Raw genomic sequence first — 72089 nt, forward strand, 5'->3', positions numbered from 1 at the left:
ACAACATTAAAGATCCAGTGGTATATTAAATTGTACACATGGGGTACTTTTTATCCTTGTGTGCACCAAACCCATCTAGCGTGTTTGCTGCCAAAAAGCTCTTTTTTTTGTTTCATCTGACCACAGAACCCTGTGTTGTTTGAAGGTCCAGTCATGTCTGACAATTAAATATGCTGGATTTTGTTCTTGGATGAGCGAGGAGCATTTTTCTTGAAACCCTCCCAAACAACATGTGGGGATGTAGGGGTTGTTTGATTTTTTTTTTTTTTTTTTTTGGCTTTCTGACCCCAAGACTCAACTAATCTCTGCAATTCTCCATCTTTGATCCCTGAAGAGTCTTTGGCCACTCAAACCATCCTCCTCACCAAGATAATATAGACACACGTCCTCTTTCTGGCAGATTTGAAACATTTTTACTTGATTATAACTTCTTAATTATTGCCCTGATGGTCAAAATGGGTCTTTTCAATTATTTAGCTATTTTCTTACAGCCACTTTCTATTTTGTGACGCTCAACAATCTTTTGCTGCAAATCAGAACTGTATTATTTGGTTTTACACATTGTGATGGATGATTAAGGGAATTTGGCCTTTGTGTTTCCTCATATTTAAAATCCTGTGAAACAAGAAGTCATGGCTGGACAATTTCATGTCCCTAGTCCCCCTGGTGTGCTAAAAAAAGGTAAATATTAATGGGAATATACTTCAGAGATACTTTATTCATCAAACATTCTAGGGGTATGAATAATTGTGGCCAACGTGTTTTGGAGAAAAACATTTATTTCATAATGTGATTTCCCCCCCAATTTGAATTCTTTTACTTCAATGAAAGGTTAGATTTTTGCCAATTTTTTGAATGAAAGATCAAATTTTTTGAATGAAAGATTTATTTTTTACAGCCATTTTTTATCATATTTACCGGGGGTATGAATACTTTCCGTAGACACTGTATACTTATTGTTTACTGTTTATATTCTTTTTGCACTTCAAGTAACCTACTACTATGTTCCTATTTAGGTATTGACTTTTTTTATACTTGAAATATACTTTTAACTCATTCAATTTTAAAAACATTTTATCCTAGCTTCATGCATCCTTTTTTTTTTATCAACACTTGAATGTGAGTACGTTTCATTAAACAAAGCAACATTTTAAACAAAAAGCTGCGAAAATCGCATCTGGATCATCAGAATGATGATCAAAACACAGATGGAGTAGATCGAGTCCATCAACAGCCAGAAAGCTTCACAGTCGTTTCCTCTTCATGGGTTCGACATTTCATTCGGTAAAATTAGGCAGTTTTGATTTATATACTGTTTAATATTTGACGATTGTGTTGTTTTACATTTGCGTAAGCAATCTTCTATCGCTTGTTTCTGCTTCTTCTTCACCTGTTCTTTGATCTGGAGATTTTATACTAGAAGAAGCGTTATAGCGCCCCCTAGCATATAACAGTGAAAACACGGATAACCGGAAATTTCCATCAAATGCGGGGAAAGAGTAAAGTAGATTTGAAGTAAATTCCTATGTACTCTACCAGTGAACTAGCCTACACAAAAATTCAGATTAGACAGATCTTTATAAGATAGTATCTAAAACTATGTGGAAAAATAGGCTACTCAATCAAAAGAGTAAACGCAACTAAGCCAAGTATACTTAGAATACTTAATTATACTTCAGTATATCTCGATTAAAAGATTGAGTACAAGTATAGGGCAAATATACTTAGACCTTTCTGTCAGTATAAGTCAAGTATAGCTACTTAAGTGCAATTTTAAGTACATTTCTGAGAAGTACATGAAGTAGCTACATAAAAAGTAGACTGAAAGTATACTTTCTTATTTTTAGTTTAAAATAATTATACTAATAGAACACTTGAATAAACTTCTTTCCATAAGGGATACGCAAATAATTAACCCCAGCAAGTATGCAGCAACAAAAACATAACACACTTGTGTCTCTCTAAACAAAAAACTTGTTTATTGGCATAATAATTACAAAGGTGAAGGGTCTCTCTCTCGTGGTCTTGCTCCCAAATTATTGTCCTTGTTACCCCCCCTCCCCCCCCCTTCCTCTCTCTCTCTCTCTCTCTCTCTCTCTCTCGCTCTCTCTCTCTCTCCCTCTCTCACCCTCTGGGAGGTTTAAATTGTTTGTCCTTGCTCTCTTTCTCTCTTGCTCTCTCTCAGTCATTGGCCTGGCTGTGTTTCTGTATCCTAATGAGACAGTCCTGTCCTAACCTGACACAGCAACTTACATCTGGCTAACCACTAATGAGCAATATGAGGTGCTCCACTCGTTTATTTACACCATCGTTCTCTCTCTCAGTCTCTCTCACCCTTTCGCTCTCTCTCCTGCATCACAGACCCTGCAGAGGTTTTGGTGTGAGGTCAGAGGGACGGGAAATAAACGGAGGCTGAATAAATGACAGGGGAAGTGGAAGTACCCCAGCAGTCATTACCCATGAGCCTTCACTGATTCAGTCATCTCTGATTGGCCTACAGAGATCTCACTCACAAAATGGCTTCTAGCGTGTTGTGTTGTTTTTTGTTTGGCAAGCACGAGGCAATAACTCATGCGTTTGCTTTGGCTTAGGGCAGAACTTCATATGACATGTGGGAACATTAATTTACTTAAAAAATCGACCTCAGGCTACAGTAAACGCACAAAGAGGGCTGTGTTTTGTTGATTGGTGTAGTCTAAATGATATTTTCATTATAAGATTGACTTGAAAGCATTCATCTGTAAATGTGTGTTAGTGCTAGCTTTCTGAAAACAATGCATGCAATAATAGACACTTGTCTTGATTCATTCAGTCTGAATTACTCACTCTGTGATAAGTCAATAGAACTCGAATCGGTCTGTCTGTTACAGCAGCAGCTTTTGTTCTCTTTGAATGTGTGTGTATTAAATCTGGGTGAAAATACAGTAAATGGCCAAAAGGATGTGGATGCCCTCTTCTAATTAATGGGATTAGCTATTCCAGTCATTTCAGTGGGGTCAAATGTTAGCTTACTACTTAGCTGCAACAGGTCATTTTCTGCTCCAAAATGCTAATAAGTTGTGCATTTAAAAAAAAAAAATTAAATCTTGATTTCTCACAACTTGTGTGCTTTTTTTCTGGGCGAGACTGGGTAACCTTCAGCATTGAGTCTCAATAATGCGCATTTCGTCCAGCCGTGCAGAGAAGACCAACGGCCAAATTCAAGAATTTCGTTAGATAATACATTACATTTTGTTTTGTTTTTTACTAAACCCTATCGTATACACCCAGAATATGTGTAATATACGGCACATGTCACATGGGATCATTCTGTGATAATTTTGCATCTTTTTAAAAAGCTTGATGCTGGTCGCTATTCACTGCCATTAAATGGACTTTTTTTTTTTATTCTCCTTTTGTGTTCCATAAAATAAAGAAAGGCATACTGCATTACAACAACACCAGGGTGAGTAAATTGTGACTAATATAGGGTTAATATAGTGTATATAGTTCATATATTTAACTATATACAGGTATGTTCAAAACAAGGCTGCATTCGATTAAAAGCAGTAAAACTGTAATTTTGTGAAATATTATTATAATTTTAAATAACTGTTTTCTATTTTAATATATATTTAAAATGTAATTTATTCCTGTGATGGCAAAGCTGAATTTTCCGCATCATTACTCTTCAGTGTCACATGATCCCTCAGAAATCATTCTAATATGCTGATTTGCTGCTCAAGAATCATTTATTTATTATTATTATTATTATTATTAATGTGGAAGACAGTGGTGCTGCTTAATATTTCTATTGAAACCGTGATGCATTTTTTGCAGGATTCTTTGAACAGCATTTATTTGAAAAGTAAATATTTTATAACATCATAAAAATCTTTATTTATTTATTTCCAAAATAATGATTAAATGAATTAAAATATATATATATATTATATAACAAAAATATTAACGATACATTACAGCATTATTTTATAAAATGTACTGAATGTTATCCTTCCGCTAGAAGCAAATTCTTGTAAACACTACCAGTGTTAGTGAATATTGTGCAGTTGAGCATGACTGTATATGACCAATTAGCATCCAGGACCAGAACTACCCATTGTGTAATGTAATGTGTTTTGAACTGATTCTCTGAAATGAACATTTTGAAGAACTTAAGAGTGCATGAACCACAGGACAAGGAAGGAGGATTTTCTTTCTTTTAATTTTTTTTAAAGTTTTTTCCTAATTTAAAGTGAATTTACGTCATTTAGGCTACATTAACAACAACGTTTGTATGAATAGTAAAAATAGTGAGCATGATGCTGACAACACCAAGGTCATGGGTTCCATTCCCATGGAACACACACACACACACACCCACACAATATATATTTTTTTTTTTGTAAATCACATTGGATAAAGTGTCTGCTAAATGCATAATTATAAATGCTCCTTTAACACAACTGGTGCTATTGATGCCAAAGCCACGGGTTTAATTCCCAGGAAACACATCGTGATCAAATGTACTGTGAAGACACTGTAAGTTGCTTTGGATGAAAGCATCTGGTAAGTGTAAATGTACTAAATGTTATTGTAATGAATGTGTGTTTATGAGTTAGCATTTATCTCCTGCCCTACATCTTGTCTCTGTGTGTGTGTGTGTGTGTGTGTGTGTGTGTGTGTGTGTGTGTGTGTGTGTGTGTGTGTGTGTGTGTGTGTGTGTGTGTGTGTGTGTGTGTGTGTGTGTGTGTGTGTGTGTGTGTGTGTGTGTGTGTGTGTGTGTGTGTGTGTGTGTGTGTGTGTGTGTGTGTGTGTGTGTGTGTGTGTGTGTGTGTGTGTTGTGTGTGTGTGTGTGTTTTGTGACTGTATCACAGTGCATTCTCTTTCCTATGTAAATGTAGTATATGAACAGATTGAACATATTGAGAGACAGTACAGCAGCGCAGCGGTTGCTCTACTCTTCTGCATCTCTCACAGAACTGCTGTTCTCCACAATCTCCGCTTTGGTCAGGCTAACAGTCGGAGGCAGGCTTTCATATATCGCATCTTTCCGTGTGTGTGAAAGTAGTGCATGAGTGGATTAGGTTTAAATAGAGAGACAAGTCTTGTATCTTTTTTGTTTGTTGTGTAATCGTTGTGGAAAGCTGTCGGAGGTGGTTGGAGTTTTAGCTCTTTCATAAGGAGGCAAGACTCCCAGTTTTTATTCTCTCACATTCTTTTTCCTCTATTCCCCTGTTGTTTCTTGTTTATTCTCCCTTTGTGTGTGTATGTATGTGTGAAGATGTAGTTCCTGTTGATGTCACACTTGTGGGAACATTTTTTTTACTCAAGTATGGATGTGGAACGGAAGCCATTATAAAAATAGCATGTGTGTGTAATATGTTTGTACTGTATATTTCTATGCATTTAAATCATGTGTCATGGTTTTGTGGGTTTGAACACACAATGGCTGTGAAGGATGTTTCTGGATCAACAAAGCTGCCATTTTTTCTTTGTGGGCACTCAGTTCCTCAGTCAGTGTCGTTAAAAAAAAGTTTAGAATCTAAGTTCGAGATTTTTTGTGTTGTGTAAATACTTTACTGTCGTTGTTGTTGTTTTTTATTATATTTTTGTTAAAGTCACCATGAAATCAAAATCGACAATTCCTATTTTTATGGAGTAGCGCAGTATTTATTATGAATAATTTATGCATATCATCATTTTTTTTTAAATAATGATATTTAATCAAAAGTTGATTTTTATTTCAGATTATGAAAATGTTGTTTTTGTTTTAATTTGTTAACAACACTGATTTTTAAACTAGATGCTAGTTTTTAACATTGTGACAAGCCATGCACAAACACATTCAGTTCATATATTATATATAGTTGCTTAGTTTTTAGCTTCATTGCTGCTTCAGCATTCCATGCTGCATTTAAAAAAAAGTTAATTATTACAACATTATTTTTATTTTTATTTTTGCAGTGTACATTTTGAATCAACTTGAGATTGAAAAAAATGTGGCTATAGGATCTTTGTGACCCTAAAGAAGACAATCAGTTGGGATGGAAGGATGGATAATGAACATTGATCATTTTAGTTTCAGTTATCCATAACACTACTTTTTAGAAATTGATGGACGTTTTAAATGCTGTGACATGCAGACCAAAAACACATTCAGGTCAATCATTCTGACTGAAACCAGAAAATGTAAGCAGTTTATAGTTACATTTCTGAGGTTTGTTTGGGTTCCTTTGCGTGTCTTGGCTAAATCACAGTTAATGTGAGTGGAATGCTTGAGTGTTTGTACAATGGATTTATTTGTGCATATGTTGTTCACCCATCTCTGTCCCTCTGCTGTAGTGTGTGTGTGTGTGTGTGTGTGTGTGTGTGTGTGTGTGTGTGTGTGTGCGTGTGTGTGTGTCTGTGTGTGTGTGTGTGTGTGTGTGTGTGTGTGTGTGTGTGTGTGTGTGTGTGTGTGTGTGTGTGTGTGTGTGTGTGTGTGTGTGTGTGTGTGTGTGTGTGTGTGTGTGTGTGTGTGTGTGTGATATGACCAGTAATTGTTTCCTGAGAGAAACACAGGACAGGTATGAACCAAAGCCGTCAGACACACTCATAACACATTAACTCACATAAACAAGCCTTCTGCTCATTAGAGCATGTTGTGGATCTTACTGCACACACTGATCATTTACAGATGTACCTCTGTGTGTCTGTGTCATAGAAATAATATATTCTTGTTCATGAGTGCCTCATACTTTTCTTTCAGGTAATGTTTAGGTGTTTTTCCGTGTGTGTGTGTGTGTGTGTTATCTGTCTTTCGACTATAATAAAAGGAGAAGGGAAGATAATCCAAAAATATTGTTGTGAACGCTCATATTACTATTAAGGTGAAAGTTTTTGTTTTCAAAATGATTGCAACACAATGTTTGTACTATAAAGCATAAAGCAATATTTTTATATTAACCAAGTTTATAAGTTTTATGTTGTTTTGATATAATATCATTATATGTATATTTCATACAATTACAGTATGTGTGTACTTACTGTTACAGAACAAACATCAGTACAAGTACAGCCAGAGTCTCTCAGCATCCGCTGCAGATGTCAGACGCGTTTATCACACTGACTCCAACAACACACTCTAGCTGTTTTTGTTTGTTTGTTTATTTGTTTGGTTCATGCATCAAGCAAAATATATAAAACTAATAAAAATGGTCTATGTTCTTTGCATCAAGCACACTTGAAATTATCCAGCACCTATTATAATATATACCACTCATTAATATTATTGATAACACTTTATTTTGATAGTCCACTTTAGACATTCTACTGTCAATAAGTAACTTTGTAAATACATGTAAACTTATTATTCTCCTAACCCTAACCGTCTACTAATAATCTAATAAGAGTTAGTTGACGTAGTTGCACATGAATGAGAGTTAGTTGAAGTTGCAAAGTTACTGAAGAATGTCTAAAGTGGAGTACCATGTTATAAATAAAGTGTAACCATGTTATTTAATAGTACATGAGAGATTACATAAAAAGGTGGATAAGATCTCTATCTGCCGTTTTTTCTGTCATCGCTTGGAGGTATAATTCAATGTCGACTCCAACTGGGATTTGACCTTGCGACCGTCTGATTGGCCAACACATAGTCCTAAACTTCAGAGTTTCATCTAACACATTTTTTGCCTTTAAAGACACAATTTCTGAACCAGGTTGGTCCCAGTGAGAGTTCAGATGTCTTCCTCTTATTTCAGAGATCCACAGGGCAACAGCCTTTACCCTGCAGGAAGCTCTGGTCAGCCACAACACTCTGCTTTTTATGGGATTTTAATTTGACAGCGCAGCAGGCTAGTGTTATAATTTCATTTTGACTGTATAGCAAATTTTTTACACTGAGTGTGACTAGGTGGAGCCAGAATCAATGTTCAGCGACTGTGCGTTCACCAGCAGGTGTGTGTGAATTAGCTGATGTGTGTGGCCGCAGACTGACTCTGTCGGCACTCTTTCTGCGCTGCTGCTACAGGGCTTATTTCTGCTGTCTGCCCGCTATTCTTGTCCTTGGACAGGCACTGCATCATAGATCTGCTTGTATTTTCTCATGGGATGGCTAAAATACAATGTTCAAAGGTTCATCTTTCTCTCGGATAGCTCTTTGCCTCTCTGTCCCTCATGTTCCCAGTCAAGGTTTGCAAAAACATTGCAAACTAATTAAGATTTTTGGAAAAGTGATGACAAGATAGCCGCTCATACCATTACATCCATTTAAATGTGCAAGTATATATACAGTATATTCCATTCAAAGGTTTGGGGTTAATTTTTTATTTTATTCATTTATTTTAATTTTTTATTAATATTTATAATGTTAATATTATTATGTAGACTGGAGTAATGACCGCGGAAAATTCGGCTTTACCATCACAGGAATAAATTACATTTAAAATGATATTACAAACAAACAATATATATATAATATTTATAATTTATAAAACATATTAGATGAATCTTGTTTCATCCTAAAGGGTTTTGTTTTGAGATAATGACCAGCTGACTGTGCATTATCCAACTTATTACACAGCTACTTAGCTGATAAATAAATAAATGGACATGAAATATTGATTTAAGTCAAAATGATTTTATTAAGAGAGAAGAAAGAGACGGTAGATTGTATAAGAGACACAAAACTAGCACAGAAATCAGTTAATCATACAGTTTGAAAATCATTGTGCAACATTACTAGACCAGCCAGAAATGAGTTTTCCAGAAAGCTGTGTATTCAAAAATCATTTATCTAGTTAGTCTTCAGTTGTTCCCTTTCAGTTGGGATCACTGATTGGGATCACGCTTAGGGAGCCTCTCATCTTCGATTATTGATAAAACAAGTCAATGCACACATTGGTCTTCAATCGGTCTTCATGTCGATGTCTCTGAAGAGTGTTGTTATATTACAACGAGCGAGTGTTTTGGTGCTTCTTCAAGGAAGTCTCTCTCTGTGCTAGTGGTTCTACAGCGCGAGTGCAGCGGTGGTCGCGAGCCTTCTGAGCTCTCAACTGCTGTTTTAACAGCTTCACATTTCTGTGTTTGTTTGTCTGATGGCAGGTTGAGGGTGAAGGAAGTGAGTGCTTCACTGGTACAGGCTGCACCATCCCTCTCAGTGTTGCTGCGATCATTCCCCTGTGTGCTCCAGCACTGGTGAGAGTTTTTCATTTCCTGAAAGAGCAACACAGGTGCGTTTGCGTCTTTTTCAAGATGCAATTCCACCCGTGCGTTTCTGGATGGGGTCGTTCCCTGTCCCCCTCTGATGGTCACATTAGTTGCAGTTGTGCGAGTCTTGAGTCGGGCCCTTTTCCAAGCTTCCATTCAAGTTGCTAACGCAGAGACACATTTTCAAATGCTCCGTCCCTGAGATTGGTCTGCAGCGATCGACCTGAAGGACGTGTACTTCATATCTCTATCCTTCCGCAACGCAGGCCATACCTGTGTTTTTTGCATTCAAGGGTTCTAAGTCAGCACAAGTCCTACCCTTCAAGTGCTCCATAGCCAATTGGGTCTTCAGGTCAACTGGGAAAAGAGTAAACTCACCTACGGGCTGATCTCTTTTTTCTGGTATGGAGATGGACTCAGTCCAACACATCTCTCAGGGGAACGTGTCTGGCCGGTGCTATACAGAAGTGAGAAAGGGTCCCTCTGAAACGTTTCAAAAGCTCCTGGGGCATATGGCACCATGTGACAAACACCCGGCCTGCCGCCAAACTCTCAGCCGTGTTCAGACCTTTGCTTCTCCGGGCCAGACGCTCCTAGAACACCTAGAAGTCCTAGAAGTGTCTCTTAAACACCTGCTGGGGGGCCACGTATGACGGGCATGCAGTATGACGGGGGTCTGGGCGAACCTCCAACTGCATTGGAGTCGAGTTATTGCCTCGAGTTATTAGCAGTTAACCTTGCTTGATGCTGCTGCTCAGCAAGCCTGCACTGCTCAGTACAAGCGACCGTTGCACTACGCTTCCCTCGTATGTCACAACTCGCCCTCCATCTCCTCCTATGGAGTCAGAAGCTTCTGAGGTCGCTTCTTCTACTTTAAGTTCCGGCCTGCTCAATCGTGCTGCCGACGCGGCCTCACAACAGCCTGTGGCCGAGGAGAGTGCAGACTCCATCCCCAGGCGGTCCAGCTGTTCTGGGATCACTTTGGGGGCCGCACAGTTACATCTATTTGCCTCTCCGAACTTGTCCCTTTGCCAGTTGTTTACTCCCTGACCGAGTGGAAATCCCTCGACACAGAGACACGGCGTTTCCCCAGTGAGTCTTCTTGCACAGCACTGTGCTAAGTCAGGAAGGAGAAGGAGCAGGTCTTCTTAGTTGAGTCACTCCCCTTGAGTTGTCCCCTTGAGTGACTTGAGTTAAAAATCCTGTTTTTAAAGAAACATTTCTCTTGCTTGCTTGCCTCTATGAAGAAGGTAGGGGACCTGCACGCATTTTCAATCAACAAATCATGCCTGGAATTCGGGCCGGCCAACTCTCACGATATTCTGAGACCCCAGCCTGGATACGTGCCCAAGGTTGCTAGCTCTCCCTTAAGACGGGACCAGGTGGTGAGCCTGCAAGCCTAAGCCCTGTCCTCCTGTCCTCCTGTTTCTACCTCAATAATGCGGTGGGTCAGGAGGCTTTTGTCTAGGCACTGGAAGGTGGCAGCACTAGTGCCGTTTTAATGGGGATCCCAATCAGTCGGTACGTCCGACTACGTAGAACGTGACCGAAATGAAAGGGAACATCTCGGTTACGGATGTAACCCTCGTTCCCTGAAGGAGGGAACGGAGACGTAGTCCCGTCGCCACTATTGCTGGACCACTGCTGACTCCGGGCTCCGCTCGGCTCCTCAGCGAAAAACAATTGGTGCGTGCATCCACTTCCGTATTTATACCCGTGCTGCGAGGCGGAGTGTGGATGCAAAGCTCGCACACCAATGTGTTCATTGGCTCGTTTTATCAATACTCGAAGATGACAGGCTCCCTAAGCGTGATCCCAATCAGTTGGTACGTCCGACTACATCTCCGTTCCCTCCTTCAGGGAGCAAGGGTTACATACGTAACCGAGACGTTACAAAGGCTTTGGTCTTTCTAGTGTTTTTCCTTAAGTTCTCTGTTTCATCTGAAACTTCATTTCCTGAAGTTCTTGGATTAGCCTGTTTTAATTTGTTGCTAATAGCACATTTTCTATTATTAATACAGTGCTTGCTTGGAAAACACTGGATTGAAATCTCTCATATTTCTTCTACTTCACAGTAATCTCCATCTGGTGTTATGTAGATAATTTCAGCCTTGTGTTTTATGTATTTTTGGTTTTTGTAAACTTTCTTGGCTTTTTAACAAACTAAAATTACTTTTTCAAATCTCTTGACTTGCACTGATTAGAGCTTTCAGCACTGGCACTGCTTTTTGGATACGTGGCCTTTGACCCGACTGCCTTTAGCTGCTAATGTTTACTTCCTTGCAAGCGCCGTTATTTCCTTCAAGAAATGCAAATGTGGTTCTTTAGTCATTCTTTATTCAGGCACTCAGAATATATGTGGATGTAAGTCCAAATATCTCTCTCTCTCTCTCTCTCTCTCTTGCTCTCTCGCTTATTCTCTGTATAAATGAGGTCCACCCAGGTGTTCATTAAGGTTTGATCGATTCATCTCTGGCTAAGCTCATATCATATTTCGCTCAGAAGGTGCTCCTGATGAGCGGCATTATTGAATAGTGTAGATGTGGATGAGGAGCAGCAGGAGCCTTTTCTGCTTACAGTACAGCATAATGAATGATGTGATATTGCTTTATAAATATGTGCATAGCCTAGCTGTGCTGGCTGATGTGGAATTCTGTGTAGCAAACCATTGAGTTTCTGTCAATAATGTTGTGGTGGAGTGGAAACCGGGGTCGGATTTGTTTGACTCATACTCATTTGGAATCGTAGCATTAAATGATGAAGGCATCAATCCTTGCCATAGGGCATTTGTGGTTGTGTTCTCTTTCGTTTAGGTTTGTCACATGTCTGTGATCTGGTATGTCTTATGATGGTGACTAGTTAGACAATTATCAGTAAGTTGAGGTCTGGGTTTTGTTGCTGGAGGTCATCATATCATAGGTGTGTGTGTGTGTGTGTGTGTGTGTGTGTGTGTGTGTGTGTGTGTGTGTGTGTGTGTGTGCGTGTGTGTGTTGAGTAGATTACTTACAATTTGTAGTTAGTAACATAATCCATTACATTACACTTATAAGGTAATATAATCGGACTACTTTTGGACTACTTTTGACCTAACTCATTTATCACACTGATTTGAATATGATAATCTTGTACCATATTGATATAAAAATACAATGAGAAGAAAAAATATTCCATTCTTTGTTATTGTCACAGTTCTGTTTAGTTTCTTTGTGTTTTGGTGTAATTCTCCTTGTGCTCATTTGCCTGTGTTCTAGTTAGTTTCCTTGATTGTTAAATAATCTTGCGCCTGTTTCTGTTCTGGTTAATTCGATCTCCCTGTGTATTTAAATCCTTAGTTTCCTTAGTTCTTTGTCCGCTATCGTCTGTTATACATGGTTGTGTTTATTTCCCTCAGTGATCCTGTTAGATTTAAGATAGACTGTTTTTATATTCTCCGATTGTCGTGCGCTTTATTGCAGCCACTCTTCCGTGACAGTTATTAACAACATGATGTGCATTAAATATTACATTATGCCAGACTGAAATTTGTGATAGAACTTGCAGGGGGTTTGTGAGTTTAACGAAAAGCTATAAATAATATTTAAAAAAAATAATCAAAATAAAACACTTTTTTTGTTTGTTTACCTGCAATGTCATATGTCCATTAACGACATCAGAGAGCCATGAACTTGTATTACTATTATTATTATTATTATTATTATTATTGACTAAATATTATTATTGACCTAACTTATTAACTTAAAATCTCAGGGTATACTTTAAATAAATATTTTCAAAGAGGTTCAGCTGACAAAAAAAGTTGGGGAATCCCTGCATTGCAAGTAAATATGAAATTAATTAGTAAATTTTAATGTGTTTGAAAGACAAAAGACTTCCAAAGACAATGATACTGTACATGGTTAAATGACTCACTGGGTGATAATTCAAATAATAATTAATGCGTTTGTCAGGAGTTGATTAGATATTAGTTTCATTGTTGAGAAAATACACAGTTTTCAGTAATAGACTCATGATTTTCCTATTAGTTTTGCATATTCAACCCCGAAACATTTAAATATTGTTGGTAGAATTAAAGGTTGGTACAAAACATGTTTTGAAAATAATGGTTTGTCTATCTATCTATCTATCTATCCATCCATCCATCCAGGATCCATCCATCCATCCATCCATCCATCCATCCATCGTGATTATTCCAAAGAACACAGAAACTGTGTGATGCTACCTTAATTTGCTCAGTTATTTATAAATAAATAAAACATTTTTAAATGGTTTTTCCCCCTCTAATTGCTAAATTTTCTTTTAAAGGAAATAAAAAAGATGTCACAGATGTCTGCTGAGTATGACCATAGTACTAGGGGTACCATCGGCCTGTGAAATATTTTTGTCTTTCAGAAAGTGGGGGAAAGGGAGGGGAATGGGATCTCTCCTTCACATTCCTCCCCCTATCCTTCCATCACATGCTTTCACAGTGAAGATAGTCTTTCTGGTTAGTGGTATGTCTCGTGACGAACTCCAGAATGAAAGGAGATAAGAAGAGCTCGACCTCCTACAATCACTTACTTGTTGGTATGATCTTCGCCAGCTCTGACAGTGTCTGTGTGGAGCAGTCGAGCCCAGAGGAGAGGGCAGGTTGGCTGATAACATGTCTTTGTCTGTGGTCATTCAGTGTTTCGCTGATATCTCTTGACCTCGTTTTTATCTGGATGCTGTGCCTGTCTGACATTTCATGGTTCCGACCCCCTCTTTAACCCCCCATCCCCCCAGCTGCCGTGTGACGTGAGAGAAAGCAGATATCTTATTCTTGCTATTTGGAGAATTTTGAAAACGAACTCTGTTTTCACTGGTCACCATCACATACTCAAAATCATGTGCAGAGACCACTAATAGCCAGAACCTCAAACAACACAGGCATGTCCTGAAAGAAATTTCAAGAAAGGCCATTTCACGCTCTCTAAACTATTTAAATCACTAGAATATTTAATTGATAAATATAAATTGTGCTTTATGATTTAAATAAGGATTTTTACAAAATATTTACAAGTGTAACATTTTATTTCAAAAGATAGCTATACTATGCTATAGTAAAAAAAAAATTATGTATTAATTTACTTATTTATTTATTCCCTTGCATACCTCAATATACACAATTTAATAAATCGTGCCTACATATGTTTTTGTTTGTTTGTTTACTTTGTTGTTTACAAAACAAAAAAAAGAAAATATTTTTAAAAAGGCGGATAACCTATAATCGTTTTTTTTTTCTGTATTCATTCTATTCTATTCTATTCAATTATTTTCTTTTCTTGTTTATTCTGCTTGAATATATTTTAAAAACGTAATTCATTCAAGTGATGGCATAGCTGGTCTCCAGTCTTCAGTGTCACATGATCCTTCAGAAATCATTCTAATATGCTGATTTGGCTATCAAGAAACATTTTATATTATTATTAGGGGCCAAGCACCGAAGGTGCGGAGGCACCTATTGTATCTGTTCCCGTTCTTATTATTCTTCTTCTTCCGCCATGGGAGTCTATGGCAGCCCATAGAACCGATTGCGGGAAAGTTGTTTTGGTTTGACATTCTGATAGAGGACAGTCCCAACATTAAGTACACCAATTTTTGTGTTTCTAAGTCATTCCCTCTAGCGCCACCACCTGTCCAAAGTTTCACTTTTACTTTGCTAATAACTTTTGAACCGTAAGGCCAATCAGCAAAATCCTTTTTTCCTCTGATTCCTGAGCTCATGACGATTCGATTGCACCCTATATCGTCATTTTCCGTCATAAAAACATGGCCGCCATTTTGAATTTTCCTAAAAAGGTACTTTTTCGAACTCGTCCTAGACGGTTTGTCCGATTTGCACGAAAATTGAATCGGATCATCTTCAGGCAGGGGTGACAAAAAGTTATTAAAATCTTGTTGATTCGTCAAACCGTTTTCGATAAACGCTCGAACAAATTTTACGTAGCGCTTGCAAAAACAGTCGTAAGGCCGTATCTCCGCAACGGTTTATCGTATTCAGACCAAACTTGGTACATGTACTCACAAGCATGACCTGAGGCTACATGCTGCGTTTCGGCACAGCGCCACCTACAGGTCCGGAGATATGAAAAATGGCTATTTTTGCTTATAACTTCTGAACAGTTTGTCCAAAAATCATAAAATTGGTCTTGATAGATTCAGGGCGTCATGCCGAGTCGACTGATATCCAATTTTGCCATATCGGCCAATTTGACTGTCGGCCATTTTGAAATTTGTGCTAAAATGCTGTATTTTAACAACACATGAACTGATTGTTACGAAACTTGGTATGGGTCATCAGCACGATGTCCTGAAGGAGTGTGAGAAGTTTCGAAACAGCGCCACCTAGTGGTGAATTTTTTTTTTCAAATGCTTATAACTTTGGGTGTGATCGACTTATTTTCACGAAACTCATCTTTTTAGACTCCTGAATCGTTGCCGAGTCCTACGATACCAAACATGCTAGGTTTCGCCTTACGGTTTGTGTAGCGTTGTGATTTAGCGCTTAAAAAACATTTGGCTATATCTTTGAAACCGCTAGTCCGATCGAGACGAAACCACCGTCAGAAGTTTGGAAACATAGGTCGATAGCTATACGCCAATGCCCAAATGCGAAAATATTGATGTTTAGGGGTACTAATTTCCAATCAAAGTCATGTGTCAGTCATTTTTTTCGTGTTTTTTCATATAAATGTCTATAACTCCGAAGTGAATTGAGATATTTTCACCAAAATTGAGACACATATGTATGGGCTCACTCTGAGGACACGTAAAAAAAATTGTGGGACTGAGCCTCTTGGTGGCGCTATAATTGAACAAAACATGAAATTCCCATTGACTTCAATACAGTTTTGTGAAATAAAATGCTATACTAAACAAATGCATTGGTGTAATATTACGAAACTCAGATTGTGTCATCAGCACCATCCCCTGAAGGCAACCAAAATATTTCAAGACAGCGCCACCTAGTGGTCAAAAGTTATAACAAAATTTCCAAAAAGGCTAATAACTTTTGAATAAATCTGGCTATTGAAATGCCACGGGTCTTAATAGATTCCTTGGGTCAAGCCGAGAACATAGATACCAAGTTTTCCTTATTTGGCCAAACTTCCTGTCCGCCATCTTGATTTTCAGTCAAAACCTACTTTTTCGAACTCCTCCTAGACCGTTAGTCCGATTTTCACCAAAATCGAATAGTACCATCTCCAGACCGTGCCGACTAAAAGTTATGGATTTCGTGTCGATAGACGAAACCGTTTTCGTATAGCGCAGCAGCAAAGTTGAGGCATGATGCTAATAGCAATAATTAAGGCTTTATATCTGCAATGCCTTGATATATTGACACCAATCTTTGTATGTGTCATTGTCACTTCACTCTGACCACATCACATCAGTTTTGTAACTGCGCCACCTATTGGTCGAAAGTGATAATCCATCAAATCATATTTTTAATTATTGTTTCTATGATTTTTCAGGCATTTTGCCTAAAATCCTCTTTAAATGTCTTTAATTGCTCATTGTTGCAGTTGGTCTGACACTTTCAGACATGTTGGCATGTCTTGTCGTCTTATTCTGCTTGGCCCCGGTAATGGCTGCTTGCAGCTATATTTATTATTATTATTATTATTATTATTATTATTATCGTGGAAAACAATTGTGCTGCCTAATTTTTTTTTTATATTTATATTTTATATTTCAAATAAAGAGATTTATATTTCAAATAAATGCTTTTCTTCTGAACTTTCTAGTCATCAAAGAATCTTGTAAAAATGTATCAACCTTCCCACAAAAAATATTTAGCAGCAAAAACTTTTTTCAGCATTGATGATAATATAAGAAATGTTTCGTGAGCAGCAAATCAGCATATTAGAATGATTTCTGAAGGATCATGTGAGACTGGAGTAATGATGCTGAAAATTCAGCTTTTCCATCACAGGAATAAATAACATTTTGAAATATATAAATGCTATATATATATGAATTAAAATAAACATTTAGTCAAGTAAAATTAACAACCACAACAAGAAAAAAATAAACTTCCTAAATTATTCAAGATAAACCTCACAGGGATGCTGGTCTAAATGGAGGCCTCATTTTTACTTAAAAGGCTTCACGCTGTTATTGTGAGGACTCATTGTGTCCATTCTGTGCAAGTGAAAAGTAATTTCTATCATATTTGTCCTGGTAGTAAAAGGAGTGCTTGATGTTTTTCTGTTGCTGATTATTCATGTGGGAGTTTTCAATTCAAAGCCTTGTTTTTACATGCTGATTTTACCCATGACACAAAACTGGGTGTTTTTTTTTTTTTTTTTTTTTTTTCTCTCTCTCTCTTTTCTAATGGCCAATCAGGAACACTGGGGAAAAGGCCAGAGAAGTTTAATGTTCAAAACAGCTCTCTAATCACAGTCAGTGTGGCAGGACTGAATAAACATCCGCAATCAAAGTCTTTCATACTCGTGCTTATCATTTCGGGCCAAGAAGTAAAAGATGTTCTGAATTGCTTTGAATGAAACTATGAAGCCTGTGAGCTAATGTGTGTTATATATAGAGAGAGGAGACCGGGTGTTGTCACAAAAGACTGTTTCTCAGTTAGTTTTGAGTCCAAAGTCTAATCATAAAAGTAAATATGGTTTTGTTCTTCTTCAACAAGTTAGTTGTCACATTTATATTGGGGCGAATTCTTTTATATATTGTATTTGTATACAAAATAGAAGAAAAAAAATAGACAAAAATGTATTTTGTGTTTCATCACTGGTTTTACAGATTAAATTGTAGAGATCCCATATATTAATAAATTGTGTATTTTTGCATATGAACAATAACCGTGTGAATGATTTTGTGGTTAAGACACAGATTTGACAACTAGTCCCGGTCTCAACTATATATTGTGTGTAATCTGCTATGGATGTGTTTGAGAGAGAATTATGTCAAATGACTACAACATATCAAATAATTATGCACTTACAGACAGAGAGGCCACACAATTTGAAGCCCCAATTTTAATGCAAGTCTTTTCAGCACTTTGTATTTGTTTATGGCAATATGGTGTTTAGGAAACTATCCAATGGGCTACACAGGTTCAGAAAAAAGTATATTATATATATATACGTTTATATATATATATATATATAGAGAGAGATTTATAGTTATTTGAAGCTTTAAAAGAGAACAGTACACACTTGCACACGTGAAGATAACCACAATGTCAGATGAAATATATCCGTAGGCCAATGAGAGGACAGAATCGTCTTTTTTTCTTTCTTTTTTTTTTACTTTTTCCTTTTTTTTTGTGTCCCCCGCATCCACGCTTTTTCTAAAGATAGTAACTTCAGAAGAACACTTGACCACACTGATTAAGAAGAAAAAAATAAACGACTATAGAAAACAGTCAAGTCTAAAACGGATAGTTGAGTTTATAATGCACATAGTTTGGGCTGCTCTTTGTACAGTACGTTTGTACAAGTGTGTGTGTGCGTGTGTGTGCGTGTGCGTGTGTGTGTGTGTGTGTGTGTGTGTGTCGAAACGGGTAAAGGGCTCAGACAGTTGGTATAGTTTACAGTGGACTGTAAACAGAGACACATTGATCACAGAGCGGAGAGAGTGAGGAAACACCCGTGTCCATTGATCATCCATTTTTCTCCTTTTGTCTCTCCATCACTCCTAATCCCCTTTTTGAGCTCTCTCCCTCTGTTCTTCCCTCTTTTCATCCAGCTTTTCGGAGGAGATTTGGCGAGGTTTCTCAGTCCTGCTGAGACTTCTCAGGGTCCTTGCGACATCGGATCGCATCCGATTTAATCTGTTTCAGACGTCCGACAGAGCTGGGAACGACCGGATAGGCCGTGATTGAGTTCAGTAAAAAAAAAGAAACGGAGGAAAATGTAAAAAAGAAACCCTTGATGCTTTTGGCCGGCTGCGTTACTGTGCAAACTCACGCTTTTTCAGGAATGTCCACACGGAAGGTGCTAGGAAATCCTTTTGCGTGCTATAGGGCAAAGAACAGGCAGAGAACATATGGATTGTTAAAATCATGTTCTTACTAATCCTCACATTTATTTCCAAGATTGAGTCTGATCTCACAAGGAAAAGTATTGCTGTTGCCATGTTTATTCATGCACTACTAAAACATCGCTCTTTTTTCAGATAATTACATAAATCTATCTTTAGATCTTGCATTTGAGTGAGAACTGTATAAATTATCTTTGTGTGAATGTTAAATTGGTTTTCTGTGAAATGTACGGATGAAGATTAAGCTTAAACGTAGAATCCTGACATAAAATAGCTTAAAATAAAGTTGAGATACAGTATAAAATCAAGTTATTAAATACAGCACATAAAATCCATTTTGTATAGCATTTAAAATGTGACTGATAATTTAGAGTAACTTTAATGTTAGATTAAATGTAAAATATAATTGCAATTAAATGTATTTGTAAAATGTAAATGTAATTGTAATACAATTATACACGCATCATTGTGCATGTAAAATTTTATTAAACTTTTTTTTTTCTTTTTTTTTTTATATGAAGAGTTCAGATGCAAAAGCCTCTAAGTGCCATCTGAAATTTTCTTCTAGAATGATCATTTTTATCAAGCTCGTTTATTTAAATTCAGTAATTTCACTTAAGTGGCAATGAAAATTACCTATTAATTGTCATTTAAGTGAAATTACTGAACCTAAATATACGAGCTTGATAAAAATGATCATTCTAGAAGAAAATTTCAGATGGCACTTAGAGGCTTTTGCATCTGAACTCTTCATATATTAAAATACAATCAAATCAAATTAAAAGCAACTAAGTAACCAAGGCGTTACAGAACCTTCTAAAACACATTTCTAGAGCGACATTTTGGCGGTGCGCTGATAATCATCAGTGTTGTGACGTTTTCTTGTGAGTGTTGCATAACAGTAAACAGTTATGCAAATAGGATAGAGGCGGGGCTTGTGGATATAAGGTCCATCACATCCACAGTCGGCATGATTTTGCCAAGAAAGACATGTTCCTGGATCAACATCTTTTGTTGATCCAGGAACAACATTCCTGACCAAAAAGATAGTCCTAACCCTATCCCTTCCCCTAAACCTAACCCTACACATAACTTATCCCTAAAATCAGAGGGAAATGCTAGGTGAATAAGAATGGTGTCCCTAACCCTTGTTGTAAGCCTAAACTTGACATAACTATAAACCTATCCCTCAACTCTGATTGGTTGATTGGAATGTTGTTCCTGGATCAACATCTTTGCGATGTTGTACTTGGTGAAATCACATTCACCCATATCCACATGTCTGAAAGGATACAAACACATGCATGCACACTTAGTCTCCGCCCACAGGAGAACACACAGTGTACACTTGCCCTTGCTTTAGTGCAGCAGTAGCAGTACTGCATTAAAACAGGTGTAACAAATTGCTGAATGTTTCAGCGACTGTGAGCGTTTACACTAGTACAGTTTGCATGCTATAATCAGAGGCGAGGAGGCAGGGCGATATGACTGTCGCAAGTGTGATTACAGTAGAGCTGTGGCATATGGTGATTACAACAGACATGGATACAGTGCTTGATGAGAGAGACAGGTACTTAATGTAGGATTTTGTTGGAATGTTTATGAAAGCTGGGAAATAACTGCTTCCATTCCATATGCCATGCTGTGCATTTCTGTTTATTGTGGCATAAAATGGAAATGTGATAAATCATGATTATAGGAGATGCAGAAGCGTGTGATGAGATACAGGCATGTTTTATAGACATACCATGTGTCTAATGTGATTATGATGAAGATAGATTTCAGCTTAAGGAAAAGTCACAGCACAAAAGTATGTGTTATGTAGGTTTGGATGACAAATTAGTTGCAAATCCAGCATTGATTAGCCAAATTTGTAATAAGATGTTTTCACCAGTGTCTTCAGATGCTTTGGGTGGGAGAATTTAGAGGGCAGGGAAAGGACAAAATGTTGAACACAACTCCACGATTTCACTCAAAAAAAAATCCTTTATTGATATGTCCATATATTATACATTTTTTTTGTTTGTTTTTTATCATTTTGCTTTTGAAGGAAAGGGGAAAACAAATTGGAAAGTGAGAGAGAATAGGTCAAGAAAGGGTGTTTTGAGAAATGGGATTACATTTTTTTTTTTAAGAAATATAAATAGTTCTATACAAAGAGAGCCATGGGTTAGAATTGGAACAGATGATGGCAGTGGATCAGATCTGGGGGGTTCAGAAATCGTACGTTTTGAGCGAGTACTCACACAGATAGTTGGGTTTGTAAGGCGCTCGGGCGCTTGGTAAGAGTGTGTGTAGCTCGTGGCGTGTGAGCGTGCCGTGGTGTGACTTGTCTTTGCCGAACGTAGAGAATGATCTATCATCGGCCCGATTGCACGCATCGTCCGGAACCACGCTCTCCTGTACCTCAGTGTCCGGCACCGCGTCCATTCCGGGGACGTGCAGGTTGCTACGGTAATCGGCGCCCTGGCGACTGTCGCCAGGCATGAAGGAGGGCATCCAGCAACGGTCGGAGTGACCCAGAGCCTTGCACTCTTCAGTGCAGTTGGAGAAAAGATCAGCTCCTGTGGAAGACAGAGGAAAGATGGGAGGAAATGTTAGCTTCATTCTAGTCAAACGTAATGTAGACTAGAATAAATAGAGTAATGTTACTATATTTACAATAATGAATATTCTCATTCCATCAGGGGTGTTTCCTCCGTGCAGGCAAGGGAGGCAATGCCTCCTCAATAAAATAGGGTGAGAAAATATTCCATATTACAAAAATAAAGCAACACATATTTTTCAAAATGTGACATTAAAAAGTGTATCGCTTGTTTTTTTAAAGTAGCACTGTCCAACAGTGCACCAGCAGGTAAAGTTACAGCGGATGTCCACGTCTTTCTAAAAGAGGATGCAATGCCTCTATGATTGGATGTAATTGGTTATAATTGGCTATGATTGGTTCACGCGATAAATCCTGTTTTCGCAAATTAGTCTGAATGAACAAAATGAAGGCGTTAATGGGCTTAAAAAGCTCACTCACTTAGATATCACCGCTTTATGTCATGTCAAAATCAAACTTGAAATGGCCTGAAAACATGATGACTGTGAGGTTTTCAGTGAGCAATCAGTTTGGTGAAATTAAACAAACATCTCCGTGTGTGTGACCAGTGTTTGATCCCAAAATATGTTGACTATTAAAAAGAACTGCTGAATATCAGTTCACAAATAAAATAATGTTGTTTAAATTGGTACTGCCGTAAGTTATTATTTTGTTATTTTTATTATTAAATGTAAAAATGCTTAAAACACTAACTTGATGAGATTTATACTTGGTTTTAATAAATAGAACATTAATTGCATTGTTAATTACATTGTCAAATAATCATTTTTGAAGTAAAGTTAAGGTAATGTTTATTTAACCAGGCAAATGTGACAACATTAAGTGTAAATGGGGACATATATTTACATTTGATTAATTAAAACATTAAAAAAACTGAACTTTGCCTCCTCATTTCTGAACACCACTACACGCCGCTGATATATACTATATATGTGTGTCTGGGTGTCTGTGTGTGTGTGTGAGATCAATTTAACCAAAAATATGCTTTGTGGAGTCTACATTTTTCTTCCCTCTGAGACAATGTAACAATCCAATGTCAACAAAAAACACAAAGGCAAAATTACTATGAATTATCCAGAGCGCGGAGTCTGAAATTATTCATATTTGAATGAAGATGATTATTTAACCAGACAGATTGCGAGCTTTTTACTCGTTTTATAATCAGCTGCAGTCATTGTCAGGCTTCAGCAAAGCACGGTAATTGACTGGAAGACGGCCCACTGAAAGAAGGATAGTTATATACACAAAGCAGTGAACTCTCCAGCCTTTTGTTTCTCCATGTCTGCCTCTCCACGTCCCTCCCACAAACCGATATTAAACGAGTCTGCTGTGATGTTTTCATGCTCTTTTCATGCCATTAATTTCTCTCATCGGCCGGTCTCTCAAGTCCTTCGTACAAACACTATAGGCAACGCAAGCAAAACTAACAACACTGGGAGAAACCGTCCTCCAAACACACAAGCTCACACGTACACTCTCTTGCTTTCTGACTAATGACTACACAGAGCATGATAATTAGCCGGTTTCAGAGGAAAATAACGAGAGGAGAGCTTGAAAGGGAAATAAATGAAAGAGAAGGGCAGAGAGCAGTGTGGCGTCACACTGAACCCTAATAAAGGCCTCTGGATACAACCACTACACGAGGGTCAGTGTTTCAAGGAGCATAAAGACCGGTTCAGAATTAGGAAGAAGAATATGACTGCATGAATAAAGAAATCAGTCATGGCTTAGTGGTTATCTCATGACAATTCGTAACTATTTTAGGTTTTGTTGAATTGATGGCTAATTCTTATGAATTCGTATGATCTCATTCGTACTCATTTGTATGATTACGCCCCACATTCAGTTATGTTTAGGGGTGGACCTTCATGCTTACATGCTTCTAAAAATCATGCGTTTTCATACAGTTCATATCGTACAAATTCATACAAAATCACCACCTTATAAATTGAGCTTTGGCACTCATGAGGACACCAAATTGTCATTAACAAATTGTCATTTCTCACTGATTGTTGGGGTAGTTAATAGTTAGGATTCTTAACTGTGGGTTCTAACCAACAGACTAGGACCACCACTAAAATGTGTGCTTAGCTTGTTATCAAGGTTCGGGATTTGGAAGTTTGAACTAGGAGAAAAGGTAAGAATAGTAATCAGGGTTAAGCCTTGTTTACATTGACGCATTCAGCCTGGTGTGAACCATCACAGATACACGTGCAAATCAGCGTTTATACTTCATGCGCACTGCATTGCACGATTCTCTGCTAAAGTATATTATTTTTATTCATGAACACGTAACAGGCAATTTCACAGTGCAGACGGAAACATGGTGCTTTTAAAATTATTTGCAGTCATTCTCTGCCTCAAAAAGTCCAACATAGATCCATATTCTTATAACCTTTCCTTAAGTTTGGATTGCAACATAGAAAAATTGCAAGCACCGTGATGTCACTGTTGGTCTGCACATTTTTTTTACTTGATAATACTAAAATATTCCAGGAGTAAAATCACAGTCAAGATGAGCAGCATAATATGGCACTGCATGATCAATTATGCAGCACCTACATGGCCTGTCTTAATATATTACATGAAATATTAAACTCCTATTTTTTTTTAAAGATGGAAATCTTATTAGTTCTTTCATCACAATTAAATAAGGCATTACTATGTATGTCACTAGGTGCTCTGCACTAACGTCTAATGGTAACAAATTTTTTTTAATTATTGTTTTACTGCTTATGGTTTTCTGCTAAAATCTCAGTGCTATGTGAGCTTCCGGTATGTCATATTTCTAAAAAGTGTTGAGCTTAACAAATTATATTACAATCTATTATATTCTATATTATTAAGTAGTAAGCATAACATTCTATATTAAAACATAACATTTTGGTCATGAGATCAAGAAGCTTTAAATACCTTAGTGTAAAGGTGGATCACATCAATGTTGCTTTATCCTGTCATGTGACACTTCCTCAAGACTTACTTTTGTGCTTAATTTTAACCTCGCTGCACCAGAAGCTGTGGTGACCACTGAGGTTAAATGCAGAAGCGATTGTGCATAGTCCATTACAAAAAGTCAGGTTCTTAATGATGCTGTCTTCCAGAAAATGACAAAATTACAGAAATCATTGTTATAAATCATTTTAAAAGATTTGTTTTTTAAATAATATATCAAAAGTAGCATGCATGAGTGTGTAAGCTAACTCTCAGTCCCTCACTGAGCAATGTCTAACTTTCGATCCTGTTGCGTAGTAAATTTATCATTTATAAAAGTGTCCGAATCACGAGTTTATTCATTTTGTAAAGGTTACAGAGTTCCATAAGAGGAATGACCTATATAAGAGGAGCAGATACAGTACTGTTAAAAGAGTGATGCACCAAGGTCAGATTCAAACAAGTACAATGAGGGAGAGCAATAAAATACAAAAGAGAACATGTGAAGCGAAGGAGAGAATGAAAGTCTGTAGGCTGATATAAGGAAATTTGAGACACAGGTAAAGACAAAGGCCCACAGAAAAGGAAAGGGAGGAGGTGGATGCATGTCAGGCCAAACTCTAATCTTTAATTCCTTGTGGCAGAAGCTTTTCTGAGTGAGATCAAAAGACAAATCTGTGCTGCTGATAAACCTGACCATACTATAAGTGTATGTGTGTGTTGATGCTTAAATGAACACACGGGGGGATAATGTTTTATTAGTATAGAGCTATTGTAATGATTTGCATAACTGACCAGGAAACATGTTATTGGTGTGGCTTTGGGACCTGCAGGTATATGCATAAAAGGCTGTAGATTAAATGCACTGACCCAGAATACTGTGCTTATTAGAATCCCTATAGGTGACTTTGGTAGTTGATGAAGCATTATTGCGTGATCAGAGTGTCTATGTTGTGCACAGTGAAATCCAGGGGGGCAGGGTTTCATAAAATATTGAAGCTTCCCCGGGCGCCGCCATTGATTAGCGGACCCCCACCTGCTGTTAGCATTCCATTGACTCCCATTCATTTTGGCGTCACTTTGACAGCGAATAACTTTACATCTGAGGCGTTTAAAGACTCCATTTGTCCATTATTTATTTCTAAAGAAACAGGAAAATGTATAAAAGGCTCCATTACCTTGTATCTTACGTTATGGCCCAGTAGATGCAGTTTTTGTAAAAATAGGCTAACGATTGCGTCATAACCACGTGACTCTCTGTCGCACAGTCGAGAGATTACCGTATGGACAGGAGGAGAAGCTCGCGGGCAATTGGGGGGACGTGGAGGCAAAATGGCAAAGTAATTCATCAGAATACTTAGCAAAAGTTTCTCCTGCTCCTAGCTCATGGACAGCTCCTACTCACACTCTCCGTCTCTGCAAGTTTCAGAAGGGAATGATTCAGATTTCTCTTGGCACAGCTACTAGAAGACAGACGGGTTGCTCACGTCACATCTACGTCGTCAAGCTCAGTTTGAGTCTGCGCAGTACGCTCAGCCATCAGGAAGTGAGTGCTTCTAATTGACTTCACTTGTCTCCGCTGAATCCAATGGGGTCGCTGTGTCCAGTTTATATACTGTCTATGGTGAAATCAGCTTGCTTGTAATGCCTTTTTCATTTACTGGACGGCACAGAAAACTCAAGATACCCAAGATAATTGCTGCTGGATTGAGCTTATCAAAATACACTGTTAAAAAGAGGGTTTTCTCAGAGATGCCATTGAAGAACCATTTTTGGTACCTCAAAGACCATTCAGGCAAAAATATAAGGAAACTTTTTCCACCATAAAGAACACTTTGTGGAATGGAAAGGTTCCAAGGTTCACGTGGAACCATTGATTCCATTAAAGAACCTTTATTTTTAGGAGTGCAGGCATAAACATTCACTTGTGAAAGACGTGATACACTTCTACCTGCTTTTTATTGCTCATATGTTGCTCTTTTAAAGCTCAGGGCACAACAAAGTATATACTAAGCATCAAATCATTTAGTCTCAGATCTGCTTAATAAGTAAGAATAGAGCTATAAAATAAAGATACATTGGTTCATCTTGAAATCTTTGTTTTTTGAATGCAGACTTTGGTGTCTTGAAGCAGTTTTTGACATTGCTGAGATCTCTTCTGAAACTCTAGAGGAGACGTGAGATTACTCGCGTATTTGTCTCAGGGGAGATCTGAGAAGCTTAAGCAAAAGTCTACATTTTCTCTATCATTGCTGTCAAGGATAAGCAAAGTTAAAAAGATTTCTTATGTGATTCTTCTTCCCTACGTGCTACTCAGGGCTTCTAATCTTACAGACTCAACATCTGAATCCACACTCAGCTCACATTTCTGCTCAGATGTGTTGTGAAATCCATAGATCACTTCCACAAGCTGTCCACTTTGTTATTTCACTATTATATCAGGGTGATATATATGGACAGAGATATGCAGCTGTACACAGAGGCATAAATCTTGTTAAAGCAGGGATCCAAGGCCATTGTGACATCATCAATATTAAGTACACCGTTAAACCTGACTACATACAATCAAACTCAATGTAATTAGAACAGCGGTCTCTAAATAGCCCCAACCGAGCGAGCAGACAGAAGCTCACAGCATGAGTTTCACATCGATATCACAGTCACATGCAGAGACTCGTGTAGAACATGTAGGACTTGATACCGTCTCATAAGATTGAGGTCTGCTTTTGTATGTGAAAACAACCTTTGAAAAACACAGAAAACTAGAATACATGTCCTGAATGCAATACTAGTGCTTGCAAGGCAGAAAAGTAATAGTCAAGTCATCTTTATTTCTATAGTGCTTTATAAAAAGCAGATTGTTTCAAAGCAGCTTCCAAAAAAAAACCCACTAAAATAATGATCAATAATGCAAAATTCCGCTATAAAGCAGCTATATAGCAGACAATAGTGTCATTGTTCAGCTCAAGTCAGTTCAGTGTTGATTCAGTTCAGTTCGATAACTGTTTAAGTTAATTAATCATGAAGTAAAATTTTCCTATAAGAAGCTCTACAGGTAGTAGTGTCATCCAGATCAATTCAGTTTTGTTATCATCCAATAGTGTCAGTACAGTGCTTTTTTTTTTTTTTTTTTTTGCCACCCAGCTCTCGCATTTTTTAATTTTCACAAAAAAATCATGGCCCCCAGAATATTTTTTGTATGAATATCTGAACATACAATATATCAAAAGAAAGAAAAGAATGTTATTATCAGGGGTGCACATAACTGAGTTCCAACATTTTCGGGGACAGGGACACATTTACTTACTGGAGTAGGATTTTTCTCCATCTCTGGAAAGATAGCAATCATGATGACTATTGTGTTCATTAATTATTAGTTGTTAATAGGTGTGCAACGGATCGCAGTTGATCCGTGATCCATACGGACCAGGCCCCACGGTTCGGCACACATGTGATTCGCAGATTAACTGCTAAGTTTAACCATCATTAAGTTAAAGTTTATCATTTGGACGTGTTTTGTCTTGCCAGTTTACACATTCAATAGATTTTAAACGCGAAAGAAGAGGCGAAAATCGGGGCTCGCGTGCTATTATCTGAGGAACTAGACTCAGTAATGTGACTCATGTTTTGTGAATTTAACTAATACGAATTTATGTGATTTTGTGGTAGAATAATATCCTTTACTGTAGACTTTAACCATCAGATCCAGTCATCAGAACAGGACCCACATTTGGTGGAGATTGTGGGGTGAAGGAGGACATGCAAACGTTGGCACATTGAAGCAACAAATTAGATGGGATTTTTAAGTTTTAAATATTGTTACAATTATTTACACAGAAAATCTGTGATTTCATATATTGATTTGGGCAGGATTGGGATCTCTGTAGCTTTAACTTTTATTTACAACACATTACAATTAGCACATAATATATCTAAATCATTATTAAAGGTACAGCGAAATTTAGTTATGGTATTAGAGGCTCAGAAAAATGAAGAGAAACAATGTGAAAAAGTAATATACCACAATCACATATGTTCCTATAGAAACAAGGATTAAAATTCTCAGAGGACCCTGAGTTCACTTAAAAACAACAATGGCTGTGGAAGAAAAACAGACATTTTCAATTTGGACGGGATTAAAGTCACAAAGTATGTCTGTGAATCACAAAATTACCATCCTTAGGGAAAACAAGTCCAATTCAAATGAGGATTAAAGTTGAAATTATCTAGAAAACAAAGTTTGAATGCAGTCATTAAATGGTTCAATCTGAGTTAAATGCTGAAATTTGGGCTGATAGTTCAGCATTAGTGTTCTTTGGATAAAAAGAGCATGACAATGTGGCATCTATTATGCATAGCAAGCGGTAGACCTCAAGGATTTTATTATTTTTTGGCCGTCAAGAGAAATTTGAGCTGTCAGAATAATTGTGTTTAAAACCTAAAAGCGATATGATTCAGCAAATTGCATCATTTCTATTGTTCTGCAATACAATACATCATTGTATTGACAATATAGTGTAGCATGTTGTATGCTATAGTTTAACACCTGCACTTATAATAACTATATAAAGAAAGAAAAATATCTACATGATTTTCCATGAAATCCTATAATTGCAGACCTGTATTCGATTAGACGTTAGATATCCTCAGTGCATCTGGGAGCTTTATTAACAACAATGATCTGAGTAGATGCTGGACTCTGGGGTTGCAGACTTCCAGAGAAAAAGGGATGATGCGTTGTGTAAAAACACAATGACTAACTAAGCTGTTCTCTATCAGGAAGCGCTCTGCATCCCACTGTGTGCGTTATTTTCGTCTCTTTCCGCTTCTCTTGCATTTTCTCTTCTGGAGACCTCATCACATCTTTTATCAATGGTGTGCAAAAGCATCAGAATGAAAAGGAAAAACACTGCCAAAGCCCTGCTGAGCAGTATTTCCCTTCAGAACACCTGTCGTCGGGCTGACCAAAGACCTGAGCTCACATGCTGAGGACAAGCATTTTTGCTAGGGTTGGGAGGAAACTTATGGTAATTTTGTTTTGAAGAACAAGAGTGAAAGTAATGACGATTTGCTGAACATCTGGCTGGGCTTTCACTCAAAATCAACTAGCTGCCATAAGAAATGACCTATATAGTCACTACTGTCTTGGGGAGTGATTAACTATAGCGATGTTACTAACTTAACTGCATTTTTCAGTAATGTGTGTATCAAAGTTGTGTATCTTTTCCAGTAACAAGCTTTTCTAATAAGTGGTGATGTAGTGTGACAAAACACTGCATCACTGCTTTTTGTCACATTGTATTGAACACAGAACTTCATACTGAGCGAGCGGAGGCAATAATCCCAACAATAAACAGCTGTTCGGATGGTTCATGTATATGAATTTTTTTTTTTTTTTTGCATGTACTTTTTTTTTCTTCATAGCAAAACATGTTAAATGCTGTCGTTTGACTGTATTTCATAATGTACGCTGTTTTGCACTGTAATTGTACTTTGAATTTAGTGTATAATGTCTTACTTTAAATTGAGATGTTTATTGTATAAATTGATAAATACACTATATCATCTGATATATATTTAAAAAAATATTGCTTCCTGAAATAGCCTCAGTTTATTTAGCTACCTTTTGTTTGTAGCTTGTAGCAAAGCGTACTATTTCAAGGTAGCATGACTGTAGTAGAACTTAAATTATGAATAGCTTGAAGCTTGGCGAGCTACAGTTTCAAAGTTATTCCCCCAGCATTGACTTTCACCATAGCTACAACTATTTGCTTGTGTGTGTAAGTGTGTGTGTGTGTGTGCGTGTGCGTGCAGAGCAAATGGAGTTGCTCTGATTGGGAAATGATAGCATTAAATTACAGCGACAGGAGTGATTTGATTAACGTCATCACCACACATCCCTCATTTATAGATAATCATCAATCTATCGCTCACTCATGTTAATCTAATTGTGCAATTTGTCACGCCTCTGTCTCTTTGCAAACAAATGCAGATGTAACAGTCTAAATCGTGTAAAGGGCCATTTTCTGACCTCAGCTCTTCTAGCTTGACACTCATGCTCGTTTGAGAGACCCAAAGGCCATTTAAATAGATTGAAAGATATACTTTAAAGTACCAGGCTTTTCTAATCTCATAAGAATTGATTATAAATACAATTTCAATTTCATCCTCCCTTAAATGTTACATTACTTACATCAATGCATACAGCTTTTATTCTGTTTTTCATGTGTTTTGAAGAGATCAAATGAACCCCAAACAGAAACCGATACCAGTCACTTTTTCTTTTTTTTTAAGTGCATGCATAGTCTGTGGTAAAACAGAAAGATAAAACTCGGGGAGACAATACACTCTTAAAAATAAATGTTCCAAGGGTGATTTGCGCAGTGATGCCAAAGAAGAACTATTCTGGGTTCCCCAAAGAACCTTGTACAATTTCTTTATCTGAAGCATATTTTAATAATTGAAATAACCTTTTTTTTTTCACTCTAAATAACCTTTTTGTGCAATGGAAAGGTTCCATGGATGTTAAAGTTTCTTCATGGAACCATAGATTGCAACAAAGAAGCTTTATTTTTAAGAGTGTAATGTCTGCAATGTAATGTTTAAGTTTTTAATGAGGTAAAATGTACATAAAAAAATTTAAAATAAGATTTTTGGGGAAATTACTATTATGATTTGGTAACACTTTACACGAGCAATACATTTCTTACAATATAAATCAATCTTTGTTATTTAATACATTTGAAAAAATGCTAGCTAATAAAAAACAACTGTTCACTGTTAGCTCATGTCCATTAAATATTAACAGATATAACTTTTGATGTTAAAAAATATGTTAATAATTTGATGTATTACTAAATGTTGACATTAAGTCAATAAATCAATATAAGTCAATATAAGATCAATAAATGCATTAGAAGTTTCATTGTTAATTCCTGTTAGCTAATGTAGTTACTGCAAACAAATGGAACTTTATAGTAATGTGTTACCTATTATTTTTATATTTACATTATATATTGGGATCTAAGGGACCCTAAACATAAGAGCATTACAGTCAATTTCAACAGAATATGAGGGTTAAAAGGCTTTTTTCTCTTTCCTTTCTATCTTTTGGCTGAGCTTCTCTTAATTTAGACTAATATCTCCAAATTGACGCTGTAAGAACAAACGGAGGCGAGGTAGGGATGTGTGAAGGAGATAGCGTGTGTGTGTGTGTGTAAGTGGTTGTTAATGCAGTGGTGCTACCCCTGTCAGTGTCCCAGGCCTTCATCTTAACCTTGCTGTGATAATTGGCTATGCGGAGACAGGCGCTGAAATGGGAGTGCTGAAACTGCGAGCTTGCCAACACACACCCAGAGGAGAGCAGGGAAGGAAAGGACACACACACACACACACACACACACATCTTCTCATTTTACCTATTTGATGCTCTAATAAGTTTTCAAAAAAAATCTCAGTCCCTCTGCCTCTTTCCCTTCCTCCTTCTGTGATTTTTCCCCCCAGAAAGGATTATATCAAAGGCCTTTCTACAGTAAAGTTCCTTCAAACAGTAGTCACCTAAAATGCGAAACCATGCTCATTTCAAAAATTTGTATTCCATTGTGTGCAGCGCATACGTAATATCTGGCAACCCGTCATCTAACTGTTTGCCAAACCAAAGGCTGAATGTCATGATTCTTTGGAGAGAAAGGTCAAAGCTTTATCCAGTCGAAGCCATAAGGCTCCACCTTGATCAATAAACCAGCAGAAATGAAATATAGAACATGAAAGTCAAACAGCTCATCAAATTGAATATAAAGAAAGAATAAACAAAATTAAATAAAATTAATCTCCAACAAACTATTGCCATTTCACCGTGCTCGACTCAACCGTTTTTGGCATTTGATATGAATGGAAAAATAATTGTGTTTGGGGGTGTGGGTGGGGTGGTGGGTAGCTGTTTGGGTTTGTTACCGTGGAAGCTTTCAAATACTCATTAAATGATTCAGAAAGCTTGTTCATCAGACAAGTAAGACTCGTTCGTGGCATTGACTGAAATCCATTTAGCTTTGTTGACAGATGTATAATTTCCATGCAATCCCTATATTGATCCACTGTTGGAATCGGTTAAAGGCTTGCCGCGTTGTTTTCAAAGCCACAATGAGAGCAATTTCCCAATGTCTATGTTTCTCCTCAGCATTCATTCCCCAGGGGCCTTTCACCCATCTATGCTTATTTCAGGTGGACAGTAGGAGAGAAACTCGTAATCAACTCACCTGCTGTGTGGCCCCGGTTGGTGGCGTCATGGTCGCTGTCTCCCTGCTCGCTATCTCCATGCCCGCTATCTTTAGAACTGACGATATCTGCCTCTTGAAACGCTGAACTATAAGGGAATTTTCATTGTTTAGTAGACATTTGGTAATTGGAGCTTTGTACTGCATTTTTCCATTAGAAGTATTGATTGTTTTGGTTATTTAACACTTTTGGCACAGTTTTACATTTTAGACTGCTGATTAAATTCGATATCAAATTCTGAATCAGACTTGTGCTGTGTAGTTTGAAACATTAGGATGACACATGCGACGTTGTGTAAAATCTTGGGATTTTGGCTAGGGCCACATCATTTACACTGCTCTTGCTTTACATCAGTGTGTCTGTACCTATTTAACCATATTTTTGAACACAAATTGTACCCAGAAGTTAGCTTAATTTGACAAAACCTCCTTTTGGGGACATAATATTATTAAAATAATAATAATAATCTTTTTCTTTTTCTTTTTGGAACATTCTAAAAATGTAGAAAGATTTCTGTTAGGGTGTGGGTTTGGTTTAGGTCATAGTATTTATAACTGGTTGTATATAAAAATAATAGAAGTCTATGCAATGTTCCCATTTAGATAGCTTGAACATCTAAGGTCTGTCTTTCTGTGTGTGTGTAGCCTACATTATGTCCCCACAAAGATGCCAATATCCGAAATCCTTGTCCTTGTGGGGACATTTTTGGTCCCCATGAGGAAAACATCTTATAAATCATACTAAGTAATGATTTTTGAAAATGTAAAAATGCAGAAAGTTAGTGTAAGGGGATAGAATATGTGACCCTGGACCACAAAACCAGTCTTATGTTGTTTTTTTTTTGTTTTTTTTAGATTTATACATCATCTGAAAGCTGAATAAATAAGCTTCCCATTGATTTATTGTTTGTTAGGATAGGACAATATTTGGCCGAGATACAACTATTTGAAAATCTGGAATCTGAGGGTGCAAAAAAATCGAAACATTGAGATAAAAAAAAGTTGTCCATTTATGTTCACGATTGTGCTGCATTCACTCACAAAAATACATTTTTGATATATTTAAGGTGGAAATTTACTAAATATCTTCATGGAGCATGATCTTTACTTAATATAATGATTTTTGGCATAAAAGAAAAATCGATAATTTTGACCCATACAATGTATTGTTGGCTATTGCCACAAATATACCCGTGCGACTTATGACTGGTTTTGTGATCCAGGATCACATATACAGTTTTTGTACAGTGTAAAAATTATTATGTCTATGGAAAGTCTCTGTGTATGTGTGTGTGTGTGTGTGTGTGTACAGTGCATGTGAGCAATCATCTCACCTGTTTACACGACGGGGTCTATCCACCAAGTAGCTGAGCTCAGTTCTCTGGTGCTTGGTCTATAAGACATAAACAATAACAATAATTGAGTATGGCATTCTAAGTATGACATTCTACATTTATCATTAAAACACTGGTCAGGCCTCTGTTCTGCTCTGTCCATGCACTAGAGCACCTCAACCATAGAACCGCCTTTGTTCCACTGATACCCAGCGACTGTGTGCTTTGCATACTTAAACCCTTGTCCAATACACTCCCCCCTCCCTACTCAGTCTTGACTCCAGAGGGCTACACCCTTTCAGAGAATGCCAGGGGATAGTAAAGTATACCTTGTTGGATGACGGGGGCTCACTTAAGATAAAATGGCTTGTCTCAGAGGCAAAAGGCAAAGATGCTAGAATAAATGTGATAGCAGTTTGTAACCACCCACAATTCACCCAGAATTCACTTTCCCCATATCTTCCAAGTATTGGTCAATCATATAGTATTTTCATTGATCTTTTCTGAAATGTTTACATTAAGGATTCCCTCCAGTCTTGACCCTAAAGTGCTGTAGTGTAATTAAAGGATCTGAGAAAAGCACTGAGAAAAGCACTACAGCTCTGAGCTACCTTTAAAAGCACAATGTGAGTCATAAGCAAGCAGATGATTACAATCTAACAGAGGAAGCAGAAAGATCACGACTGAATAGACTTTTAAGGTGCATATATGTAGAGATAAATTTGGTGCACTGTTTCCATCCACTGAACTTGTCACAATGAATTCTATCATTCTTACTCAATAAACAGCAATAAATGGTAACACTTAATATATACATAAATACACACACACACACACACACACACACACACATATATATAATGATGCTTAACACATTAGCAGTTCATTTTAATTCCTATATGAATGTATGAAAATATATTAAGTAATAAAATCAAAGATAGTTTCTAAGTTAATATGGTAATGAGATGCTATTGATGTAAGCATTTCATACTGAATTCACATTAAGCGTTGCCCGTATAGGTAATAAAATGTGTTTTCACCTCGCTCGATAAAATGCTCCCGTTAGAGATGATATCTGGTTGCTGATCCGCGTATCCGGCAACGATTGCCCCGCACGGGTTGTGCTCTGTGTCTGTGCTCCGGGATGGACTGCACGGTTTGAGAAACATCAGGTCGGTTTTGGCAGACTCCGGTGTCAGGCACACCTGGTAGCAGTAGTTCTGATTCTGGTGGTGCGAGCCGAAGCTGCCCGACTCTTCCACTGGCACCTGTGCGGTACTGGCTACATTAGTGCTCTGAACGAGCATGATGTCCGATTTACTGAGCTTCTTCTTGCGCCCGCGCGCTTGGCGACTGCAGCACTGACAGCACGAGTCTCCGGCCATGCACGTGTAGATGTTCAGTTTCTTGTCCTTCTGACAACGCACCGCCAGCACGATCATAGCGAGGAGGAAGATGAAGGACACGGAGCCGAGAGCGATGATGAGGATGAGTGTGAGGTCCAGCGAACCCTCTTTGGACTTCACTGACCCCCGGTCGCCGCTCCGGCCCTCCACGCTGTCCACGAGCACAACGTTGATGCTCGCAGAGGACGAGAGCGGCGGCTGGCCGTGATCACGGACCTCGATCAACAGGTCGTACGGGTGCGGCGGGTCCCGTTTGCTGGATACCCGGCGCGCGGTACGCAGCTCGCCGGTTCTCCAGTCCATCCGGAACATCCCGAGCTCGTTTCCCCGGAGGATGCTGTACGACAGGCGCGCGTTCTCACCATCATCAGCATCCGTTGCAACAATACGGGTCACCAGGTATCCCGGCTCGGCTGAGCGGGGCAAATGTTCCCTCGCGGTGCCGTTTTTGCCCAAAGGTGCAATTACAGACGGGGTATTGTCATTCTGGTCCACTATGATTACATTAACGGTGGCGTTGGCAGTTAACTCGGGCGCACCGGAGTCCTTGGCGTGCACCATGAAACTGAAATCTTTTATTTGCTCGTAATCAAAAGAGCGCAGAGCGTACAAGTAGCCGTTCTCAGAGTTGATTGACACGTAGGTTAAGATTGACATACCCTGTATTTCGCACTCCAATATGGAGTAGGTGATATGGGCGTTCTGTCCAACATCTGGATCCACGGCGCTCACCGCGTAAATGTAAGCGCCCGGGACGTTATTCTCTGTCACGTACACGTCGTAAACCGTCTGCATGAATCTAGGCGCATTGTCGTTTTCGTCCGAAACGTGCACTTTGATGGACTTGCTTGTGGAGAGAGAGGGCACCCCCTTGTCTTTGGCGACCACCGTGAGCGTGTACGACTCCGCTTTCTCGCGGTCCAGCGGACCATCCGTAACGATCGTGTAATAGTTTTTGAAAGACGACTTGAGTTTGAACGGAACCTCGCCGTGCAGCTCGCAGGTCATCTGTCCGTTCTCGCCGGAGTCCCGGTCAGTGACGCTTAGCAGAGCGATCACCGTGCCCGGGACAGCCTGCTCGCTTACCGACTCCGTTACCGTGCTGAAACTAATCTCTGGCGTGTTGTCGTTCACGTCGATGAGTTTGACCAGAACTTTGCAGTGCGCGGGCACGGCGTTCGGCCCCATGTCTTTCGCCTGCACGTAGATCTGATGCGTGCTGCTCTCCTCGTAATCCACCTCGCCGGTCACTTCAATCCTCCCGGTGCGCGAGTCGATGTTAAACAGATCCCGAATACGCGGCGGATTGTGACTACTTAGAGAGTAAACAATCTCTCCGTTCTGGCCCTCGTCCATATCGGTGGCATTGAGCTGAATAACGAGCGTGCCAACTGGAGAGTTCTCGCGCAAGCTCACAGAGTAAACGGATTGATCGAACGTGGGCGCGTTGTCGTTTGAGTCCAGTACTTTAACCACTAGCAGTGCGGTGCCGGTCCTCTGCGGCTGCCCTCCGTCCACGGCGGTGAGCACGTACCTGTGCACCGCCTGCTGCTCTCGGTCCAAGGGTTTATCCAGCACGAGCTCCGCGAACCGGTTGCCGTCGCCCTGCGTCTGTACGTCCAAATAAAAGTAGTTGTTGGTGGTGATGGCGTATGTGTTCAAGGCATTAGTCCCCACATCAGGGTCGAAGGCGTTCTCCACCGGGAAGCGGGTGCCCGGTGTGGCGCTCTCGGTGATCTCCACGGTGATGTCCGTCTCTGGGAAACTCGGCGGATTGTCGTTAATATCCATGACCTCGATCTCGACGCGGAACAGCTCGAGTGGGTTCTCCAAAAACACTTCGAGGTGCAGAAAGCACGGGACGGTCTGGCGACATATCTCCTCTCGGTCGATGCGCTCGTTCACCACCAGCGCTCCGTTCTCTAAGTTGACCTCCAGGTACGGCGTGCGCGAGCTAGGCACGGTCTGGAAACGGCGCGCGGAAAGTTTGGTGATGTCCAGCCCCAGATCTTCGGCGATATTTCCCACAACCGTCCCGCGCTCCTGCTCTTCCGGTACCGAGAAGTGCAGCTGCGATAACCCTCCATCCAAGATCGAGAAAAAGAGAAATATCAAAATCATCTCCAAACAACAAGTGCACTCCTCTTTATCCCCTCGCTCTGTCTTGACTCCTTTTCTTCTCCAGTCACAGCTTAGGAATTACCCATCGCTTTGGTCTAAGAAAACATTTGCACTGTGCAATTTCCCAAATGAACATGAAAGCTCCTGTGTTGTACGGTGTCAGCCTGAAACCATGTCGCCATATGCGCAAGATCTATAGCCATTTGATAATGCTGTCTCAAGGAGAGCAGAATTTAGTAGTCCGTGCGTCACATAAAGACATTGCAGAACCTACAGATAGCCCGATCCTTAATACTGAGAAGCAAAACCTTAGCAAAACTCTTTTGCTTAATAAGTATATTGATCAATTTAAAAATAAAATCCGGAAGGCGACCTATTGCAGACAAATAACACTTTTCTACATAGGCTATAGTTGTCTAATGGTTCTTAATAACTGCGGGATGCTTAGAAATCCGTAGGTCCCCTCTTCTCGAGTTCTGCAAGGAGAGTGAGCATCAGTGCGTTGTTTTGCGCAGAGCTCTTGCCACCAGCAGCCAATGGACGCTCCGGACTGCCAGCGCTGCGTCACCTGATTCGACCGTGGGAATGTCAATCACACGCGCCCTCCCTCCTCAGTGCGCCCTTACATCCCCACTCCAGCTCACTTTAGAAGACATGTGAATCAATTCTCATTCTCCGTTTAAAGTCAAACAGGCGCATTCAAGGTAAATATTAGCACGGGAGAACACGATTCACGGTGTTCTGAAATCCTTTTTAGCCTACCTGTCAGTTTCTAGTCTTGACCAATTCATTCATTTGACTATTTAGCTTTTTAATATAAGTAGAATGTACGTGTTTGACTATATTTGACAAAATGATGAATGTCATACTTATTTAAGAATCAATTCTTAATGACGACACCAGAATGTTTTGAATCTGAAGCACGGAAAGTGTATGCTACTCTTTAGTATGCAGTTCACGAGCGCGCGTGCTGAGAGCGCGTGTATGTGGAGGAATCTCTGAAAGAAAAAAACAGAAAACATGCTTGTAATTTCAATGGGGAAAAAATGATTAAAAAAACTTTGAGTAAAAGCGTGTTTACTAGAAGTCACCTTGCAGTATAAGGTTAAATAGGATACGTCTTATGGTAAAATATTGTACAAATATTTTACACATTGGAATAGTGTGCATGGGGAACATAAGTAGCCTACAATATTGTTGAAAGTATTTGCTTTTAAGTAAAAAGTATGAAGCTCATAAGTGATGGGCAAAGAGCATTCCCAGTATCCCCTGCTTGAACCATGACATGTTTTTTGTTTTTTTTTATCAGTACATTTAGTGTCGAATGCTATAATAGTTAGTATTTTTGCATTAGGCTATTTAAGTGTCACGTGTTACCCTGATGGTGTAATTTTGAGTAAGTGCTGTCTTTGTTATTATTGGTTTCAAGCTGACTTTGTACCACCAAATTGATCATCAGTACATTTTGGGCTACATCAACAAACAAACAGCTCAAACTGGTGGGTATCTTGGATTAACAACCCAATTTCATGACACCTACCTGCAAAATATATCTTCACTGTTTCCAGCAAATAAGGCAGGGTTTTTTAACGAAAATGTTACAGTGTGGCTTCTTGTGGCAGACCCTTTTTGCAGCTAATGAGATTGTCATCCGATTGTTTACCTGCGAGCCTCATATCTGTAACAAGATTTATCTCTCCGTCTTTCCTTGCGTTTTATCTCATTCTCTAGACTGCTGTATGCCTGCAACAGGATAAACTGATTGTTTGATATCAAGTCAAGAAACAAACTCTCATTTTAGAATGCACTCCTCTCTTTTCCTTTGGTATTAACACAGTAATGTGTGGGTGCTGCTGTGTTAAGCTCTTGTCACACGGCTACCAAGTTCTCTTCGTGTCGCAATGATGAGTTGAAAGCTCTCGCGCTGTTCGTCTCTTCCGCGTGCACTATCCGCCCTCTAGCGGAAGGACGGTGAACTACTGGTCTGTCATGTATAACTGAGGGGAGAGATTTCGGAGACAAGACTGTAGCGTTTTATTATGCATTTTAATCGTCACCTCAAGGGAACATTTTATAAATAATGCATATTATAGTGTTGTATTGATTTGAGCCACGGTTTTGTTGACAACCGACAGTGTTTTAATTGCTCTCAGTAGTGATTTGAACAAGAAGCTCTCAACAGCAGACACTGAAACATTCAGAAACCGCATCTATATTTCTGAAACGAGTAACATGACATGAGAGTTTGCTTTTTGCCCTACGATTATCCCCACATTAGAAAACTCCTCACAGGCGTCAGTTTCCCGACACCAGATGAATTTCAGCAAACAACAGCGCCTCCAAGCGGTCTGTTAAATCTTCTGATCATCCGTCACGCTGCTGAAGATGATTATCTGGGCTATAAGGAGATGTGTATAATTAAGAAGCTTTAATGTGAAAGTAATTTTGAGGAGCTGTAAAATAAGCACACTGTAAACTCTGCCAGTGTGGAGATGAAAGTACCGTTTTAAGAGAGCTACAGATAATAATGAGTAAATTCTTTCCAAAGTAACTCAGCTGGGTTTTGGATTTGTACAAAATATATAATAGATATTGTACAGTCAGATTGTCATTAAGACAAAATAAACCCTGACTGGGTAAACAGCCACACTGAAGGGTTTGTTGGGGTGTATGCCCTGTTGACTGTACATAGGCCTACTCATAGCTTACCATATTGCACTTACCAAATAAATGACTAAATGGACATTAAATGTTGATCTGATTGTATTAGCTTGAGCTAAATTAACATTTAGAGACCACAGTGAGACAAAACATAAGCAAAACATAGCTTTCCCGCATGAGCAGTCACTACGTCACTGCCCTGGACAACAGTTATCATTTGCAAATATTTGCCTGACTGACAAATCAGAAACAAGTATTTCAGAGGGAACAATAAATATTGCAGACAGCTTTAAAGGGATAGTTTATCCAATAAATAAAACTCTTGTCATTATTTACTCACACTCATGACAGTCCTGACTTTCTTTCTGTGTAAACTTGTTTTTGTCCACACAGTGAAAGTCAGTGGTGTCAACAACAAAAAAAGAAAAAAAATGGAAATATATTTATTTGTGTTCCATATAGAAAAAAAGAAACAGGTTTAGAAATACATGTGACATGAGTCGTGGTGACCAAATCTTCATTTCTGGGTCAATGTGTTTAAATGGGATGTTTACAAGATGTAATAGCCTCAGGTATCCCCAGAATTTGAGTGGAAGGAAAAACATGCTGTTTTGGTGCATGCACCTTTAAATGCAAATGAGCTGCTGCTCCCCACCCTGCTTTCCAGAAGAGGGCGGAGCCTTTACAGCTCATGCCTCAGATACTCTGCCAAAAAAAAAAAAAAAATCATCTGTTTGGTTTTCATTATCATCTCTATCGCGCTCACGCTCACGCTCACTTGGCAATGCAGTTCTTCATCATCATGTAAGTTTATTATCTGCATGCGTTTTAAAGCCATATCAGTCTAAACTTCTTTTCTGAGCGCACACATCCGAAGCGTGCGCACAGAAAGCTGGATGTCAAACGGCGTGTCCCATGAGTATTAAACTAAGTTCTCATTCACTGTGCTTAAACTGTAAAATACCCACAAGGTCATGTCAAAAACATACAAAGTTCACATGAACACAGTCGGTTATGTCTGTGAACGTAAACAAGTAAATAAATCGAATGTGTATATTAGATCTGTGTATTACAGTGAAAGTAGCGTAATATACCGTACCTACTGCTATATATGCTGCTAATATGAGTCAAACAACAAAAGAAAAACAGAAAAACACTCACTGCTCTTGACTTAATAATTAGTAGCTTTAATAAAAATAAATTTCTTACTTGTATGCTGCTGTTAAATGCTCTGGCCAGGAGATAAACATGGCAGAGAGTGAACTGCTCACTCAGGGCGGGTCTATGCTAATAGGTCAGTAGTTGTGGGCGGAGCCTAAGAATATCTGATGTCACTAAAGCTACAGTCTCCAAAGGGCTTGTTCTGAGACACCGCTTATGATTTATGGGAATTAAAAAAAGGATTAGTGGGTGGATTTTTACCATTATAGGGTGGTTGTGTACACACTTCCGACACACATTTATGTTCAAACACCATGTAAAAGTGAATTTTGCATTATAGGTCCCCTTTAAGATCTTAAAATGGAAGATTTTATTCGGTTTACAACATGTATGTGTCTCTCTCACTCAGTCTTTCTCTCAGATGGAGTGATTTGTGTTCCATTCATCAATCAGCACGTCACAGCTGGAAGATGATGGGTGTCGTACTACATCACTCTTTCTCTTCCTCCTTGACCTTACAAACTAAACGCATCTATTCCTTAAAATAAGTGCACGAGCGTGTTTGTATCAGAGAGGAGGACAGAGGTAATGATATTGTGCCATTTTGCAAAATGAAATGATGGTTGCCAGGATATGACATGATGAGCATCTGCCGATTCTGCCGGCAGCCTACCAATAATTGTCCTCTTTTCATCTCTGTCTCACTTTCTCTTTCTCAGCAACATTATTCTGCGAACGATGTCTAGAATGAGATGGGCCTTGGCGTGTTTGATTTTGTGCAGCGACTATCAAACTCTTTAAAAGATTTAAACCTCACTCATCCCTCCCAAATCCCACCTCACACTACTCAACGTGGAATAACGGTGTTGTTCAAATATGATGTGAGAACAATGAGATTGAAGTCAAAGTTTACTGACACTAAGCCGGACCAATTCTCTGTTAAATGGGCTATTACACACACAACAGCCAGCGAGTGTTTGACTGGGTAAGACTTCATTACAGATTTCATTCTCGCTCAAGGTGTGGGATCTGTATAGCTGTCATTGATTGCATGAATGTGCGGGTTAATTGGCTTTTGGAGTGGGTTCTCTGTGATTTCGCCCGGCATAAGTGAGATGTTAATGAATAGCGAATCCTCTTTTGGAAGCATACTGGTGTATGCATGAGAGTTAAGGTGAGAGTGTGGTTGATCTTGATGCTCAATATGACTGTTGCTCCATTGTGATTCATACACAGTGACCATGAACACCCAACAATTAGCTCAGCTAGTTTGGATCATTAATGAATGTAACCAACGATTACCATTTAGCTCAAGGTCATCTGCCATCTCACAAACATGCCATGTTACATTTAGATAAAGATGGTAATTTTTTTATGCCAGGTGATATGGCACTTTCCCTGGGAAGTGGTCTTCGTTATTTGAAAGGCTGTAAATTTGTTTCTGGCTGTAAATTTAAGAATGTAACCGGATCATTCCTGCAGTTTGGTGGATTTGGGATTGAGCATGTTTGTGGGAAAAAAAATTAATTTCTAATATTTTATCATCAATATATGTCTATAAGAAACACTGGTCAAGCTCAGACTATATAACCTAATAATCCTAATATTACCAAACAAAAACAAACAAAGGTGGGAAGGCGAGCTTGAGAGATGCCAAATAAAATAAATAAATGAAACAAAACTAGGATTAATTTAGCTAAACTAACTAACTAGCTAAACTAACTAACTAACTAACCAAAACGAAAAATGTTGAAAAGAAAAGTCTCAAACTAAACTACACTGACTTACAACATAACAAAAATTACAGGGTGTGGCACTCTCCTAAACCTAGTGTGTCTAATACAATCAAGATGTCCTATGTGGTGCGCAATGTATGTCGCGCGACTTGCTTACCTGCTCCCTCCTTCCCAGCCTCACACACACCATGATGTTCACCACAAGGGTGAACAGTATGAAAAACAGAAACACTTCACAAACCACAATATGACAATTGGTTAAATCACACGATAAACACACAGAATCAGCGACGGCGACAACAAGCCAAACAAAGTCAAAAGCCAAAGTGATCAAAAAGCTGGGGAGGTGGAAGAGAAGGCGACGTAATGTGATTGGTTTGGTGAACCGGGACGTCATCATCCTTCAGTAAGACTGACAGGCTATAGATCGATCCAATGAACATCTGAAACACACACACACACACACACACCCAACAACAAAACTACCCACATATACCCCTATAGCAACACTCTTAATACGTACAGCGTACGTAACACATGTTCTAGGAAATTTGTTACATGACATTTTTACAATGCAATGTGTAACAGGGTGGACGTTTTAAGATAATGAAACCCATAGGAAAGAACAACATGATTGACATTTAGGATGATTTTAATGGATATATAAAATCTATGTAATACATAAAAAGGTGAACATTTATTTTCATGTCCAGTATAAATTGGCACAACAGAGTGGACATTATATGGTTTACACTATTCAATAAATATTCTAAATATGAGGTTGCTGTCCCTCAGCAAGTCATGTGATTTAGGACATATGCTTAAGTTTAGAGCCAAGTAGAGCCAATCACAATAAATTGTTGTTGTTTTTTATGTCAAAGAGAATAAGTAAATGTACTGTCTGTCAAGTGCTTCAAAAGGTTTTTTCTCCTTAATTATTCATATACTAATCATTATGAATTTGTGTTACTGGGGTACATTAATGCATAGAAAACCACGTGGCATGAAAGTTAACATTTTATGTAAAACGTGTAGTAGCCTATTGCTGTATGGGGGCATAAAATATACCAAACTGGAGGAATGGTATAGGCCCCAAATGTGCTCCAAATAACTTCTGAGGTCTGTCTTTCTGTGTGCGTGCGTTGGTCCGTTTTTTAATGCTATTCTTTAATGAAGTGACTCCAGCTTTAAGTCTCTTAGAGACTTTGATGCTGACGTGACAATAAATATATCCTGTTGACTCAGAGTGAGGCAGGCAGCTTCGGGGGGAACGCTACTCTGCGATTACCGCTGCAGCTGTAACAAACAAGAAGGAACAATCCATCACGCGTCAACGCCTCTCCAGATTTTAATTAATTACACTAACTTGGGACAAGGTCAGGAGCGCGCCGCGGGAGCAGCAGGGGGGTGGATCGATTCGAGCATGCGCGACCCCGAGACGCAGAGCTTTTGGCTGAAGTCATTAAGAAGTTTGTGTCCTTTTGTGTCCAGCTTTTGTTCCAGGAGCCTCGCCATTTAATTATCTCGCGTAGCAGGCATGGAGGTGGATTTAATGCATGTGCATAATACAAACATATTCATCGAGTTCATCTCCATTATGATGAAACAATGCACTTTTTGCGTCCAGATCCTGTGCGCTGCAGGGAAGACAGAGCGATGGAGAGGCAGGAAGAGCTTGTGAAACACATTATTCATGCTATTGGAACTCTAAGCAATCGACTTAATGGAAATACGATTATTTGGCCCACGGAGACTTGATCTTTAATTTAGGCTACTCATAGATCATCGCGCTACGCGGCCTATTCCTATGTAGCGTACTCCTATTGCTATGTGCAGTCATAATGTAAAAGACTTCCTCATACACCGTTTTAAACGGACGAAACATTCTGTTATGTGCGTTGGATTTCACTGACAACATAAGAGTAGTGATTGAAGTCAGTCACGGTACAGATTATTTAACTGTGTGTATAGCAATAGGCTATAGCTCAATGTGACAGGCTATTAATCCATATATTGAACTGTAAGTGAAGGAAATACTAAATTGGACTCCTAAATTTGAATACAGTTCATAGTTCATAGTCATTATTGACAAGTTAGATTTGTTCCAGACCTGACTTTCATTCTTCTGCGGAACACAAAATAATATTTAAAGAATGTTGGTAACCAAACAGTTTGGGTTACCATTGACTTCCATTGTATACAAAAAAAAAAAAAAAAAAAAAAAAAAAACACATTGCTCAAAATATTTTCTCTTATGTTCCACAGTAAATTATAATAGAATAAAAAATTTTGGGTTAACTATCCCTTTAAAGTCTTTTGGCTTTTGGTATGAATATGTTAGCCCTATACTGTTATATGGTAGTGTGCTCCAAAACAATGACAAAATTCACATTTAGAAAGACATAAGCATTCAAATCTTACAGTTTCTCACTTCCACCAATATGGATCAATGCTTTTGAAGACAACACTCTGCACTTCAGCTTCTCATAATTTTCTGTCCAATCAAATGCTCTCTAGAATCTGAAGCGTCCCGCCCCCTCCATTATAAAAAGACTCTGAAGCTGCGGCTAAAATCTGTCATTTGTTCACACATTTACTATTTTCTACATGGTGAATGGCACACAGTGCACAATATAGGGGGATAGGGAACAATTCAGACTGTAAATATGCTTTCAATTGGGGCGAATGAAGTCTGGATTCACGTTAGTGTCACACGAACCGCCGCAGCGCATACACAGTGTTATATTTTAAAGCAATATGGAGGAGATTAGGTGAGAAACGGTTAGAGATTAGGAGGAAACTGTGGCTTTACCGAGCTCAACTGATCTGGCCAAGCTGTGATATAAACAAAACGCAATTGACTATTTTTAAAAAGGAGAGGAGCTGTTCGATATGTCCTGCCCTGTCTTCCTGTTTCAGTGGAAATGATGTCAACACATTGACTAATGTTGAGTGTTTCAAGGCACTTCAGTGGGCCTTTAAAGAAAGTAAGTTCAATCATGTTGGTAAAGCCAATGTGCCTGCGGGCAAAGATTGAAATCTCAGAAACTATCAATGTTACGTAAAAATAACATATTTCAAAACAGGGATAAAAACTGACAAAAATGATCATAAGCTGTGCTTCTTTAGCTTAAATAGTTTTCATACTGGTCTAGCTCATATCCATGCACATTCAAGAGTAAAAAAACAGGTGTTGCATCTCTGAGCCAAATTCTGACAGTAACATACTGTTTTCCATTAAAACTGTATACTGCAGAACATACAATGCATTCTTGGCAATAATTAGCATGGTAAGCAACTGCTGTTAATTTACAGCCCATTTTCGACACTAATCTGTATTTATGTATTACAGTTTTGTACTGAAGTATGCAATGCATTGTAGGGTGGTGCATAATGGAGCTGAACGGGTGTTTCACAGGAGTTTGAGAGTACGAGTGAAGTAAAGTAAACGGAGTGGATGAAAATGACTGCAGCGAGGAGTGCGTACTTTTAAAACTGGACTGGTGACTGTTGAGCGGGAAGAACTGAAACTGAAAAAGTGGCGCCTGAAACAAACTTGTTTGTGTTTGTGGCACTTATGACACTTCGAATTCCTTAAGAGAGACCTTTGAAACTGACTCAAGTGAAGAGCACGTTCTTTAAACACTTGGTCAGAGTGTTTTTTCTACTAGCGCTTGAGAGTGCTCATAAGCATGAGGGTACATATGAGGGTAAAGAGAGGTTAAAATCCTGTCGATTCATGTAATACATAATTTATTCCCAAATTTCAGTGCTAAGGCTTTCGAAATGTGTATTTCTTGGTGGAACTCAGCCTGATGGTTTTGGCCATTTAGTGCTCATTAGCGGGAGAGAAAAAAAAAACGAAATAACTGGTCAATTTTGTTCTTAAACATTATTGATTATTAACCTTTTAAAACACAATTTTGTTTAACTGAATAAGTGATGCAACCGAGTTTGAGTTTGTATTCTTTTCTGCACATTTTCTTTCTCACATAGAAATATTCACGTTGCTTTCACTCTTGCCTATATTTTTCGCAAATTTTGGGGTGTTTTTGCTTATAAACCTTTTTACTAGCCTCCTGTGTGGTTTAATTTCCAACCTTTTTGACCCAGAGCTGTGTTTTTTACCTCACCATTTTTAAGTGTTCATTGTAAATTGAACAGAAATGTACTGTAAGTGTTTTTTTTAGAGTAAATGGCTGTAAAGTAATTTCACAGTATTAATACCGTAGAATCACAGTGTATTGCTGGCGTCTTTGCTGCCAGTATTTTATTGTAAAATGAAAAATACTGAAAAATACTGTATTTCGATTTTACAGTATCCTGTAGCTAAAGCAATTTCACAGTATTCTTACCATAGAATTACAGTAAATTGCTGGCCTCTCAGCTGGCAGTATTTTACCGTTATTTTACAGAGAATTTTTTACAGTGCACTAGATTCAAATTCATTCAAATGCAATGACATTCAAACATTTTACATGTGGTGTAGGTGTCACTGTATGATTAAGCATGTCACTCATGGCTGTGCGAAGTTATAACAGTAATAGTAAGTACTGTTTGTTTGCCATTCATTATGAACTGCTGTTTGTGCAATGAGGTGTACTTACAGTAGGAGTTCATCGAATTATTATTTTAGCAGAGACCCAAGATGGAAATGTCTGCAGAGTCATAGAAAAGCAGACAATATTTACTGTATGTATAGTCAGCGAAGATCTTCTTTGGTAGCACTGAATATCTCTTGCCAAATATGGAAGAGAGAGAGAGAAAAGAGAGGAAGTCTTTTGATCCCACAGTATGAAGAGGTGGTGTGTAGGTGGACCGTGGCAAAAAGAACATAGTGTTGGCACACACTGTAACATCCACAACATGAACACATCTAGGCAGCGCACACCAAGCGCACTGTATTCGCTGTATCAATAACTCAATATATGAATAAAAGAGTAGAAAGTGGTTGTATCAAAGTTAACCCCAGGCTTCCTCGAAGGTTAGACTAGGTAACTGTCACACAGAGAATATTAGAGATGTGCACACTAATGCATGTGGGGATTGAGTGGATCAGTTTGACCAAGACAGATGATAGATAGATATACTCTATAAGTAATCAATATTGTATTGTTTTTTGAGGGGAAGTTCAGGTGCAAGACAGTGGCAACATTAAATGTGAAGTGCAACATTTAAACACGCATAATAGTGCAAGTCATTATGCAAAGTGCAAGACAGACAAAGATTACAGAATGCAAATATATGTTCAGCATAATAAATTATAAATTAATTAGACAGGCTCAACAGATTGCAGTGAATATAAATGCGGGCATGACAACCAGGAACACGTATTAACTGCAGGGAATGTGCCTGCAATCATATTTCTGATGTTTTTAAAGTGTTTATGAGGTATTTTTTGAAGCACGGGGCTCTGAGGGTTCTCGAAATATGCTTTTTATGTGGATTTTTTGAAAGTATTATGAATCACCCACATCGATAACAACATTTTTAGAAGAAAGCTCTGTCCCGATGTGACTGTCCTCAGGCACACTGTATTATCTTCTAGAGTATGTTTTGAACAGTATACGTGTGAGACTCAAATTAGCTTTTTAAGCAGTTGGAGTGTTGAGTTCCTCTGTGCGTCATGTCACACACTGAATACATAAATTGAATACACATTTACAGCAGGACCTGAATATCGGCATCAATTTATTTGATTTTGCATTTCTGACAAACCCCACTGAACCTATGATTTCTCAGCTCTGAGCTTTAGATTGGGGAGACACCATCTCAGAAGTTCTTCATTTTACCCCTGATATTTTGTAAAAGTCATATAAGCTTGACTTCTTTGTAGAGGTGGAAAGTAGCAAATTACAAGTATTCGTGTTACTGTAATTGAATAGTTTTTTGTGTACTTACTTTTTTAAGTAGTTTTTAAAATCTGTAATTTTACTTTTACTTAAGTATGTTTAAGTATTGTATGGGAGAGCAGGGGCGAAAGTAAAAAATTTCAGAAAAACATAATTTTTAAAGATGATGTTTTAGACAGAGATCGACTTCAGTATAATTTCACTTTGAGCTTATGTTGCTCATGTTATTTTTGTCAGTTGGGACGAAAGTAACACACAGGTGGGTCAAAAGTAACACAACAATATAGGCTACAAGCTTTTTTTTTTTTTTTATCAGCCTAAATATACCTTAGTATGACCTTGTTAACATGTAACATATTTTGGCCTTTATATTTGCAAAAAAAAGGATCAATTTTCATTTTAAACTTCAGTGTCATCAAATGTTTCAAAAGTAACCCAACTGAACAAACTTGAATTGTTTAGAATATTTTTTTATTGGCAATGTCAATCAATTTTATTTAAATTAAATAAGCATAATATAAATTCTCAACATAATGTAACAATAGTCATGTTTCCATCCAGCTGTTTTTATGCATAAATTTAAAATGTGCATAAAAACATCTGGATGGAAATCCTGCAAATTCATAGGTGGAGGCTAAGGTATGGCTAAAACCTCAATGTGACTAGGGAAAATGGAAACAGATTGAGTGAAAGAAACTTCAGTATGTGTTACAGCACTAAATAACATGTAGATTGATCAGTAGCCAACTGTGTGACGCTGCATGTTTCATGTTCATGAAAAACACAAATTGTAATTAGAAAAAAAGTATTGCTTCAGTAAATTACTTATGTACCTAGTCACGGAAACGATGACGAAATCACGTGATATTTGGCAGCTCCAGTCCGTTAAGAGTTGCGCTGTCACAGAAATGCTAATATACTGTAGTCAGGGCTCTGAGGAAGTCGGTTCGTTACTTTCGCCCCGGTTCTCCTCTACTTCGCTACATTTTAAATATCTGTTACTGAATCGCCGGAAACTACTGCATTGATTGATGAGCGGGAGAACAAATACGCTAAAGTCACAAGAAAGATGGAGATGGACAAGACAGGGGCCAGTGATGCAGATCCAGCTGAAAGCGAAACGCTGTCGAATTCTGAAGCGAACCCTGGCCAGTTTGGGAATACTTTGGATATAGAACAAACGAACTCGTGGTTGTCCTCGAGGATAGATATCCAATTTGCAAAATATGTGGACGGAAAGTGGCTGCAAAATGAAGAAACAGAACATATTTGGGAACACCATCCACCCCTGCAGATAAAGGTATGTCCCGTTTACAAGTCCGAATGATGTCCGTGATGCAGAGGTAATCCCGGAATCCAGTCACGAAAAACATGCAAACTGATGGATGAATGAATCAGTCGAAAGTAGAGCTGTACAATGAATCAAATCGCGACATGGTCTGTGTATATTAAAGCTCTAAAAGACTGCTATATAAATATATAATCTGCTTGTTCTGCGCGTGAATGAGCTGCGCCGTTTCCTCTAAGTTACATACTCAAGTGCATGACGCTGGTGTTTTCAGTCTCACGATTTCAGGACATGAACACATGAACATTTCCAGAACTGCTCTGAGAGAACGCCTAATGAGCTTTTTATTATTTTATTTGAGAAAAAGCCATTGTCAAATACTCTCTGAAACAGGTCTTCAATACAACCTGTCAAAATAAAAGTTCGGTTTAACTAGAAGAAATTATGACAGAAACATAGGCCTACTATGGCCTACTATAAATGTAGGCCTACAATAGAATGTACTTCTCAAAATAATAATATTAATAACAGCAACAATAATACAATTTATTTAAACATTATTTAAGGAATATATATATATTTTTGCCCATGGTTTAATTTAGTAAATCTCTGTTTTGCAGCACTTTGCAAAAAAAAAAAAAAAAAAAAAATTAAAGTTTGTTCAATTTTCATTTGATTAGCACTGTTTATTATCATATATTTGTATTAAATCATAAAAAAGATAAATGAATTTTCTGATTAAAAAAACATTTAATAGGATTCTGGTTTTCTTAAACATTTTAATAAATTGTTTATGATTAAAAATTAAGTTGTTAATCTAATTCATAATCAATTATATTATTTACTCTAGTAGCCTATATATATATATACTCGAGTAAGTATTCTGTATTAATGCAGATAAAGCTGAACAAACTTATGTAGCAAACTTTGTATAAACTGCTGGGTGATAATATAGTTACATTTTGCAAAGAAATATAAAATAAGGCAGTTGAGATTTGCTATATAGTGTAGGCCTATATCACTGTACACTACAGTATAGATAAAGTTGGATATAATATATTATAGTGTGTATTATAAATTTATAGTATTATCTGTGTGTTAATACAGTTAATATTTTGCAAGTAGGATAAATAAACAAGCTGAGGTTTGCTATGTGGTATATTGCTTATTGCTTTGGTATACTCTATATGCTGGGATATACTAGTGGGATGTACTATAATATATTTCTGCTAAAAGTTTATTTTGTCTACTTTGTAGGAACACACTGGCATTTAGATTCACAAAGCATGAACTAAAAGCCAAAAAACTCAAATTTCTAAGGGACTTTTCTTCATGTACAATGCTGCTGTCAGAGCTTTTGTCAACATCATCGTCTCGGAGCCCCATAATCTGAAATTTGAGTGCATTTCATCCTTGTGCACACCACCTATTTATACTACTCCATGTAAAGGCTCTTGCCAAGGGATCGGAATAAAGTGAGTTTGCAGAACAAACTGTAAAAGAATTTCATACCTCAGGTCAGAAGCAGTCCCCGACACCTACCGAAGAAAAAAAGAGTAGGTGAGAACCATAGGGATAATTAGGCTATGCTTTCAGAAGTAAATGCTCTCTCAACACATGTAATTTCATAAAGTGATATGGCAGCATTACGGAACCCTAATGTTCAGCTTCTAAAGATGATAAACTGAAGGCATCAGATGGAGGTTTAGGAGTAGCTGACGTTTCCGGCGATGCACGTTGGGTGGATTATAGGATGCCATGGATAGCTTGTGATGGATGATAAAAGGTGTTATCATGTAAATATGGTATAATAGTTTTTCAGCTTGAGTGTATAAACTAGCTCAGCTATCTCTCTCTTATTGCTATCGCTTCCTCTTCTCTACTTACCTTGAAATGACAGGGTAAAAAAACAAGAACATGGCACAATAGAAGAGGTCATCTGCTATGCTATTCGCCAAAAATTCAGTCCTTTTTTCTGTGTAAAAATGCTCGCTGCTACCTCACCTTCTCTCTCTCTCTCTCTCACTCTCGTGTTGGTATGGATGAGTGGCCAGCCCATTTAAACTGCGTGAAGGACGCCGCATGCTTGAAAGGTGGCCTTGTTCTGCATGTAGCTTTTCTTTCTCTTAACCTGCTTTTATTTCATTCACCCTCTCATTCCGGCCCCTCTTTAACTGACTCTAAAATAAGCAGTGAATTGGCATCAAAGAACACTCACACTCTTTCCCATTCTTTTCCCCCTTTTCTTCTTGAAGAAGGGAGAAAAGGTAGACAACACTAGAGATGGAGGATTAGTTAATTTTTGTAGAGCTAATCCTAAAAAAAAAAATTACTCCTGTTGCATTATGGACTCTATTATAATTTTAATAAGAAATTAACTTCTCGTGTATCCTGCATAAATATTTTTTTGTGAATTCAGTCAATGGTAAATTTATTAGTTGCTATGCTGTTTTTAAAAGATGAATAGGTGAGAACTTGGCTATATTGTTGACTCTCGCTGAAGACACCAGTAGGACATTTTATACACATTCTTATATGAGATTGGGTGAATTGTTCATATTATACACACTCTCTCACACAAACCATCATTACCAAACATTGCCTCCCTCTGTTACATTTTTTGCGTTGCTGATAAAAGTATATTTAATAGTATTAAATATTTGGCTTTCCCTCAGGCTTTGTGCTTGCAGTATGCTGAAACTAACCTGCTATTTTTCTACTGCTCCATTCTCTTCTTGCACCACCTCCTGGAGCTCTAGAAGGCGATTTTCATCAATGGGATACAAAATAGGGTCTGAAAGTAGCATTTTAGTCAATAATACCCTTGTGACAAAAAATGATATGCTAAGTACACTTGCAGCCTGACTAATTATCAGTATACTTCAAGTGTGTTAATGATTAGTTAACTTGACGTGTGCTATTTTGAAACAACTAATTTTGTACTAAGTATATTTTAGTTGTAATTAAATTGTAGTAAAGCATAACTTGAAGTGTGTTTAGTGTAGTTTTGTGTACTAAATTGGACCAACTTCAAGTACACTTTAAGTATATGCCTGTGTAGGGACTAATTACATGCTTGATTAGTGATATTAAAGTGAACTTTATTTGTGTTTCAAGTACATTACAAATTAATTACGAGTGTCTTCGAAACATACAAGCAGTATACCATAGAGCAAGTGTATTTATATATAATTTGTATAAAAAAAACAAAACATTGTGGCATTTTCACTTTTATTAGGATAGGACAGTAGCTAGACAGGAACTTGGAAGTGAGGTGGGGAGGAGGGACGGGATCAGGAAAGGTCCACGAGCCTGGACTCGAACTCGGGTCTCCCGAAGCACGTCGGCTCACTTGCCCAAGAGGCTATCGTGGTGTGATATATTTGAGTAAAAAGTATAGGCTCATTAATAAAAGTATGGCTTTCCAAATACTACAAATTGCATACTTTGTCTTCAATAACAAATGTACATTATTGGACAAATAAACTAGCTTTATGTAACCCGTATTTAGTTAAGACTTTTATTTTGGCGGGCCCACTTCCTGCGGCTCCCGCGAACTTCCAACTTCCTTGGGATGACCTAAAATATCTTTTATTTGAAGCCTTACAAGAGTGTATAAATAATATTGCATTATTGCCAACTATGAAACAAGGGCTTATCATTTTGTTACCAAAGCCAGGAAAAGATAAAAGGATATTAGACAATTTACGCCCCATAACACTACTAAATATTACAAACTGTTTACTAAAGCACTGGCTTCCAGATTAAAAACAGGAATATCACAAATTATTAGTGTGACCCAATCAGGATTCTTAAAGGATAGGTCAATTCATAATAATATCAGGTTAGTTTTTGATTTGATTGAATATGGTCATTTAATTGAAGAGGATGGTTTAATTTTATTTCTAGATTTCTATAAGGCCTTTGACATGGTGGAGCATTCTTTTATTTTTCAAACTCTTAAACACTTTGGTTTTGGTCCTAAATTTATTAATATTGTTGGAATGCTTTATAAAGACATAAACAGTTCTGTAGCTCTTACTCAGGGTACATGTCCAAGATTCGAGGTTAGAAGAGGCATCAGGCAAGGTTGTGGATGTTCTCCTTTATTATTTATTATGGTAGCAGAAATGTTGTCTATTTTACTCAAAATGGGAACCATTTCTGGCATTGATTTTGAAGATAATCATTTTATTATCAGTCAATTTGCTGATGACACTACTCTTTTTTTAAGAAATGAACAGCAAATACCCCTAGCACTTCAGTTAATTAAGTTTTTTTCAGAAGCTTCAGGTTTAAAGCTAAATATGTCAAAATGTGAGTTATTGGCCATTCACGATCATCCTAATGTAACATTATACAATATCCCAGTGAAAGATGAAGTCAAATATTTAGGTATCTGGTTATCTAAGAGGATGGATAATTTGGAACATTTAAATTTTGATAAAACCTTGGATAATTGTAAATTAATAATGAATACTTGGCTGCAGAGAGACATAACAATTTTTGGAAGAATTTTATTGACAAAAGTAGAGAATCTTTCTAGATTCATCTATCCATGTTTCTCTTTGGCAGTTTCTGCAAAAAGGATAAAGGCAGTTACTAAATTAAACTTTGATTTTATATGGAAAATGAAAAGTCATTATATACGTAAATGTGATATGATTAAAGATTATGAAGAAGGTGGTCTTAAAATGATTGACTTTGATATTATGAATGGGGTCATTAAACTTAGATGGTTGCAGTCTTTCATTAATGATAAGTCCTCTTTCTGGTTTGAGATTCCTACTATCGTATTCAACAAATGTGGTGGCATAAGTTTTCTGCTGCAATGTGACTTTGAACTTTCCAAACTCCCTGTAAAACTTTCTGCTTTCCATCAACAAGTATTATTATACTGGAAATTGATTTTCAAGCATAACTTTAGCCCTCATAATATGTCAATCTGGAACAACAGATGTATAACTGTGAACAGAAAATCTTTGTTTATTGATGAGTGGTGGCAGAAAGGCATATGGTCACTAACACATGTGATGGACAATGTGGGAAACATACTGAGCTATGTTGCTTTTTGTGGTAAATATAATATAAGCTGCTCCTCTAAAATGTATGAAAAAATTATCAAGAATATTCCATTACAGATGCTTAAATTAGTAAGTGAACATCTGAAATATTCAAGGATATTACCTAAACTACAAGAACTTATTATAGAAAATGTAAGATTTGTTGACAGAAAATGTTCAAACAAATTCTTAAGAGACTGTTTAGTACATCAATGTTTCCCAGGACCGTTATTAAGAAATTATATTCTTCGTCATTATGAGAAGAAAGAAGTGTGTAAAATTAGGACCAATTTTCTTTCATTTCCTGTTAATCCTAAATGTAAAGAGGTGCACTTTAAAATTCTGAACCATATATATCCAACAAAAGAATTTTTAAGAATGAGATTTAATGTTGGGGATTCAAATTTATGTCAAATATGTAAGGTAGAGATAGAAACGGTTGAACACTTGTTTTTTCAGTGCATTTTGGTAAACAAATTTTGGAATGATGCATTGAGATGGATGCAACAAAGAATACCTGTAAGGTTGATACTGTCGTGGGAATTTATTAAATTTGGTTTATTAATAAAGGATAAAAAGGTATCTTATGTAATTAATAATGTGTTGCTTTTGTTGAAATTTTATATACACAAATGTAAATTTTTCAAAATCCCTCCAAAATTAGTGGTTTTTAAGGAGGAATTTAAAGTATATTTAGAGACTGTGAGAAGGATGAAAAGTCCTAAAGCAGTGTATTTGTACTCCTTATTGGAAGACTTTGATTTTATAAATTGAATATTGTCCTACTCCCCTACCTTATATAATTATATGTTCATTTATTTTTATTGTATTATTTTTATTTTATTTTATTTTCATCTTGGCTTCAATTTACTTGCTGATGAGAATATGTATATTGTGATGTAATATCTGTATGTACGCTCTGGTTTGTTTGTAAAATTTGAAACTACGAACGCCTTTTTTGTTAATGTTCTATAAATATGTCAATAAAAAAAAAAAAAAAAAAAAAAAAACTTCCAACTTCCTTAAAGTTACGGGTTACGGAGTTCACTTTCTCTCCCTGTCTCCACTGTGGCTGTGGTATGGTCTGTTTGGCGTCCCCAATCAAACCTACAAAGTGCTTTAACCTTGGCGATTCAAGCTCTGAATACTCGGTGAGTCTTTTGTCATCCGTTAATTGACTGTAATATGTTCAGTTCAGCCGTATGATTGCTCACTGAAGTATTATTTTGACTATAGTTGCTACCGTTTTCTAATCAGAGCCTCTGTCTGATTTAGCTCTGTTTAGACGTCGGGTCACGCCTGGAGACCCGCGTTTGAGTCATTCCGATTTCAAAGGTAAACATTTGACCTGTTATATTATGAATGCATTGATTTAATAAGTTAGCAAGGTTGCTAGTTTAGAGCATTATTGCTGTGTTGAGCGTGTTTTGTCACTGTTGTGACTACTGCTGAAATGGCTACATGTATTGGTGGTCATTGAAGCCTATTGATTTTAACGTAGCTACGTATTTTCCTTTTTGATATTGCGCAATACTTTTCATTTTTTTCATATCAAACTCTGCTTTAGTGTTTTGGGTAATTTGGAGATTAATATTTTTGTTTATTGGAATTTGAAGGTGCACTTTGTATTATTATTTTGAATGTTAATTTTGAGTATATGTTTTGATTTTGAAAATGATTACATTTAGATTAGTTCACTATGAAATTCAAGTTATGATGAAATATCATGGAACATGAGATTTAATTATTTTACTTTATTATACTTCTATGTAAGTATAATACAATTATTGTAGATGCATTTTGTAGATGTATTTATTTACTGAAATGCCTTGCATTAAGCGGGTATGGTTATGCATATATTGACTTACTTTAGTATTTGTTACGGTTACTTTCTTTTTGAATGGAATTTTTAATTTGTATTTTTGGCCTTCTTAGGTCAGGTTTTTTTTCTGGATCAACTAATTTCCATTCTCCAATTATGGACTCTTGAATTCTCGACTGTCCCAACTCAAGGACTCCGATCGAGATGGCGAGCTAAGAGAACTTGGACATATATGTGGTAGGATAAGCGAACCACACATCCATCGTGACTGAACTTTTTCCTATCTGGATTATCTATTGCTCAACCCGTAATTAACTGACATCTCACCTGACTCTGTCTCGGCCGTGGAACACATTGCGTCGGGGTTGTTTTTTTTTCCTCTTCTTTTCCTGTTTTCTTTTCCATTCGCTGGCAGTGCATTAATCTGCCATTGAACTGAACTTTAAGTAGAATTATGTTTTGTATGTGTCATTGAAGGTACTTTGTTTATGTTGTTTGTTTTGTTTATATTGTTTGTTTGTTTATGTTTAGTTTGTTGTTTTGTTAATTACTGAATACACACACTCAAGCTAAAATTTATGACTCCGGTGTACTCATTCACAACCCAGGCTCCGTGACGATCCATCTTCTGTTGCCAGGTAGCATCCGCAGTTATTTGCCTAGCCCATATTTGTTACATTTACTTTGTACAAAATACTATTGTATACTATAATGTATTTTGAAAGTATACTTTCAATGCATTGTTACAATGATCATTTCCAGCACAAAGTTAAAATATACCTAAAATATATTTCTAATAAAGTGCAAATAAGTACACTTTTAAAAAATAAACAGAAGGTTCACTTCAAGTATATTTTTCTAAAATATATTTTTAGAAAATATACTAAAGTACAATTATTTTAAAGTGTGTTAAAAGTTGTATTGTGAAAATAGGTAAAAGCATGATGTAATATCATGTTAATATATTTAAAGATAGTACCATTTTTGTTAGTATATTTGCAATGTACTATTGAAAAGGGGAATATATATCAAATACAATAAAGTATACCTTTTTTTTTCACTAGGGTAATACTGGTTTAAAAAATGATCTTGAGTTTGGCTGCTAGATAGGAAAAGGATCTACTGCCAGCAGTTGATTTTGATATTCTAGGTATTATCAACTGGCCAGATTTTTTACTATAATGCGTTAAGAGCTCGCTCAAGTACTGAGGAGCTAAACCATTTAGTACTATGTAAATAAATAGCAAGATTTTAAAATGTATGCGATATTTAAGAGGGAGCCAATGCAGTGTTGACAGAACCGGGCTAATATGGTCATACTTCCTGGTTCTGCATTTTGGACCAGCTGGAGTTTGTTTATTAAGCGTGCAGGGCAACCACCCAGTAGAGCATTACAATAATCTAGCCATCAAATGTTGTTGTGTAAATGAACAGCCAAAAAAAAAAAAAAAGCATAAAAAGTTTTTCTGTTTCAGTTGAAAACAGTGTCGTGTAAACACTGTTTAACTTTAATCAAGCACAAAAACAAAAACTAAAGTTTCAAATAACAGTTCTGAAAAATAATAAATGGTTCAGAATAGCACACTACCATACTAACCCTCCACTCATTTAACTGAACTGCCAAGGGTTAAGACGTTTATATAAAATTTTATTAAAATACAAAGTGTCAGTTTTCGTTTCTGAGAAGATGCATCTTGCTGAAATTAAAAATGCATTGTGACAACAATGTAGAAAACAATTTAGCACACTACTGTTCAAGATGTTTATTTTTGCATAATGTATTCTGTTTTATATGCTATTTAAAAACAGGCAGTATATACAGAGTAGGCTATGTAGTAAACTAGCTTCATTCATAATATAACAATAATGTGTGAAAATGGTGTGTGATTAGATGGCTGTGTAACATTTTTGCATGTTTTAATTTGCATAGTAAATTCCAACTTGCTAACCAGGAAGTTGACATCAGGTCTTCTCCTCTAAACCCACCCACTAAATCACCAGCTTTTTATTGGGCTAATTAACCTCCAGCGGTCACCTCAATTACACTTGTGTTTCCGTGGTGACATAACCTTTCTTGCGGTTCATTTGCACCTGAACATTAACAAGGGGTTACTTGGCGGCTACAAATACCACGATGACACACACACACACACACACACACCATTATTGTTGTGTTTGTTCGTGTAGTTTTGTAGGGCCCCATTCATCATATGTTGCTTTCTGGATTTTGATTTGTCACCATAGGAAAACCTTCCCAGGCATTCTTGGGTTCACAAGTTGAGCAGAAATCATACTGATTTGTTCATGGATTAGAATTTGTCTTACTTTTAGACTACTTTTATGGTGCACTTTTGTCATTTTGAAGTTTATCATTCATTCTCGCTTTGAACTGTCAGATGTAAAAGAGCCATGTGAATATCCTTCAAAATATAAATATTTTTGTTCCATAAAAGATAGAAAGTCACACAACTTTAGAGAGACATGTGGATGAATATGGCCCAGAAAATGCAGACATCTTAGTAAAGAATAAAAACTGGACACAACTAGCCTATACAGTAAAGTTTGTACTAGACTTTTTTGAAAGTTATATCAAACTGTCTGAAAACAAAACAGGGTTCACAAACTGTTTAAATATGTTCGCCATGGTTCATTTCTGTACATAATAAAGAGTATAGGCTAAACGATATAATCACATCTTAGTAAGCTAAATCAATATTTGAATGGCTTTTTTTTTTACATTTGTATCATTAGATATGTAAGTTGAGACCCAATACTTATGTTTAAAAGTGTAATTCAGCAATTTCTCTTTTAAAAAAAAATCCTGTCGTCACTGTCGCGCAATGAATTCTGGGCTGGGGTAGGCAAGACCAAGAAGGATCTGTTGTATCCTTCATTTCAACAGAACTTGCTTTCAACAACACCAAAATAGATAATGTTGGTCCACATGGTTACAGAAACACACTGACAAAACTGATAACGCAAAATAAAAACAAAACAAATACAATCAAACCAAATCTAAACAAAGGCAAGTCTCCCTTTCTGCTTTGACGTGTCCTTTTTATAGTTTCCCGGCTTCCGGTGGCGAATCAGTCGCAAATTACCATTTGATGTCAGCACGTTTAACCCGCCCCTCTCGGATGATTGACAACAGAGGGAACCAATCAACATGTCTCCTGAGAAAGTGAAAGTAAAAATGGAGAGCGTCAGAAAACCAAACAACACATCCAAATGTCACATAGGGATGTAACAATGACTTATATGATTAATATTAATATATTCAAATTTGTATATTCGTTGTTGATTATTTTCATTATTTATTATGATCAATTTTATCATTTAATTGTTGCAGCCCTAGTGTGTGTGTGAGGTTTGGTAAATCTTACATTATGGGGACAAAATGTCCCCACAAAGATGCCAGTATCCAAAATCCTTGTCCTTCTGGGGACATTGTTGGTCCCCATGAGGAATTTGCTGTGATGTTAGGTTTAGGGGTCGGGTTAGTGCAAGAGGATTGAATATACAATTTGTACAATATAAAAATCATTGTGTCTATGGATAGTCCACATAAAACATGAAAACACAATGTTGTGTGCGTGTGTGTGTGTGTGTGTAATTTACAGATCAACAAAAACTGATCAATTAAGATGTGTTATAATGACCTACTTCTTTTTTGCTAATTTTTTTTTGAAGAAATTAACTTTAACAAACTGAGTGGCGAGGGAGAGTAGGTGATATGTCCTGTCCTCTGTACTTCCTTTGCTTTGTGACTCTGGGTGACATCCATAAGAAAGAAATCAAATGAGATCTATTTAACATTCTTTCAAAGTTTTGCCATCAAAAGTGTGAGATTTCAACTCAAAATGTTTCATCAACTTCTTTCAAGACTAAATAATATGAACTATTCAAATCACATTGTTTATAGATCCTTTATTGGTTGGTTGATTGATTGATTGATTGATTGATTGACGGGACATAAGTGGCAGTCCTAGATTATTTGGTGTCTAGATAGATAGATACAAAATGGAAAGACTGAAAATGAAAAGGGAACACATGCTTCATGCCACAGTTTGAATAAGCACCACTTCCTATACACTAAAGCAGTGGTTCCCAACCTTTTTCCTTGGGGCCCCCCCCTATGTTCATATTTAACAATCTGTAACCCCCCCCCCCCCCCCCCCCCCTCCTCATATATATAATATATATATATTAGGGGTGTAATGGTTCACAAAATTCACGGTTCGGTTCGATATGATACACTTGTGTCACGGTTCGGTTCGGTACGTTTTTGATACAACAAAAGGAAAGAAATGCCAGAGAAATTTCCTTGATTAAATTTTTTTTATTCTTTTTTATATTAAAACTAACATCATAAAGTATGATTTTTTTTTTTACTTTGAGCAATTCTATAGCTATAATTCACTCTTCTTATGAGCATATAAAACAAAACAGCTCCTTGGAAAAAATGAAATGTAATATTGTAGTAGTTATAAACAAAGGTTTATTTTATTTCAGATTAACATTTGAGGGCAGCAATTGTATTCATAATGTCAAAATAAAACCGACGTAATGTTACTTGAAGGCATTATGCCTACTATTCCTGCCAAACTTCCATTGCAGTTAGTGTTACTACAGTAAATCCATGGTGAATGCTGCTGATCTGTGGACACTGGATAGTTCATTCATGGCACAATGTTTCTTCCTGGTTTCCACGTCAGCGCTGTTTGATCCATTAATAACGGAGGAATGTGAATGTTTCCCACTAGATCTCGCAGCGATGTTATTACTTCTGTGGCGAATTCAAATGCTTTCTTTACTGGATGTCTTAGCGCTGTGTAGTAACAGTGTCGCATGATCACGATCGGCTCGCGCTGCACTGGTCCAAACTGATAAACGGTCCTTCAACCACACAATAAAGAGCAGTTTCGTTCCGCTTGCATTATGTTTGCCATTTGATGTTGGGCAATGTTGTGGTCGCGCCGGCGTCTCTTACATTATGAGCGCGCTTGCCACGCGCAACGCGCCTACATTTGTAATTGACAAAATTGTAATTGAAATCGGCATTGTAAGCATATGATTTTTTTTTAAACTTTGAAAAAATATTTTTATATAAAATTATTAGTGGAACATTTTATGCATCTTTATTCACCTCAAAGCATATCCGCTCCCGCACCCCCCTGTGAACTCTGGCGCCCCCCTTTTTTTTTTTTTTGGCTGTATTGTACCTTTAATTCTCCTTAGTTGTGAAAGCTCAACTTTGAGGAAAACAGTTAGCCTCTGGGTAAATAAGTCAACTTTTCCTGAAGGGAATAATGATTGTCATTGTTGACACAATGCATTTGGAAGCTTTCTGGAAGTAAAAGTGATGGGAGGCTGCATGTACAGTACGTGCCTGATAGAGAGAGAGAGAGAGAGAGCGAGCTAGACAGCAACAGACACCCTCTTCACTCTTAGACAGAGTTCTTTTGATCTCTACTGTATAATCAGCCATATGAAGCACAGGAATGATCCGAGTTTATGTGTGTGTGTCACAGTGTATATGTATGATCCAACTGGATATTTAAAGCTTGTCTCTAAGGGTCTAGCTAGCTGGTAAATTTGCTGATGTCTGAGGCAGAGATGGAGCGCTGTCAAAGCATCTCACTCTCTCTCTCACACACACATCCAAAGAAATGGTTGCCTGTCAGGCATTCAATGTGCAGAATTTAACACATTTTTGTGATGTTAACCCCCCTTTAGAGAGTATTTGTATTGGTGTTGAGTACACATGCTCTTGTAATTGTCTTAATGTTGATACATTTTTAGGAGCTGCTTTAGAACACTCAAAAAGTGCATGCAGTTTGCAGTAAGCAATGTATTAGAGTTCATTTTAAGACCTGAGCCGACCTGAGCCACGAGCAGAAGGCTGACTCGATGTCACTCGGATGAAAGCTGTGATTAAAAGAGAGGAAGAGAAGAGGATTATGTAAGAGAGGGTGGAAGAGTCTTGATCATAGTGCTAAAGCATGTGCCCCCTCAGAATTTATTTATTTGTTGATTTTGAAAGCAATGCCAATATTGCACCTTGTGAAGGATATATATATATAATTTTAGGGCTGTCAAAGTTAACCAAAAATAAAAAGTTGAACAGTATTATGTATGAAGTATGCAGAATGCTCAAAAATGTCTTGGCAGTTTGACCACATGAGAAAGAAGGAAGGGTTGCACAACCTAGTCAACTAGTCAACTTTAATTCTCTGCCATGAAGCTTTAAAGCCGGGACACACCAAGCTGACGGTCGGCCGTCGGGCAATGTTGGTCTGTTTTTTCTGTGTTTTCCGCACCGTTGTTTCTAGTCGGACACTGTCAGGGTTTTTTGGGGTGATTCAGCATCTTGAATCTGCATTGGGCCGTCGTAAGAGAGAGAGAACTTTGATTGGCTGTTCAGCTTAGCAAAAGCAATGAAAGCGAGCAAAGAAGTCAAGACGGTACAGACAGAAGGCTGTTATAATTTTACATCATCTTGAGCATTCGAATGCACAAATATTCTTTTAAATAACAGAAGCCAACTGAATGAAGAAATGTGATCAGGGCTGTGTCATATGCCACAGCTGTGCACAAGGCAACCTGCGTTCGAGTCTCATCTTGAGGTTTATTTGTTCATCGACTCGACTCGACTTAAGTTTCTGGGAAAAGGTTCAGCTTTTATTTTCCTTTTACGCCCTGAAAAAGATATCACATGTTCATTAAGTTTGTTGAAATAATCCATCATCGATCACTTTTAGTCAGCTTTGATGAAACTACTCTCAGCTAGCGCGTCTTTTCAAAGTGACTAGCAGCCTTGTCACCTGACCTAAATACTGTGTGCTGATTTGCTAAAACGGACTTATCGGGTTGTGTTCACAAACAACAAGGGTGCTTGTCGGTTTCTGCTGTAAAACATGAACTCGCGATGCATTGACAGTGGACAAAACCGGCTTTTGTGACAATGTGTTTAACCCTCTGAGGTCTGAGCTGTTTTCTGGGCCCTGGAGGTGTTCTGACATGCTCTGACATTTGTGCTTACTTCTGTTACTTGTGACATTTTCATGGCTAAAGTCTAATTACACTGTATTCAGCACAAACTCTGCTACAATAATATATCAGCAGCATGTGTGTAAAAGTTTGTAGTTTTGAGATAATGACATTTATGCGTGGTTTGTGAAAATACAAAAAATAATTCTCACTGAAATAAGGTCATGAAACCCATACTGATTATTTCTTCACAAGACTTTTGAAAATTGTATGACGCCCTAGAATATTTGCTCTAAAACTATGTGAAAATCACCCTGACTGCTCATTCAGATAAGACAATATATTGATTTAAAATTTTTACGACGTGTTTTGTGTGAGAAAGCTTTATGCGGGAGCTCATTAATATGTACGCTTTTCACACCTGAGAAAGACAAAGACCCTCCCCTAACGGCCCTATTAGGAGCTATCAAGCCCTATCATTCTGAGCAACCTTGCACAAAGAATGAGGAGATTTAAAAAAGAATGGCTTTTAGATTGTTTGATTTATTTACAACACAACATAATGACAAAATCCAAAGATACACAACAAATGACAAAAAAGCACTCATTGAAAACAATGATCCAAAGACAGAGACCTTTGTGCCATTCCTAAAAACATTGTACATACCTTTCATTTCCAAGGTGTTTGATTTTCACTTTACCATGTTCATGTACAGAGACTCATGTGAATGTTGAAGTCAGCAGGACTCAGTGGCATCTGGGCCCTGAAAGAAAAAAAAAGTGAACATACTGATATCAAGAGAAAGGCCTGCACGATTTTGGGAATACATTTTAGATTTTTCTGGTTAAAATTGCTTTTTAAAATTCACAGAATACACACATACACACACAAATGTTTCCAACAATATATAATATAATGAACACCAGGTTTGTTGTGCCTTGTAGGCATAGGCTATGCGCAGTGCTGCGTAAAATAATAATAACAATAACCTATAGCAGCCTATAAATCTTCCAAAATATTTCAGTAACAACTAAGCTAGAGAAAAATATATTGATTATCATGTTACTTCAAATGTTTCCATTCGTTATGATGATATGAAATGAGATAATAGTAAAAACATGAAGCCTAATGTTTGGTGCGTTTTGCTTTTCAAACGTGATCGCGATCCAAAATATGATACATTCAAACGCGATCGCGCTCAAATATAAAATATTATGGTTACCATATACATATCTACGTTTGAGCAGATATCCACAAACACAGTAACAGTAAACACGGGTCTAAATATTATAATATTCACCATATATCTAGCAACAGTTCAACTGCAATGTGAAATTCATGCAACAATAACAAACTAATATGTAAGAATTTCTTTCTACATCTTTCTTGTCTTCAAATCGCGTTCTTCTTCTTCTGAGGTAAATCCAATGTAAGCTCACGGCGCGTCTTTCAAACTCGACGAAAAGCAGAGACTTGTGAAGTGTTTTGGTGTTTTGTTTTTGAGGTAATGAGCGCGTTCGCGTTCCATGTGGAGATTTGCATGTGAATCTCTTTTGCGGGAGTGGGCGTGGTCAAATTAAAAATAATTAGGAAGCGTTTGAGAAGCTGGACATCTTGTTGGTTTTATACAAATTATTTAAACAGAGAATATTTGTTTTCAGTTTGAATCTGATCATTTAAAAGTACACACTTAAATGTTTATAAAGGTATATGGCTCATAAATGTGTGACAAGTATTCGCTTTTTCGCAAGTATTCGAGTTTTGTTTCAGTTTATAGACGTGCTCAAGAAAAAAAAGTTCACCGCGACGGAGAGGCAGAACGCACACCCTGTTTATTTTCTTTATTTTACAAAAGCACGTTTTGATTTGATTGTAAGTGGACACATACAAAAGTAGAAATATCACAGATTCTTTTTTTATATTTCTTTTTTCTGTATGACCATAAATGACGGAGTAATTTAAGTTTATAGTGCTACAATGTGAAGAAAATCCAGCAAAACGCGGGGGCGCGTTTGCCGACCTCAGAGGGTTAAGGTTCAGTCAATCTTGTCAGGCATCTATTTCAGATGATGAGATTAAGGTTACAAAGACACACCGGAAGACAGTATGGTGCGTAAACGAAAATCCGCGCTTTGGCGTAATTGCGTAGATGGACATTACGTGAGGATGTGGAGAGTGTCAAAATAAAGGTACCTCATATCGATATTTTATGTGTGGCATCAATGCATCGATCAAACGTTTAACGAGACAATGCAACATGTTGTTACACCCCTAATATTTACACAAGCGAAGAACTCGCCGTTATGGAGGGGTGGACATTTTCCGAACACACGCTTAGTGCTGCCAATCACAACACACTGGGCCAGCTAACCAATCACAACACACTGGGCCAGCTAACCAATCACAGCACATTTCGTATTTCAGAAGGAGGGGCTTCATCAAAATCAGTGTGTTCGAGCCAGACTGGGGAGAGAGGTGCTGTAATAATGTAAAAATATGTGAAAAATAATATATTTTTTGACAATCAAGCATGAATACTAGTACACCCCAAAAACAAAATCAAGACTTCGTAAAAGGGCATAATAGGACCCCTTTAAATTCCAGTGATACATTGCAGATAAATTAGCAACTTGTGATACAGTGATGGGATTGAATGTTACTGTTTCGCTCTTTCTCCTGTGCGCCGCCTCCTTTTCTCACACACACGCAGTGCAGTTTATTGCTATTATGAAGCCTTATCACCTTCAGGTATGCTAAAAGTTTAAAGATCAGCACTCTGTTCTGTCTAAGTGTGTGGGGGTGTGTGTGCCTGCCTGCATAGGAACAGTGTTTTGAAAAGCTGAAACACACACACACACACATTTCTGTTCTCATTCTGTTCTGCAGAGAGAGTAATTACTTTTCTGGGCTGCTTGGATGCTTTGAAAAGGCAAGCACACGTACACACACTCACACAGTTTTTGAAATTCTCTGGAGGCCATATTCCCTTGTTGCTTACTAAAATTTACTCAAAGGCTTTTTTTCACCACATAAGCGTTCTTAGTATTTTATTTATTTATTCTTCTATTTTGTTATTGCCCTCTAAGGTGCTGATTGGAGAAAGTATTAGCTGGGAGAGAACAAAAATACAAAATCTGTAAATAAAATGGTTCACTTGCAGTTTTCCCCAGAGCGAGAGTTAATCAAGAAGCAGAAGATGTGAGTTGGGTAAACCCCCCTTTAACACACACACACACACACACACACACACACACACACACACACACACACACACACACACACACACACACACACACACACACACACACACACACACACACACACACAGGTGGTAATATCCTCACAAACACACATTAATTCATAGATTAACTTCTTCAATTACACAAATGCACACCCAAAATATCAGCATTTTATAGGCAATTGATAATATTTTTTTATTTATCTCTGTTGTCATGCTGCAGCACTATGAGTGTTTTTTTAACAATACTTTCTTATTTTTAAATATTTCACTGATCATTCAAAGCAATGGGTCAAAAGTATTAATACCATTTTGGGGAGAAAAACATTTTTCTCCTTTGAAGGTTGTTCAAAAGTACCTGTGCATGCTGGCTAATTTTTGTGTGAGTAAAGTAAACCACAAATATTTGATTATATTACAAGTGCTTTAACCGGTGTATTTTAGAATAATAGTAAAGTCAATAGTCAATAGTATAGTAAATAGTAAAGGTTATTTCATTTTGTATTTCATATTTAGAACTAAGCTGTTTTAAAGATATCATTTTCTAGTATTAGTACATTCTAGCTCACTTAGTCATTTATGTACGTGTAAACCATATGTTGTGGGGACCAAATATCCCCACAGTAATACCAGTCATTTTTGAGGTAGGGTTAAGGGATAGAATATATATATACACTGCTCAAAAAAATTAAGGGAACACTTAAACAACACAATGTAACTCCAAGTCAATCACACTTCTGTGAAATTAAACTGTCCACTTAGGAAGCAACACTGATTGACAATCAATTTCACATGCTGTTGTGCGAATGGAATAGACGACCGGTGGGAATTATAGGCAATTAGCAAGACACCCCCAATAAAGGAGTGGTTCTGCAGGTGGTGACCACAGACCACTTCTCAGTTCCTATGCTTTCTGGCTGATGTTTTGGTCACTTTTGAATGCTGGCGGTCCTTTCACTCTAGTGGTAGCATGAGACGGAGTCTACAACCCACACAAGTGGCTCAGGTAGTGCAGCTCATCCAGAATGGCACATCAATGCGAGCTGTGGCAAGAAGGTTTGCTGTGTCTGTCAGCATAGTGTCCAGAGCATGGAGGCGCTACCAGGAGACAGGCCAGTACATCAGGAGACGTGGAGGAGGCCGTAGGAGGGCAACAACCCAGCAGCAGGACCACTACCTCCGCCTTTTTGCAAGGAGGAGCAGGAGGAACACTGCCAGAGCCCTGCAAAATGACCTCCAGTAGGCCACAAATGTGCATGTGTCTGCTCAAACGGTCAGAAACAGACTCCATGAGGGTGGTATGAGGGCCCGACGTCCACAGGTGAACCACACGTTCACAGATGAAAGCAGGCAGCAGAACGTTGTCCATGGCATCTCCAGACTCTGTCACGTCTGTCACATGTGCTCAGTGTGTACCTGCTTTCATCTGTGAAGAGCACAGGGCGCCAGTGGCGAATTTGCCAATCTTGGTGTTCTCTGGCAAATGCCAAACGTCCTGCACGGTGTTGGGCTGTAAGCACAACCCCCACCTGTGGACGTCGGGCCCTCATACCACCCTCATGGAGTCTGTTTCTGACCGTTTGAGCAGACACATGCACATTTGTGGCCTACTGGAGGTCATTTTGCAGGGCTCTGGCAGTGTTCCTCCTGCTCCTCCTTGCACAAAGGTGGAGGTAGCGGTCCTGCTGCTGGGTTGTTGCCCTCCTACGGCTTCCTCCACGTCTCCTGATGTACTGGCCTGTCTCCTGGTAGCGCCTCCATGCTCTGGACACTATCCTGACAGACACAGCAAACCTTCTTGCCACAGCTCGCATTGATGTGCCATTCTGGATGAGCTGCACTACCTGAGCCACTTGTGTGGGTTGTAGACTCCATCTCATGCTACCACTAGAGTGAAAGCACCGCCAGCATTCAAAAGTGACCAAAACATCAGCCAGAAAGCATAGGAACTGAGAAGTGGTCTGTGGTCACCACCTGCAGAACCACTCCTTTATTGGGGGTGTCTTGCTAATTGCCTATAATTTCCACCGGTCGTCTATTCCATTCGCACAACAGCATGTGAAATTGATTGTCAATCAGTGTTGCTTCCTAAGTGGACAGTTTGATTTCACAGAAGTGTGATTGACTTGGAGTTACATTGTGTTGTTTAAGTGTTCCCTTAATTTTTTTGAGCAGTGTATATATATATATATAGTTTATACAGTATAAAAAAATCATTATGTCTATGAAAGTCCCCATAAACCATGAAAACCCTGTGTGTGTGTGTGTGTGTGTGTACCTGTTTTTCTATCCCGGTGGGGACTTTAACCTGAATGCACACAGACTCATGGGGACTCGTGTCATAGTGGGGACCTAAACTGAGGTCCCCATGGGTAAACAAGCTTGTAAATCATACAGAATGAGTGTTTTTGGAAATGTAAAAATGCAGAAAGTTTTCTGTAATGGGTAGGTTTAGGGATAGGGTTAGTGTAAGGAGACAGAATATACAGTTTGTACAGTATAAAAAACATTAAGTCTATGGAGAGTCCCCACAAAGATAGTGAACCAGACATGTGTGCGCGCGTGTTTGTGTGTGTATCCGAAATCCACGTCACATCGCTTCGTCACTTCGTGTGTGTATTTGAAGAGGACATACTGTACAGCAGGATGGCTGAGAGAGAAGTTGAAGAAAGTGTATGTACCTTTGCGTCAAGAGGAGCTCTTGCTAAAAAGAGAGAGTTTATCTATTTAAAACACTGTGTCCTAATCTGACATAATAGAGCGTCAAGTGATTAAAGAAAAACCTCTACAATATAAATATTTTTTTGTCCTCACCAGCCACGACCACAACATGTGAAAAGACATTGTGTCTGTTGCTTGGTTTCTATGTCTGTTTCTACCAGTGCCTGCACGTTGAGTACTCCATTTCTTGAGTTTGACAGAAGTCTTTAGGCTGGATCTTTGTGTAAAAGCTTTTGTATTCTTCTTCTTTATTTTCTCAGTTCTCTTGTTTTCTCCATTTCCTAAATGTAGAAATTCATCATAATCTTAGCAAGCTTTGTGTAAGATTCTTGCATACTGAAAGTGAGAAAAATATGGTCCGTCTGCATTAATAAACAGGAGGGAAAACTCTTAAAATGAAACTGATAAATCTTGAATCTATTGAAGTATTTTTAGATGTTCTGAAAGTTACAGTGTTGACTTGCATACTTAATCAAACTTCATCAAAATGTCAAGAAAAATACATTTCCCATGATATGGTTCCTTAATATCTCTATTTTAATCTTTGACTTAAAATTAACAAATTTGTGGACAAAATTATTTAATCACAAGTCAGTTTTATTGAAGAGAATATTGTGTGCTTTGCTGTTTTTAACTATTAATGATTGAATTCTGAACTGTGTCTGAACTGAATCTAAAAGAATCTATCTCTGTCTGAAGGATCGTGCACGAACTTCAGGAACTTTATCTCATGAAATTTATGGGGGGAACAGCTTTAACTTCTTTAAAGTATTCTGCATTTCCTTTTGCTCTTGTCAAATAGGGACTTTTTCTTTTCCTTAAGCCTAGGCCTCAGATACACTGATTGGCTAATTGAACTTAGCCTTTCATGTTGGCGATGCATGTACCTGAGCGATGGAAATGACAGAAACTTTGAAGAAGAAAGTCAGTGCGTTAATCAGAGTACCTGTCAACTTCAAACACCGTCACTGTTTTACTGTTGCAACAAACACACACAAGCACACACACACACACACCCTCATCACACCATTCTTAACAAGTCTTCTGTTTTTATCACACACAGACACACTTTGGCATAGCCAGAGCCTGTGAAAGTGAGAAAACTCTATTTCATTAGCGCTGGCAGTTTGATGTTCCCTCTCGTATGGAAAAGTTTTATTTATTTTTTTTTTTTTACAAAGTTCAGCGTCCAGAAAGCCACTACCATCAAGCTGGTAAGACAGCTCCTTTAACCTTTGAAAACTCACTTGGACATCCATCCATGCTCATGGTCTCTTTGTCTGTTCCTTCTCGAAATTCTGTATCCAACGTCCAGCTTCAGGCTGTTCCAGATGCCTGGGTGAATAAGGTAGTGCTCTATATTCCCATACTGCTATATTCCAAGTTTTATGATGCCCTATGAAAAATAAACAGACCAAAATTTTAAAGGAGTCATGGCATGGATTGTTTTATTTTAATATATTTCTTAAGGTTCACTTACTGTGTGTTAATAAAAAAATTTGCATACAAATAAAACAAAACATTTGCAACGAAATATTATTTTCAACCCTCTGTTTGATATGATCTATTTTAAGGAGGCTTCTCCTTTGAGACTTGTCAGTATTCGGACACTTTATGATTAGCTAACATCAACACATAGAATAGTATCAACGCTCTCTAGTATGAATTTTTTTTTTTACATTATCAATATCA

General features: G+C 37.8%; 1 protein-coding gene across 3 annotated transcripts; it reads right to left on the bottom strand.

Moving 5' to 3' along the window:
- Window positions 1–18415: 18415 nt before the first annotated feature.
- On the bottom strand, window positions 18416–38357 carry pcdh10a (protocadherin 10a). Of its 3 annotated transcripts, none has more exons than XM_084394023.1 (5): window positions 35378–38357; window positions 34338–34396; window positions 32986–33092; window positions 21601–21758; window positions 18416–19171 (listed from the first exon to the last, which is right to left on the bottom strand). In XM_084394023.1, the coding sequence occupies exons 1-5, from the start codon at window positions 37862–37864 to the stop codon at window positions 19118–19120; spliced, it is 2865 nt and encodes a 954-aa protein (XP_084250149.1). In that variant the 5' UTR covers window positions 37865–38357; the 3' UTR covers window positions 18416–19117. The 3 variants fall into 3 exon arrangements, with proteins under 3 accessions (XP_084250149.1, XP_084250148.1, XP_084250147.1); XM_084394022.1 differs by having other exon boundaries at window positions 21441–21758; XM_084394021.1 differs by lacking the exon at window positions 18416–19171 and having other exon boundaries at window positions 21164–21758.
- Between the last annotated feature and the right edge of the window lie 33732 nt (window positions 38358–72089).

This window comes from Rutilus rutilus, assembly GCF_951802725.1.
Source record: "Rutilus rutilus genome assembly, chromosome: 2".
NCBI lineage: Eukaryota > Metazoa > Chordata > Actinopteri > Cypriniformes > Leuciscidae > Rutilus > Rutilus rutilus.

Coding starts and splice junctions, on each gene's coding strand:
- pcdh10a (XM_084394021.1), bottom strand. CDS start 37,864: ATGATTTTGATATTTCTCTTTTTCTCGATCTTGGATGGAGGGTTATCG. Junction 34,397..35,377: donor GGAGCATTTTATCGAGCGAG/GTGAAAACACAT, acceptor TATGTCTTATAG/ACCAAGCACCAGAGAACTGA. Junction 33,093..34,337: donor AGACCCCGTCGTGTAAACAG/GTGAGATGATTG, acceptor ATTCCCTTATAG/TTCAGCGTTTCAAGAGGCAG.